General features: G+C 38.7%; 3 protein-coding genes across 3 annotated transcripts in view; 2 read left to right on the top strand and 1 right to left on the bottom strand.

Moving 5' to 3' along the window:
• The window catches only part of Mylk3 (myosin light chain kinase 3), a 52,313-nt gene extending 49,371 nt beyond the window's left edge, over positions 1-2,942 (top strand). Inside the window, exon 13 of the mRNA XM_019206512.2 lies at positions 1,552-2,942. Coding sequence (XP_019062057.1) covers positions 1,552-1,608 — 57 coding nt within the window. The 3' untranslated portion in view covers positions 1,609-2,942. The remainder of the gene's footprint in view (positions 1-1,551) is intronic.
• A 4,519-nt stretch (positions 2,943-7,461) lies between these two features.
• Orc6 (origin recognition complex subunit 6) lies at positions 7,462-15,470 on the bottom strand. The gene is made up of 7 exons (XM_010617258.3): positions 15,089-15,470; positions 14,047-14,176; positions 12,753-12,916; positions 11,913-12,002; positions 10,647-10,759; positions 10,126-10,194; positions 7,462-9,183 (listed from the first exon to the last, which is right to left on the bottom strand). The coding sequence occupies exons 1-7, from the start codon at positions 15,151-15,153 to the stop codon at positions 9,056-9,058; spliced, it is 759 nt and encodes a 252-aa protein (XP_010615560.3). The 5' UTR covers positions 15,154-15,470; the 3' UTR covers positions 7,462-9,055.
• A 112-nt stretch (positions 15,471-15,582) lies between these two features.
• On the top strand, positions 15,583-43,327 carry Vps35 (VPS35 retromer complex component). Its single transcript, XM_010617255.2, has 17 exons — positions 15,583-15,679; positions 21,215-21,313; positions 22,800-22,896; positions 23,784-23,907; positions 25,020-25,202; positions 26,489-26,702; positions 29,031-29,114; positions 29,465-29,574; positions 32,231-32,327; positions 32,417-32,565; positions 33,195-33,402; positions 33,795-33,950; positions 36,597-36,719; positions 40,608-40,787; positions 41,263-41,502; positions 41,832-41,975; positions 42,963-43,327. The coding sequence occupies exons 1-17, from the start codon at positions 15,677-15,679 to the stop codon at positions 43,140-43,142; spliced, it is 2,391 nt and encodes a 796-aa protein (XP_010615557.1). The 5' UTR covers positions 15,583-15,676; the 3' UTR covers positions 43,143-43,327.
• The last annotated feature ends 8,547 nt before the right edge of the window (positions 43,328-51,874 follow it).

The raw sequence follows: 51,874 nt of genomic DNA, 5'->3' as shown, positions 1-51,874 counted from the left end.
AAAAAAAAAAAAAAAAAAAAAGTGAATGCCACTGCTAAGTGTCATCCAGTGGAAAGGCAGGCTTGTGAAAACATTAAGGTGTGTTGTCATCCACCCTGCACCAGCTCTGGCACTGTGAGACCCCTGGTTCTTCCCTAGTTAGCTGAAACGATCATGAGAGCTAAAAGCTTTGAATCCATTCAGGGCATCAAGGCAGCCAAGACCGCACAACTATAGACACTCAGGAAAGAGGACCCCAGAACTGCTTCAGAAGGTGGCAAGAGTGACAGGATCAGTGCGTTTGAAGTGAAGGGGAGGATTTTGAAGAGGATGAATGGCAGTATCTTTGTTTTCTTGTTTTTTTCCTTTTCTGTTTTTTCTTTTTTGAGACAGGGTCCCACTATGTAGTTCAGGCTGGACTTGAACTCACTGTGTAGCCCAGGCTGGCCTCAAATTTGCAGCAGTCTTCCTGCCTCAGCCTCCTAAGTGCTGGGATTATAGGCATACACCACCACGCCCAGCAATATGTCTTTTACTGTAACAGTTTAAAAACAATTTTGTAAACATTGACAGTATTTTTTGAGCCCACCTTGGTATGTTCTCTGTGGCAGTGGCAGTGTCATTCCTGAACTGCTTATAGTTTTGAAGCTGGATTCATCCACATTTTAAAAATGGGTTGTCGGAAAACCCTATTAAGTTTTAAAAGCTTTATGGCTTTGTTTCTGACAGACCTCTTTGGTAACATGGACACAGAACCTATCTTAATAGTAGTTATCATCCAGGGAAGTGGCTTTGCAACATTTTGGTGCTGATTCTGATCCTCACTAAAACACAAAACAGGGCGCGGGGGCTATAACTCCTGTCACATAATATCCTTACCATGCCTAAGACCCTAGGTAAAAATCCCAACACCAAAACCAAAACCAACCAAACACACACCCCAGAAAACACCCAAAACAACAAAACCGTTACCTAGGGAACCAGTACACAAGTATTCATATACACGTATGTCCACAGAAACATAAAGGTCACATTTACTATTCTGTGATATATAGAGATACATGCACATATCTGCACATAAGAGATCATTCTACATATTCTGTGATACATTCTGTTTTCTCTTCTATGCCACTTGGTTTTTTAAATTTATTTATTTTTTAAATTTTTTATTTTTTTGGTACTGGGGATTGAACTTGGGTCCTTGCGCTTGCAAGGCCAGCCACCAAACCGCTGAGCTAAATCCCTGGCCCTTGCTTTTAATTTTAAAAAAAATAGGTGTTTACAGTCCAAAAATTTGATTTCACATCCCACTGTGGATTGTGAGTCACAATTTGAGAAACATTGTTCTAGGGTCCTCTATTTTTTATTTGAAAGGGCAGGATAACTTATTTTCTCATCAGACTCCAAACACCTCTGAAAGTAACATGTTTATTCTACTATAATTATTTTAGAAAATTGTTCTTTCCTTTAGATTATTAATTTTAAACAAACCCAAGTGGCTAGATTCCTTTCACTGCTTCTTTTTAAAATCTAAAACTGTGCTTTTCGTTTTCTTTCTCTCCTTGTCTCAAGAAACATTTCTACGTGGTGACTGCTGCCAATAGATTGAGGAAATTTCCAACTTCTTAATATTCAACTCTCCTACTTCAAAAGGCCTGGAAATTACTGAGGCCTTTGTTGATTTGAAGAGATGATTCAAGATTTTAAATAATCTGGCATTTTATTATTATTGATTCTTCTACTTTTGTAACAACAACAACAAAAAGTTGACTGTTGCTTTCCTTATGGCTGTAAAGAAAGCATCTTAGAAACTTTTTTTTTCCTGTAAGATCACGAAGTTTGAAATGCGGTTTACTTTTCAAGTATTAAAATGTAGGCATACTTAGGTAAGTAGGAAAGACCCTCCTTTGCACATGCCAAATTTAAATTTGAAACTTGGCTGTTACGCGAGGCATGTTACTCAGAATTGCCTCTTCCAGTGCAAATATTCCAAACAAAGAAATCCTAGCATGTTGACTTGCTTAGGTTTGAGCAGATCTTGTGTTACCCTCATCTAGTGTCATGTGGCACGGGTTTAGGACAGCGACAACAGACTCATTTAAACTTTTGTTCTCTTAAGAATCAAGACCAACAGGCTTCCTTTAGTTTTGTGGAAAATTTCAAAGTATATTCATCATGACTAAATCTGAAAAATTTTTACTTGATTTTAGCCAAAAGGCCAAGAAGCAGTTAAGTCTGAAATTTTGAACGTGTTTTTAAATTCTGTACCCACCTCCACTCTCTTGCTTACTTCTATGGCTTTGTCCCTCTCTTCTTGGTTATGAACTTCTGGTCTTGTAAGTCTGAAAAATGATATGCGGTGTATGACGTGAAACTGCCTGGCGAACTCAAGGTCCTGTGTTCGATCCCCGGTACAAAAAATATATATATACGGAGTGAAATAAGAATGTAATGGTGTTTAAACCTCCTGGGAGGAACACAGAAATAATATAGTTTGAAGCAATAAAGAAATGCTCTCCTACTGCTTTACTAAGGATGTACTACTTCGGATATTTTACATATATACCGGTGCTTCTTATATACTGGTGCATTTAAAAACTTTACTCCATGCATTAAAATAGCCACCTCGTCCATTCCCTGAAATACCACTCTCCTCAATACGGTGAGCAACTAAAATATTTACAAACTCCCCGTGCATACATTTCAGCACTCTCCTCTGTTTTTTGTTTTTGTTTTGTTTTGATAAAGGGACTTACTACACACTTCAGGCTGGCCTTGAACCCACTGTGTAGCCCAGGCTGGCCTTGAACTTGTGGCAAACCTCCGGCCACCATGGCTGGCTCATTTCAGCACTTTATCCCTTTATTAAAGGGAATACTGTATTATTCAAAAGCTAACACTTTCTAAAATTTCTTCACTTCTGCAATGATGTTTTTGTTTTGTTTTTTGAGACAGGGTCTCACTGTTGTTCAGGCTGACCTTGAACTATGTAGCCCAGGCTGGCCTTGACTCATGGCAATTCTCCTGCCTCAGCCTCCCAGGTGCTGTGATTACAGGTGTGTGCCAGGCTCACTTCTCCCTGATTTGTATGGTACAGTACTTCCATTGCCTGCTTAAATCAGCTGTTTTAATTGGTGTAGTCACTTGGTTTTCAGTTAGACATACAACAGTTTCACAGCCTTTCAGGATTTTTTTCCTCCACCAGAGTAAACTCTCTTGGGTTATAACCTTGTCAGAGAGCTAAGATTTTCAGTACCATCATGTGTAGCCCTGCTCCAAATTGACCAGCTGATGAACAAACAAACATCCCAAGAGATGGCTGCTAGAAACCATGTTTAGTGAGAGAGTAACAGTGATTTGGTTTTACTTTTTAGGTATCAATTGTCTTTATGAAAAAATGCTTTTTTAAAAAATGGTACTGAGAAATGAACCCATTGCCAGTGCAGACATCCTTAGCCCTTTTTTATTTTGATACAGAGTCTTGCTAAATTGCTAAATTGCCCAGGCTGGGCCCAAACTTGGTATCCTCCTGTCTCAGCCTCCTACAGGTATGTACCACCATACCTGGCTATGGGAAAGGTTGTTGAGGAAAGTGAGGAAGTTTCTTCTACAATTCTATCTAGTGTGGTAGCTCTTATTCTATTTGGGACTTGAGGTCCTTCTGGAATGCTATAATCTTCCCCCCCAGAAAAATGTACCCTGGTCTAGAGCAGCACTGTTCAGAGAAATATCAGCCATATTCACAATTTTTAAAATTTTCTAGCTCTTTTAAAAATATTCACTGAAATTAATTTAAATAATTTGTTTAATCCAATATATTAAAAACATTTCAATATGTAATCAACATAAAATTATGGAGATTTTTTTCATGCTAAAGCTGTGTAACCTGCTGTGTAATTTACACTGAACAACATATATTCATTTAGACGGTAGGTTTTCATTGGAAATAGTTTATATTTACATTTCATAAAATTTACTGTAGAAAAAAATATATGTACTCAAGTTGCTTGAAACATTCTGAAGTTTTCCTAATAATTTAGTGATCTATTTTTACATTTAATTAAAATAAAGCTAGAAATTCACTTCTATAGTTGTGTTAGCCAGATTTTAAGTGTTTAATAACCACGTTTAGTGGTATGTGTACCTTATCTACCAAATTTTAATTTTTTTCCCCCTCATACTGTTACCTAAAGCAACCATTTCTATCCAAAGTCTCCCTGAGGGGTATGTTTAGGATAGGCCCATATAAGTGAGAGGTAAGGTGGACTTTAGCCTCCCTGAACTGAAATTAAGAGGTGGGCATGTTGATGGCACACGCCTGTAATCCCAGCAGGATCATCTGGAGTTTGAGGCCCCCCTGGGTTACATAGTGAGCTCAAGCCCAGCCTGAAGTGTGTAGCAAGACCTTTTCTCCCAACCAAAAACCAATACCAAACAGACAGACAAACAAAACAAATGAAGAAACCTGAACTGAAGAGGAGCTTTTGTGAAGCTTGAGGTTTCTGGATATTTTTAGTTCTCTAATTTGCTAATGTAACTTGGCCCCCCAAATTTAAGATTACTACTGTGATGGTATCAACTCTATGTAATGGGACTTTTTCATTTGATAAGAACAATAGTGACTGAAAACTGTTGGGCAAGAAATGCTAGAAGATAGGGCCCACTTTCTTCACTTACCAGATTGCTGGAGTTGGTAAGAGTGTGGAGAAAACAGCATTTTCTTATTCTTGATGGATGGGTATCCAAATGTCATACTCACCATGCAGCAATTCCATTTCTAGAAATTATCACTCAGTACTTGAAAAAGCATATAAGAAGTTTATGCACAATGTTCATTATAGCACTATTGCTGATGATCCAGGGGAAACCACACATGCGTGTCTGTGTGAGTAGACTGAGCTTTGCCATATCATATAGCAGAGTAAGTCAGAGGCATTAAAGATAGATGTGATCAGGGTTTGCAAGGGAGTTTACTTAATACAGGACACATAATTTATAGGATTGGTTTATAGTAGTCATCCAAAAAGTCAAATGCAGAGGAGTGCAAGAGATTACCTACGCACCAGAGACCCAAGGAATCCAGCCAAGGGTCTGAATCCCACACAAGTTCAGCTGAAGGCCTCAAGTCCAAGGCCGTGTCCTCCACAAGTCCAGCCAGTGGCCTAGAGCACATGGCAGTGTCTCCTGCTTGTCCGTATTGAGGATCTGCACCGGAAGGCCCAAAGGCCAGTGGTGGAAGCCGGAAAACCTGCGCCAGTGGGGTGAAGGATTTGTGCCACCAGGCTGAGGGATCTACGATGAAGCCAAGAAGTGATGCTTACAGTGAACATCAGAGCTTCCCTGACAAGAGCAGCAGCCACTCCCTGCGACAGTAAGGACCCGAGCCCCTCTTCTGAGAACAGCCAAGTTCGCATCAGGAAAACCAACCACAGCAAGCTTCTCACAGAAAAGCAACAGCCAACGATCTTCCCCTCCAGTTCTCTTTCTACGCCATTGGCAGCAGTCCTCGGGTGGGTCTTCTATGACCAACCATGCTGATTCAGTTCTTTACCATTATTAGTTAACGGTCAACCCCAGTAATCCACCACAATGGATCTAGATGTACTGATAGCCATCTTTTCATGTAAAGATTATAGAACATTTATATGGTATCATCCATTTATGAAGAGACACATGCTCACATGTGCATTAAAAAGTTATAGGGATTTGAAGGAAACAAAAATTGGGATGTGAAAAGTGGGTGTTTAGGAGGGGAAATTTCTAGCACGTGGGAGAGGGATTTCTACTTTTCATAATTTTCTGAACCACTTGTATTTTTTTTTTTTTTTGGTACCAGGGATCGAACTCAGGCCCTTGTGCTTGCAAGGGAGGCACCGGAACCACTGAGCTAAATCCCTGGCCCATTGTATTTCTTTTTAACAAGCATGTACTGTTTTTATAATAAAAAGTAAAGCAATATCGTGTGGACCCTGATTTGAGCAAGCAATAAAAAGATATATTAGAGATGCTCAGGAACTTTAATTTTTAATTTTATCTTTGTTAGCAGAACTAAGCTTCCAAAAAGTTTTTTTTAAAACAATAAATATAGTACTGAAACAGATGGAATGAGTAATAAGCTTCCATCCCGGGGAATAGGAGTATGTTCAAAAACTGGACTTTTTATTGTGAAAATAAGGCTCAGAAACATCAGACCTAACCAAATCTTAATAGCGTAATTTCAAAGTGAATGTCCTTAATTAATTTAAAATGGATGAAAGATCCAAATGTAAGAATTACTATAAAACTTTTAAAATATAGAGGCAATGCTTCATGACATTGAATTTCTTTGAGAGCAAAAGTGCAGGTAACAAAAGTGAAAGTAGGTCAAATGAACTACATCAAAACTGAAAATTGTGCATCAATGTAGTTAAGATTGAAAAAGCAACCTGAGCAACGGGAAAAAAATGTCCTCCAAGCATCATGTATCTGATAAGGGTTAATATCTGGAAGAAAGAACAACTCAGCCACAAAAACAACAACAACAAAAAACCCCAATTGAAAAAGGGGCAAAGGACTGTGCAGACATTTCTGCAAAGAAAATTCATAACAGCCAATAAGCATAGATGCTTGACATCATTAATCATTGGGGAAAGACAAAAACCACAAGACAACACCTCATATCCATTAGGGTGGCTACTTAAAAACAAAGAAACAATCTCAACCCCACACGAAACCCAATAGAAAATAAGCACTGGCAAGAATGTGGAAAAACTGGAACCCTGGTGAACTACCAATGGGAATAGAGCATGATGTACCCACTATAGATGGTTTGGTCCTCAAAAATTTTTTAATTACAATATGACCCAGTAATCCCACATCTGTGTATATAACTCCAAAAATTGGAAACCAAAATCTCCAAGAAATATCTGTACATTCATGTTCTCAGCATTACTCACAACATCTAGGAGGAGGCAAACCTAAATGTCCCATCAGTATATAAATATATTTTAAGTGGTGTTATATACATAATGGAATATTACTAAACCTTGAAAAGGAAGACTGTGATACAAGCTACAAAATGGATGAAACCTGAGGACATTATACTAAGGAAATAAATTAGTCACAAAGAAATACTGATTCCACTTCTATGAAGTACAGGACAGAAAAAATGTTGGTCACCAGAGCCTGGGGGAGGGAGGAATGGGGAATTGTTTAATGGGTAGTCAGTTTTACAAGATGAAAAACTTTTGGAGTCTGGTTGCAAAACAATGTGACCACTGAACTGTACTCTAAAAAGGTAAAGCTGGAAAATTAATTAATTAATATACATACATATATATATATATATAAAATATAAATATATATTACTACCATTATTTTTAAAAGTTGTTTAATTTTATGATAGTTACATTATTTTTGACTCAAAGCTAAAAACTAAACTTGACACCAAATTAAAAACAAACTAAGGGGGCCAGGGATTTAGATCAGTGGTTCTGCCACCTACCTCGCAAACACAAGGACCTGAATTCAATCCCCAGTACCTAAAAAACCAAAAACAAACAAAAAAACGTATCTTCTTGAATGAGGACATTTACTCATTTTACATTACAGTAGTTAGCAAGGGCTATGAGTGAATGCCTTCCAAATATCATATACAAGTATTACCTTTAATTCTCACAAGACACATGTCTTTTATAAATGAAGAAACTAAAAGCTCATTTAAGTTGTGAGCTGTTTTTAGGGAAGAAATGGCACAGCCAGAATTTAAATATCACAGGGCTTGTCAGGTGCTATTTCTGTGTTGGGATAATTTGATTGTGTTATTTCCTGAACGTCAATCTGCTAAATTTCAAGAGTTAAAAAGGGCCAGGCAAGCCAGGCGGGGTGGTTACACCTACAGTCTCAGCTTTTCAGCAACTTAGGTAGGAAGACTGCTTGAGTCCCTGACTTCAAGATCAGCCTGGGTAACAAAGTGAGATCCCAATCTCAAAAAAAGAGCAAGAGAAAAAGAATCAGTCACTCTACATCTATGTAGCAGGTATTATGACTTCATTGTAGGAGATAAGAGGCAACCACTTTTGTTACTGATGCCAGTCCAAACACATGGGTACAATCACTTCATCATGGAAAAATTTAATTACATCTTATTTGGTACTGGGGAATGATCCAGGGCCTTTGCACTGAGCTATATCCCCTACCTGCCTATCTGCTGAGACAGGGTGGCACTAAGTCTCTAAGTTGCCCAAACTGGACTAGAACTCAAGATCCTCTTGTCTCAGCCTCCCAGAGTGCTGAGTTCATAGGTACACCACAATGCTCAGCTAAATCATATATTAATTTTAGTTAAAATCATGTCTTGGTATGATGCCCAGTCATAAAAGGTCCTTTTCCATAGTTAATTGCTCTTTTTTCTAATATTTGCTGAATACTTAATAGCAGGTACTGTAGCTAAAAAACTATGTGTACTGGCTATAGTACTCCAAATTATTCCAAGAGGTATCACTTTTTATTCCTACTTTATTAAGTGAGGCCTAAAAAAATTAATGAGTTTCCTTAAGGTTTCACAGGTGTGAGTAGCCAAGCAGGGTTTGAAACTCAGGAAATGTGATTTTTCTAGGTTCTGGTGAGCAGTGAGGACTACTGTATAGTAAGCTGGACTTTTTCCTGATTTTGGCTTTCAAACTAATGATAAATGCAACCTGCATGCACATAAAAATAATATTTATTAACTCAGACTGTATAAAATATTTAGTCAAACCAAAACAGTTGCACAAAAATTTAAGTAAAATCTTATATTTTAGATACAACAGGAGACTACCTTTAGCTTAGGACACAACAGAAAAGCAAGATGGCTGCCATTTCCTGTTGTAGAACAGCCAGACTGGGGATCTGAGGTGCGAGGCACTGCAGATGATGTAATGTTGCTTAGATCAGAGGCAGCCCACTGCCCAGAACTCAGCTCAAGTAATGGCTTCGCTGCTATTACAGCAATAGGATCCTTGGTATAAAAGTTCAAACAAAGCTCAAAGCCTTCAATCCTTCCTGGAGGTGGCAGTAAATTACAGGTTTGTAGTACAGTCCAGGCTGAAAACTAAAATCACTCTGCTGTAGTCTTTTGAGCACTGGCAGCATTTTCCAAAATTTTCCTTTTCCATTCTTCATAATCCTGTGTCACATCGTTGTCTTTCTGTGATTTATGTGGGATTTCTTCTACTTTCTTTATTTCTATGAGAAAAAAACCAAAGTAATTTCAAAATTCCTATGCTTACAAATGAAGCAAACTTTGTAGAAAGTATCTACTGCAATTAAGGTAACAGGAAATAAGATACTGAAATAAAATGGCAACTCTCATTTTTTTCTCTTATACTCCTAACATTACAAGACATCTAATAGTTAAGATTTATCAAGCATTTACTTTGTGCTTGATGAGCACTGAACCAAGCACTTTCAACTGTATCTCATTCAACCTTCACCACAATACTAATGAAGTGGGTGCTAATATTATTACATTTTATAGATTAGGAAATCTCACAAAAACTGTGCCTTCTTAAACTCACACAGCCAACGGGGGGATGTTAATGCCAATAAAAAGGCTACCAGCCAGACTGTGCTTATAGCTGGAGCTCCTATGTAAGAAAGAAGAACTTAACCTGAAAACACTTCTTGTAACTAAGAAGAAAACAAAACAAAATGAGCCTCAGCCAGTCACAACCAGTCAACCAATTATACAACTAGTGACCTCCCATTAGTGCATGCCCAAATACAGCAAATGCATAGCCACATTCATAAAGTACTTTCTCTACTTTGCTTCCAGATTCAGTCTATAAAATCTCACTGTTTAGACTACTTGGTCCCTGAATCCCTTTCTGATTTGAGTGCTGCCCAATTCATGACTCAGACTTTGTTCAAACTGTTACAAACTTTAATTTGTCCATAGCTTTTCTTTTAATGGTACTCAGGCTGCTCAGCTTCAGATGACACAAAACTTCTGTTATTTCCACTAATCAATCATTGCTTGGAAGACTGGTCTTAGCAAGATTAAGTCAGGATTTACTTCAAGGCTGCTCTTGTCAAGTGAGCTGCTGGAATAGCACAGGACTATTCACTGCATTAATCACACTGCACTAATTTCAATATCAGTATAAATGCAATATTAGTAAGACTTACCTTTTGCCAGTGTTTCAACTACTATATTCTTTTTCTTCCGTGGAGGACTAGCCAAATCTTTAAGTTCTCCTTTAAGGAAAGAAAAAAAAAAAGTATCAGCAGATTAATTTTTCTAATCCGTTTTAGTATTTGGCCATATTTTAGTTCATAAACAAACACTGGTTAGCTTGATGGCCCAAAGACTAGGACAAAAAAGCAAATGATCTTGCCCTCTCCTTTTCTTGTTTCTTCTCTTACCAAACTTGAAATCACTTCTGTCCTATGTATATGGAGGCTGGCATTTAACATCACAGCATGCTAACAGAGAATCTACTTTTCCAGGCCTGGATTTATGGAATCTCAGGTTTCTAAAAAGTTACAACTTTATTTGAAAAATAGAAAAAACAATTTTTCTCACTAAAAACATATCTAGCCCACCTTAATTACAGAATTCAGGAAGCAGCCAGTTTGCAAGTTGATAATATCTGACTTAACAAGTCTATACTTTCAAATGAGACATTCTTGAACTATAAAATACTCACTGTCAATCTGCTGTCCAATCTTCTCTAATTGCTTACACAGTCGATCAAAAATGGCTTTTTTTACACAGGCCATTGCTATCATTTTGCTTTTATCCACTTTCAGCTTTAGAATCCTACAAAAGAATTTCAAAAATTGCTTTTTGGGGACCAGTAGTTTTCTTCTCTGGCCAACCTTTTCCAAGAGTCCCCACTTGCTTAGTTTTTCCTTTATTCCATATCCATGTCATTAGCAAAAACCATGAAAATTTGCCTTTTTAAAGTCTTTAGTTATGTATTGAGAGTTAAAATATACATGGGGTCTATTTTGTAACAAATGGAGCAGATAAACTACATTTGCTATAGGGCCTCATGCCTTTTAGAACTTTTTAGTTAAAGTCTCAGATGTTAATTTACAGAATGATAATAACAGTACATTTCAAGTGTTCAACTCACTTTAACCCATACTACTTACAATTATACTAGAATAGTATTAATACCCTTCCACCCCCTCAAAAAACCTAAACCCTTTACAGCAAACACTAATAAAAATCACAAACTTCTTATTCAAGATAACAGACCTGTCCACAACCTCTCTTTGCTCAGTCTAATATGGCTCCAAAAGTGGGGCTATTTGACCATTTTCAGTTTTCTACATTAACAGCCTTACTCCCTCTTTACACACATAAATCTTTGTTGATTTAAAGGAACACTTTCTGTGTATCAGCCCTAGGTATGTGAATAGAGTCAAACACACCAAAAATTAGTACCTAGGTAGTGAGAAACTTCCTCATTTTTTAACGGCCAACTAACTACCCCCTATCCCCATCCCAAGAAGCTTTTAGGCAAGATGACAACTTTATACAAAGATACCAACAACTACAAATATTTCCAGGGTAACAATTCAGTATACACAGGGTAACACACAAAATGTTTTACTGAACAGTTTGCCAGTATTTTTTTTAAAAATGTGACTGGAAAAATTACATGTGACCACTGTTCTGAGAGATTTCATCATTTATAAGAAGCGAACTCTGAAATCACAATACCCAAATTACTTATATGGCTACCGTTTGGAAACAGCCCTTCTGGAATCACTAGTTTCAAGTTGTCACCTACATTACAGGAAAAACTGAAAATTTGCTCACTTAGCCACTTGTCCTAATGTTATTTATTTATTTATAGGGAAAAACATGCCAAGTTGAAATCAGCTAATTTAGAAGTATTCTTTGGGAATAACATACCCCACTTATAAACTGAAAACTTCTGAATATTAAAAGGAACACTTACTTGCATGCTGAAAGTAGTGCAGCAGTGGTGAAAAGTGGCCTGGATAAATCCAAATCTACGTGCTGTGTCTGAGGAAGACTGGACTCATAGCTAGGGATGAGTAATGTTTACAGAATCACTTGTCAGAAAATTATTTTGTGGGGTATACGATCAAAATGTTATATACATGTAATAAAATGCCATACACCCCAAAATAAATAAGTTCCAGCATTGTACAGAATGGTGAGGTGCCTATAATTCATAGTAACTTATTATATATTGTATGAATCACAAGAAGATACAAGTTCAAAGGCTTCAAACACTAAGTAATGATAAGGAGATGGAATTATTAATTATCCTTACTTCATCAGTGCATATTGTATACCTGTACTGAAATATCACACTATATGCCACAGATACAATTATTTTGTTAATAAAAAAATTTTAAAGGTTTAATATGGAAGTGTCAATCACCCAGTTTGATCATTAAACCTGTACACGTGTATCAAATTATCACACCATACCCCGCTATCAATTTGTACAACTAAAACAACAATTCATATCAGCAAAAAGTTTTTAAAAAGGAAAACATTATTTAAAAAGGAACTGAAAATGTAAACCACAACTTACAGTGTTTCAAAATGCAGGAGATTAGTACGCCGTCACTTTAGCACCTTTGTTGCTGTTCGGTTTTTTTTTTGGTACAGTACTGGGGATTGAACCCAGGACTTTTACACTAAACTACAAACCCACCTCTTTTTATTTTGAACAGTTTTTATTTAAAGACTGAAACTTACCAAAACAGATCACTGGATTATTCTGCTTTATCACCATAAAATTTAAGGTTCTTTATGGCCATACCTTTGCAGTATCTTTGAAGCCATGTTCACTGCTTCTGTACAGCTAAATTGTACAGCTAGGTCTTTTATTCCAATATTTGAATTCACGTCCAATAAACACTCCAAAGATTTAAGACAGCTCTGATACATTTTCTTGTTCAATCCAGAAAGTTTAATTAAATAAGCCTTTGAAAGGAAAAATACACAAATCTTAAGTTCTCTAGATTAGCATAAACACTTAATATGTGGTATAGACTTTTCAAAATGAATTCTGTGGTGTCAGTCTACCTAAAGGTTTAGCTTCATTTAATAAAAATCTGCAATCACCTCAAGCAGACTACTTTCTTCAAGAAGCTCATACTGTAGGAGGGCAGTGATGCATATTCACACCAAACTTTAAAATAATTATGTAGTATCGATGTCTGAAGTATAGAGGGGAAAAAACCCTGGGATATAGACATGGTTGTTTTTCAACACGTGCCACTGGGCGAATTTTAGGGAAAATGACAGAGAAGTGATAGGAGTGTAAGGGGGAGAGAGTGTATGTGGAGGAGGAAAGGCAGAACGGGAAACAAGGACAGAAACAGGAAAATCAACAATTGTGAGAAACCAACTGTGTGGGAAAGTCAAGGGGAGCTTCATAAAGGATGTAACAGCAAGGTGGAGGTCACATAAGACAAACAGGGATTTGCCCGAAGAGCATTCCTGGAAAAACCAAGTGTTCCATCAATAAAGCCACACATTATTAAACTGTAAAAGTCTGATAAGCAAATACTATAGTTTGAAATCAGGGGTTAAGAGAGGCTGGAAACTTTAATGGGAGACAACAGAGCTTTGCTTTAACATTAACACCATTTTACAGGTGTTCGGTAATCATCACAACTCTGTGAAATGGACATTATTTCACTTTATGGAGGAGGAAACTGGTGGCTCACAGAACTAGAAAATGGTATTGAAATTTGGCTTCAACATGTAACTTCCTGACTCCAAAGCTGCTGCTATTAAATACTGTGATAGTGGAAAAATGAAGACACAAGTTTTAAAGTATATGCTTTAGGAAGCTACTGCTAATAGCAGCAAGGAAGATGATGGCCTCTATGAAGCAAAACATAGAAACTAAATAATATACAGAACACTGCACAAAGTTATTTTTTTCCAACTTGACAAAATAATCCTTAAATGCATATAGAATAACATATGAGAATAGCTGCAAAAATTCTAAAACATGAGTTTTTGGCCACGGTCTAGCCCAACCAAAAAATAAAATGAAAGGGTTAAGTTATAGATTACTTGGACATTGAATGAGAACCACTTACCCTGTCCAAGGGGCACTTCATACAGGCAGCTGCAAGGTCCAAGCACATGACAGCATTGCTAGTTTCTGAGGTATGTGCAGACAGAGCAATACACTTCACCTGAGAGAGTCGCAAGTACTCCTCTGCTTTCCTGGTGTAAGAGCAATGTGTTCAATAGAAATTTTTCAGAAGTTTGCTCAGCACTTCAGTAAACAATGCATATAACCTGGTGGGCTTCAGACTAGCTTTATTTGGAGCTGGGAATGAAGTGCATATTCTCTGAGAAGAGGATGTGCTCAAGACAACGTAACTGCTTTCGGCAAGATTTAGCTCACCCCGCTCCCCCAAATAAACAGCCTTTCCTTCTTTCTCCCATTACTGGAACAAGTGTGAACAATCAGAGGGAGAGCAGGGTAGACCAGGATCCCTTCTTTTCATCGGTGGTTCTCAAACTTATTGGGGGCTTGTGAAAGCACACGCTGGGTCCCAGCCCCAGCTTCTGATTAGCAGGCACGGGGTGGAGCTCCAGAGTTTGTATTTCTAACAAGTGCCAAGATGCTGCTGCTGTTGCGGGTCCAGGAACCACACTTGAGAATCGCTGTTCCACAAAGATCGTTCCTATCTCAAGGATTTCTGTCACAGTCCTCGTCTTGCCACACCGTCCCATGGCTGGCACTGTCAATCAGGTCTCAGAGCAATGTCTCCTCCGGGGCCTCTCCTAACTTTTTATGAAAAGTAGCGCCAGGTGTCCCCACAGTCGCTCCAGCACGTCACCCATTCGGCGTATAAAGCCCTACATGGTTCTTGCCACGATGTCCGTAAGTCTACACCGCTGCCCGGTTCACCCACGTTCTCCCGCACTCCTTCCTTCTTTTCACCGCCCTTCAACCCACAGGGCCAGTGGTTACCCAGAACGTCTACAGACACCCTCTTGTCATCTCGCGCGGGCCCATGGCCGGAAGTTCCTGAGGAAGGGCCTCGGGCTCACCCGGCCTTGCCTAGGGAGGGCTCAGGACTGCCAGGAAAAGTCCCCCGGGGTGTGGTCGTGCCCAGACAGACTCACCTCAGCACACTGGGCTCAGCTAGGCCCAAGCGAGGGGCAAGGCGCTCGATCAGCCCGGATCCCATCGCGCGAAGAAGAGAAACTCGCGCTTACAGCTGCGGCTGAACGAAACCCCCGCGCAGACGCAGGGCAGGCCAGTGAGAGAATGGCCCGCCTCCGGCGCATTTTCATTGGTTGGGACAAGGACGCTAGTCCGTTCCACAGGCCAATCTTGGTCCTTGTTATGCGCAGGCGCGCCACGAGTGCACTGGCCAAACCGGACATAACGTGAAACTGTTCCTTCTTTTGTAACAAACTCTTTAAATAGCGCCTTTCCTTCCTTCCTGTCTTCGAGCAATACTCACTGCCCTGCACTGGCCCGCCCACTCACACTGTGGAGCGACCACCTGGCGCCCAGATCCGTCAGCCCTAGCGTTGACAGGGACCAATAAACACGCGAGACTTGGTCCCTAGAAACGAGCCAATCGAGGAGCCGCCTGCAGGCTGAGGGCGGGGCTAGGGAGGGCGGGGTTGGGAGCCTCGCAGTCACCTGACTCCGGAGGCTCTTTGCGCGGTGGGTGCTCCTTGCTGCGTGCTCCTGGAGTCGCCATGGTCCCACCGGTCACCGGTCTGGGGTCCTACGGGTGGAGCAGAGGCCGTGCCACGCGATTGAGGCCAAGACCAACCCTGCCTGGCCTGCAGATAGGGGACAGGCGAGGGAGGCCGCAGCAGGGCGATCCCGGGGGCGGCGGCGGGCCTTGCTTGACCCTTCCTGCAGACCAGGTTTCGACCCACCGGTCTGGGGTCCTACGGGTGGAGCAGAGGCCGTGCCACGCGATTGAGGCCAAGACCAACCCTGCCTGGCCTGCAGATAGGGGACAGGCGAGGGAGGCCGCAGCAGGGCGATCCCGGCCGCGGTGGGCGGTGGCTTTCGGCCGCTACCCGAGGGGAGGTCTTGCCTGGGAGGTTCTGGGTGTTTGAAGGTGTGTGGCTTCCTCTAGAGTGAAATCACCTATTTCCCTTCCTGGAGCGGAGCCCGAGTGCCAGAGCCGAGCTGCGGGCGGGTCGGGGGGCGTGCGGGACGCCAGAGCCTCCGAGGGGGCCCGGGACCCGCCCAGTTGGTGCGTTTCCACCTTGGTGTTTGTGTCCAGCGGGTCCTCACGGCATTTTCTTGGCAAGAAGTATCTTCCTGGGGGATCGTAGTGGTTTCTGCCTTTCTTTTCCTCCTTTTGCTGTAGTGTTTGTCAGCGAATTCTAAGGGTCTGCTTCCGTGAATTTCCTGGAAGAATACATGCTTTCCTTCCTCTAATCCTGACGCTTTCAAAAAAGACTGCTTGTTTCCGTTCGCGTTTGTTCATTAGGGACCCTGGCTCACTTGTCTACTTGTTGATGAGATCCAAATATTATACTTGATGAAATTTGTCATTCTTAGGGCAGCAAATCCCGCTGTGGCATTGGCCAATAAACTTGAACTTCCTCAAAATGTGAATTCTGTGTTTAGTTTCCACGGAGGCAAGTTGTCACTTGCATCTTATTAGCGTTTGGTGTAGTCTGCACTGTGTAAATATTGTTTTTGGATGTTAGTATGCCAGTTTTAATTATCTCATTATTCATTCTTTGTAGACAAGCTTCTGAGACCCTGTAAGCCTGGGCCCAGATTTTAATTTAAATGTGTTAATAATAGAAACGAGGATTAAATCTTGGACACAGATACTTGCATATAATATATTGCCTTAAGAGGTGATATTTTTCGTTTCTCAGAATTTTTACAATTGAGAATTGATGTATGATCGATGTAAAATTTTAACTTAGGGATTTGTTCTCAGCACTTATGTGTTGACATTTTAATAGAAAGCACTTAATTAAGGTTCTGTTGTACACTCCTGTTCTGTGTTGGGCAAACCAGATTGGGAGCCAGACATAGTCCTGTCCACATGAATTTTATTGGGAAAGGAAACCTGCATATATATCAGTCCTGTCACAGCCACTGTCTTTATGACTTGGCAAATACTCAGTCTTTGAATCTCACTTTTGTCTGAAAACAGGTGTTGGTCTTTTTGGCTCTTCCCTGTCCTAAAAATCTAGAATCCTGTTCAGCAAATCAAATATCTTGTGTGCTTTCAGTGTCTTGGACTGTTCTAGGTACCAGTTATGAACTGGTAAAAGAGACATGCTTGTGGAACTTAACTGTAATGCAGGCTAATGGTTGCTTCATAACACTGTCAACTCAGTGCTTTCTTGTCAGGGAGGGATAGAGTTTTGCCTGGGGACCTCGGGAAAGACTACAAGAAGTAGCATGTAAACAAACAATAAGAAAGTCAGTCAGAAATTCATCTGGAGAAGGGACACTGCCAATAGATGAGCCTGGGTACTGGTAAATTAGTACAAATTTGATATTCAGATTATAGATTTTTGTTGTTGTTGTATTCTTTCTGGTTGTTTCGTTTTGTTTTTTTCTTTGCAGTGCTGGCGATCAAATCCAGGTCCTTGAGCCTGTTAGGCAAGCAGGCACTCTACAACTGAGCTATATCCTCAGCCCAAGTTCTGTTTTAAAGTTCCCATCCTGTCATCATCCTCAATTCCCCCTACAAATTGTTGTGTTTTGTTTTGGGGTTTTCTGTTTGAGACAGGGTCTCCCTCTGTAGCCTCGGCCGGCCTTATTCTCAGGATCTTTCTGCCTCAGCCTCTTGAGTGCTGGGATTACAGGCATGTGCCACCATGACCAGCTGCCTACAAATGAATTTGTGCCAAATCATCATTTTTTAAATAGCACTTGTATTAACATGATAGAAATCGTGTATCTTTGGGATTAGTTTTCGTTTTACAGTTGATTTGCATTGCATTGTTAGAGCACACATGCAATATGTAGATGGGGAAATCCACCAACAGATAGTTTGCTACATTGAGTGGAAATTATTTCTCGTAATGGGGAAAATACCCTTAGTATATCCATTTTATAGATGAGGAAGCAAAAGCACATTGTTTAAATAGAGACTAGTTTTGTAAGTGATCAGTTCACGATGCCTTACTTTCTTTGCAACTCATAACTGTAGATTTGGGAGGCTGTTTGCAGCTGTCAAGCTAAAATGCTCCTAAGCACACATGTTAATTAGATCTTGATTCTATAGTGTTTCTCTGATTGATGCGCTGTTTAGAATCATTTGCACATGGAAAAAACTCATTTTCACACGTGAGGAGATACTGGTTACCTGTCTTGTGTTTAATGATAGGATATTCAGTTGTTTCTCTTGTGGAACATTTCCAAGGACAGCACAAGTAGCCTTTAGAATAGCCAATTGTAGCATAATTGAACTGTCCCAGTAACTTGTATAAATGTATTTGTTATAGCTTCGTGTTCTCCTTTGTAGCCTACATTGTACTGATTTTTCTTCCATAATTTTCTGCATTTTGTAACTTTAAGCTCATTTGATGCAAAACAAAAGAATTTTGCTAAAATTTTAATCATTAGTTTATAGAACAGACTCCAGCCATTCTATACAAATATATGGATGTGTTTATGATCTTTTTTTTTTGCTAGATAATAAAGATTATTATACATAGTTGCCAAAAAGTGGAAACAACACAGGTTCATTAATGGGGTGGATGAATAAACAAAATGTAGTGTACAGTAGACTTTTAGCCTTAAAAAGAAAGGAACTTCTGACATGTTACAACATGGATGAACTGTGAAGACATTCCACTAAATGGTAATGGTATAAGCCAGACACAAAAGGAAAAATATGTGATTTCACTAATGTGAGGTATTCAGAGTAGATAAACTTGGAAAAAAAGTTTCTGGACTGGGGATTTAGCTCAGTGGTGCCACCACCTGCCTTGCAAGTTTAAGGTCCTGAGTTTGATCCCCGGTACAAAAAAACATGCAAGAATTTCCTGAGGGGCTGAGGATTTAGCTCAGTGACACCACGCCTGCCTCACAAGCACAAGGTCCTGAAAAAAAAGAATTACTAGAGGAAGGATGTGGGGTGTGTTAATACTTTTAACGGATACATAGATAATGGATATGTTTGGAAAGATGAAAATTCTGGAAGTGGAAGGTGGTAATGACTGTAACAGTGAATGTTGTAAATATTGCTCTTATAAAATGTCATGCAACATTTCTTATGTCTAAGTTGACCTTTCAATGTAATGAATTGTCAGTCGATTCTAATTACTGTTAAACTTACGCAGAGGTAAGGAGCCCAAAAAATTTCAGGCAGTAGTCTGATTTCACTAGCAGAGGCTTATCACGGGCTGGCCCATGATAAATAGTCTATTTTATGATGTTGGTGTCCTTCTTACCTCTGAAACCACCATTTTATATTAATAGTTCTATATAAATTAATGTTCTTTTAAAGATAAAAGACACTAAGTTTTCCTTTGGAATTTATGCTTCTCAAGAAGAATGATTATGGGGAAACTGAGTTTATTCAAGTTTGGCATGCAAAAAGTAATAAAGGGAGGTACACAGCATTGCTCATTATTCAGCTACTATTGTTCTTTTTTCCAAAATTAAACCAAGAGAAAGTTTTTAGTTTTTACAAGCAGTTGTAATTTGGAAATGGATTTTGTGTAGTTTATATTTTTTTGTTAATTTGCTAATTAAATATTGATTTGATTGTCTTAGATATGAAGTAGACCAGATTATAGTTTCATGTTTATGGGTAAGTCTTTCCTTCTACCTTTAACTCATTATGTAATAGGCATTTTCTCTTTTTTAAAAATTAAGCTGAAATTGACATAAGATCTGCCATTTTGAGGTGGACAATTCAGTGATTTTTAATCTATTTTTAAATCACCTCAGAAGGAAACCCTGCAGTCAGTAAGCAATAACTCCACCATCCCTCCTGGTAACCACTGGTCTGCTTTATGGAGGATATATTGGTTCAGGAATTTTCAAATAAATGGAATCATACAATATGCAACCCTTTGAGTCTGGCTCCTTTCACTTAACATGTTTTCTAGATGAATTCATGTAGCACCTATCAATATTGAATCCCCACCCTCACCCCCTTTTTGGAACTGTATATCAAACTTAGATCTTTTGCACTGACCCACGTCCCCAGCCCTTTTATTTTTTATTTTTTTAAGTTTTGAGACAGCCTTGCTAGGTTGCCCAGGCTGTGCTCAAATCTGAGATCATCCTGCCTTGGCCTCCCAGAATGCTAAGATTATAGATATGTGCCACCACGTTTGGTTATGTCATTTCTTTGTATGGTTGAATAATATTTCATCATACATATGTACTATAAGTTGTTTATGCATTCATCTTTTGATATTTAGTCATTGTTAGTAAATATATATAATAAAGTGTTCTAAAAGAAGCTTACGCATACATTAAATATTTATGTACATTGGATCCCAGACACTTAAAAATGACCATCATTTATAATTATAAGGTGATGCATGCTGTGATAAAAATGTAAACTTATTAATATAGTATTAGGGAGTAGTTGATTCTACTTGAAAGGAAGAGCTAATTCATTTTGCAAGCAGATTTTTGCTGAAGGCTGAGAAGAATACATATATTGTGTCCATTATAGCTGTATTTATATATTTTAAATGGTATAAACTCAGTATTTGGGAAGCGTATTCTTTGTCATTTTCTACTCTAAGTCACTAAGAATTAATTTCAGTTATTTTATTTCCAAATTGTTTATTTTTTTGTTATATATCGCCTAAGAATAACCTGAAATGCTGATGAAAAATAATTGGGAGGAAAAGAGAGGATTTTAGAGATTTGAGTAAAACTATTACCTATCACAAGGATTAGGTTGGATAGATGGCTATGTTCTGGTTGGTTTCAGAGCATAGTAGCACAACACAGCTATGAGCTACTACCAGAAGTTCCTCTGAAGCCAACCTACTACAAGGATGTTAAAGTCAGTTAATAGTTGTGAAAAAAAATTTTTGTTTTTTGTTTTTGGTACTGGGTATTGAACTCGGGACCTTGTGCTAGCAAGGCAGGCAGCAGAACTAACTACTGGTCTAAATCCCCGGCCCTATCAAAATTTGATACATTGGTTTGAGATACAGAACTGGAATGAGGGTTATATGAAAGTCTTCTATAGTTCTGAGACTAGAACTATAGACATGAAAGATTAAATATTTAAGAAACATTAATGGAAGTATTTTTTTTAATGTTTTCAGCCTACGACACAGCAGTCACCCCAGGATGAACAGGAGAAACTCTTGGATGAAGCCATACAGGCTGTAAAAGTTCAGTCATTCCAGATGAAGAGATGCTTGGTAAGAGTGAAAGTGTGACAGATACAGGTGTAGACTACAGCTTCCTAAGGAAGCATCAGCATTTTCTAAAGTTGTGTAGCACTGCTGCTTCTAGTAAATATAATTTTCAGTGTCTACTGCATCTGTTTTCACAACCACTTCTTTAACCCCTGCGTGAGCTATTTCAACAGAGCCCTTTACTCACAAATATGTGTATGGTTGGGATTATCTGCTCTACTGGAATGAGAGAGGAAGAGTCCCTGCCTTTTATTCACACTCATGTATCATCATTGCATATTTACACTACTATCTGACTTGAATTACTAGCCTTTTTGGTTCAGTGCCTCAAATCAGGGTAGTACTTGACACATAATGTGTACTCAATAAATATTTGTTGAATGAATGAATGGATCTATATGTATTCACACACCTCTTTTTTTGTGTGTGGTACTAGGGACCAAATTTAGGACCCCATGCATGCCAGGCAGGTTCTGTGCCCTGGGCTAAATCCCTGACCCTATATGTATTCACTTTGAATTATTCAACTACTCTCTAGATATCTTGAAGTCTTTAATTTTCATCTTGAATAAATATATTTATTGCAAAAACTAGCTTTAAAATTACTCTTACCCCATTTATATATATTTCCATGTTCTAAAAGACAGATTACTTCAGGGGATTAAATTTAAGGAATTGAACCAAATAGGCTGGTGGTTTAAGCCATAAATTGTGCAGGTGATACCATCTTACCTTTGTAAAGTATCTTATATTTTCTGAAGTATAGGATTATGTTCTTATATCTTAATTTTTTTGGTTTCTTAGCACATTTTTAAAGAAAGTAACTGCCTTGGAATGCAAAAAAGTGGGTTTGCTATTGCTTGTTTCTTCTCTTTCTGTTATAGATAATGTTTGCTTTATCTCAAGGAATTGTTAATATTTATGAGTTAAATGGACATGGTGAGGATTTGAAGAACATAGGAGAAAAGCAGAGTTCATGGATAGTCACTCAGAAGAGTCCTTAACCTGTGACAAAGCCATTGTCAGGATAGTATCTCACTTCAGAACCAGTAGTATGCCAGCCCTCTTGATTGCAATTGAAATGTGAATTAATGGAGCTAATTTCCTAACCTCTAGAGATTAAAAAAGTTAGTTACAGTAAGGAGCTTACAGTCCTAGATGTGTAATCCTAGTCTTGCCAAATGTTGAAGCCTGGGTGAGGAATAATGCATCTTCTTTCCAGTAGAGAGAAGGCAAGGAGAAACTAACATTGTTTTATGTGATTAAAATAATTGAAGTACTGTGTACTTTTTTTTTTTTGGTACCGGGTATTGAACTCAGGACCTTGTATTTGTGAGGCAGGCAGCTGTGCTACTAAGCTACATCCCTGGGCCAGTACTGCATACTTTTAACACTATGTAGTAATCTCTTAACTTAAAGAGTTTATATAACCAAGATAAATGTTTGTTTAAATTAACTGTTCTTAGCATTTCTCTTGGTTTTTCTGTAGGATAAAACCAAGCTTATGGATGCTCTGAAACATGCATCTAATATGCTTGGTGAACTCCGGACTTCAATGTTATCACCAAAGAGCTACTATGAACTTTGTATCTTTTGAATGTTGAAAAATAAGCATTTGGGTCATACTTGAGAGTCTCATTTTGTTTGTTCTCTTTTAAATTTTTCAGCAATTATAATGTTCTTTATCTTTACTAAATGTAAATATTCATGTGGACATACTAAGAATAACTTTTTTAATGGTTAAACTTTTTTGTTCTACGAGGGATTGAACCTGGGGGTTTGTGCATGCTAAGTAGGCATTCTGCTAAACCCTGAGCTCTATGCTTAAACTTCTTCAAATGGGTTGTTAACATAAATTTTAGACCTTTCCTGAAGGATAATGAGACCATCAGGCAGCTGGTTCTTTTGTTAGTCAGGTCTCAGAAATGGAAAGGAATTCAATCATTTGCTATTTCAAAATCCTTCAGCAATTTGACAGAAAGCCATTGTATTTGCTGCTTTGTTTCACTGGATATCCTTTAAAATATCTATTTATTTGTCCATTCATTCTTCAGCGATGAGATCATGCTGTGTTGCCCATGGTTGGTTAAAAATTCTGTCTACTGTTTATCCTTCCATCCATCCATCCATCATCTGCTCATTTAGAGATGGGTTCTTGTTTTGTGTTCCATGGTTGGTCCTGAACTCCTGGCTTTTAAGAAAAGCCTACTGAAATTCTGTCTTCACTTTAAACACTCCCTTAGAAGACTAAATTTAAGATAGCTAACTGATAGTTTTAATGTCTTTAACTAGTTACAGAGTTTTGTTTAGTCCTTTTGTTGTTTTGTTTTTTGGGGGCGTGGTTCTGGGGGTTGAACTCAGGACCTTGTGCTTGCAAGGCAAGCGGTGGCACCAATAAGCTAAATCCCCAGTCCACATGGAGTTTTGTTTAGGTTGGCTTGTCTTTATTTGAGTCCTTAATCATAATTTAAAGATATGGCTATTTCTGATGAACTGCACTACTTGGAGGTCTACCTGACAGATGAGTTTGCTAAAGGAAGGAAAGTGGCAGATCTCTATGAACTTGTACAATATGCTGGAAACATTATCCCAAGGCTGTAAGTAATTGGAATCTAAGAACCTTTTTACCTGCATTTCCCACTTGATACTACATCATTTTGGGGGGAAAAAAATTTAAGGGTATTTAATAATTTAACTAAAAGTTTTAGAGTAAATTTGTATTTTATAGATATATGGTAGATACATAGAGATATTTTAGGAATTTTAGTAATAGAAAAAAATAGATGTGATATTTTAAAGTTTTTGACTACTAGAAAAATTAATATCATTGCAGGTATTTTCTTCCTAGTATGTTTATGGGTGATACATATATTTATATACAAAATCTACCTCTAGGAATCCTCTCTTATCCAAGGTTTCATTTACCATCAACCAGGGTCCAAAAATATTAAATGAAAAATTACAGAAATAACTAAATTTTAAGTTGCATACTGTTTTGAGTAGTGTAAAATCTTGGATTATTTCACTTGGAATGTAAATCATCCTTTTGTCACATCTGCACTTTATATGCCATCCACCTGTTAGTCAGTAGAGGTCTGGGTTATCGGATCTGCTCACATGTTAGCATGGTGTTTGTGTTCAAGTAAACCTTACTGAGTACCCTACCCAGAACACCCATATGATTCTCCTGACTTCATCTCATTACATGGGCATTGTATCATCTCACATCATCACAAGAAGGGTGAGTACAACATACTGAGAGAGACCACATTTGCACAAACAACTTTTGTTTTAGTATAGTATTATAATTATTTTATTTTTTATTGTTAATCTCTTTCTGTGTCTTAATTTATAAAGTAAATTTTCTATACTGTATTTGCAGTTTGAGTTATCCACTGGGGTCTTCAAACATCCTGCATATCTATCTATCTATCTCTCTCTCTCTCTCTCTCTCTCTATATATATATATATACACACACATAGTGCATATTTTACTTTTTTAAAAAATTCAGTGGATATTTGACTTGTTTTTTTATATTTTTAGTGGTTATATTTTAAATCAGATTGTATTTCTTCATAATTCAGGAGAAAGCAACATGATCTGTGTCTTGTTTATTTAATATGTTTTTATATAGTGCATTTGGATGTGATCATATTCTTGGTTTGAATATTTTATTTCTAATTAGATGTCTTTTCATTATTCTCCTAGTTATCTGTTGATCACAGTTGGAGTTGTGTATGTCAAGTCATTTCCTCAATCCAGGAAAGATATTTTGAAAGATTTGGTAGAAATGTGCCGTGGTGTGCAGCATCCATTGAGGGGTTTGTTTCTTCGAAATTACCTTCTTCAGTGTACCAGAAACATTTTACCTGATGAAGGAGAGCCAACAGAGTAATTAATTTTCTTTCTTGGTTTAGTTGTGATTTTTTGATAATAAGTTATTTTTAAAGTGTAGAAAAGTATACATAAATAAGAATATAAGTATCAGTAGTTCTCCTACCCAATCAGTGTCTCATAGCATTTTGTGTGGGGATTTCCAATGCAGTAATAAAACTCTTCAAAATATGTGGATTATCTAAAATGTTTTCTTAATTAATGCAAATTGTGTTTTTGGAGTATTGGAATCTGCTTTTTTCATTTGATATAATTTAGAACATTATATTAAATATTCCTTGAAAAGTATGACTTTTACAATTGCAACAGTTTTTATAATTTATGGTCTGCTGTTTACCCTTGAATATAAGTAATTTTAATGACCTGTGTACACAAAAGAAAGACTAACTACAGAAAAAATAGGTCATTCATAAAGACTTATCTCTTGTGTAACCACTACTCCAGTGTCCAAGTCCACTGTATTTTCCCCCACAGAAATGTGGCAGATGGTCCGCTAGCTGTTATCTCCAAACAGTGGATAAGCTCTTCATGTGACAGGTCCCTAGATCGAAGAATTTAATTCCCTTTTAAAAAAAAGTTTATCCATTTTATTTCTAATATATCTTTATCATGGTTTTTAGTGTCTATAGTAATTCCTATTTAAAAGAAAAAATATAACATTTTTGGGCGGCTCTCGGGAATCGAACTCAGAACCTTGCACTTGTGAGGCAGGTGGTAGAACCACTGAGCTAAATCCCTGGCCCCAAAGTATAACAGTTTTACTATGTATTTAACTAAGAAGTTAAATAGTACAGAAAAGGTAAAAATTTAACTGTGAATAAAATGATGTGGTTATTTGCTTTATTACAATTGTACTCTTAATTTTAAGCATATAGGATATATCAAAAAAATAAAGTAGGAAATAATTTCTTTCCTCAGAAGCTTACATTGCAAGTGAAAACAAAATATACAGGGGTGATGTCGTTAGAAAACAATACAGTTAGGACAAAAGTGTTAGTTTTTAAGGCTTTTTGAATTGAGGAAGTTGGCATAAGAACTGTTCTAATTGGCCCAGGTTAGGAAGTTGGGAAGAGTGATTTGTTCCCTTTTCTTGTACTGTGTCCTCTCCCTGGTTTTTGTTATTTCCCTTGTGAATTAATACGAAGCCAGTTAAGTTGAAGTGGTTTTTATAAAGCATTGGCATTTTACAAGCATAAAAAGGAAGTGAGTAAAGGAGATAGTACTAAGTAGTTGGTCCAGAGTTTGCATTCTATATAAGGATTTTCCCAACTTTTTCTTTGCAGTGAAGAAACAACTGGGGATATCAGTGATTCCATGGATTTCGTATTACTCAACTTTGCAGAAATGAACAAGTTGTGGGTTCGGATGCAGCATCAAGGACATAGCCGAGATAGAGAAAAAAGAGAACGAGAAAGACAAGAGCTGAGAATTTTAGTAGGGACAAATCTGGTGCGCCTCAGTCAGTTGGAAGGTGTAAACGTGGAACGTTACAAACAGGTTTATGTTTTTGCTTGTCACCTTTCTTAGGTTGTACAATATAAACTGAAATCTGATTTTTAAGATGCTTTTGTTAAGTAATATTTCATTGAAAGCATTTGAAAATGATTTTATCAAAGAAGATGCAAAGAGCTGAGCATGGTGGCGCAGGCCTGTAATCCCATCACTCTCCAGGCTAAGTCAGGAGGATCACTGCAAGTTCAAGGTCAGCCTTGGCTACATAGTGAGTTCAAGGTCAGCCTGAGCTGCATAGTCCAGACGCTGTCTCAAAAAAAACAAAAACGGGGCTTGATTTGGCCCAGTGGTTCCGCTGCCTGCCTTGCAAGCACAAGGACCCAAGTTCAATCCCAGGTACCAAAAAAAAATGCTAAAAGATACATCATGTTTGTTGATCAAAAGAGTCAGTATTGTCCAAATTGCAATTTTCCTTAAATTGACCTACAGATTCAGTGGAATCTCAGTTTAAAATCCCAGCAGGCACAGTTTATAATCGCTAAATCTTGGAAACAGACCATATGCCCATCAACAGTTAAATATAAAGAAAATGTGGATCGCTTCTCAGCCATTTGGCTAAGATCAAGTGTTAGAAAATGTGGTGTTTATATACAATGGAGACCTACTCTGCCATAAAAAAGATAAACTTGAGTCATTTGTAGGTAAATTACATACCTTGAGACCATAACTTTAAGTGAGATAATACAATCTCTTGCATAAGAAACTCTTAAGGGTACACAAGCAAAAATGGAGGAAGAACATGTTCAAATGAGATGGGAAATGGGAGGGGAGAGGGAAAGAAGGGAAAAGGGATTAAAAATGAATAGGAAAAAAAATGGAAACATCTTTTGTAAATGGGGAGGGGAATGGGAAAGAAGAAATTAAGGATTAAGATATATTATGTACAAGTACAAACTCCCTATGATAAATGTGAGCACGATGTATAGCAAATATGTGCTAATTAAAAATAATCCCAGCAGGTTTTTTAGTAGAAATCAGCAGGCTGTTCAATAAAATTTATATGAAAAAGCAAAGACCCTAGCTAGAACAGCCACGGTTTTGAAAGAGCAAAATTGGAGTACTGGACAGCATGCATTCAAGATCTGCACTAAAGTAAAGATGGTATAGTACTGACTCATTTAAATTTTTTTTCTTCCCCTTGTCCCTGCCCTCCTGTAACACCCCCCCCATTTACACACACTTTATTTCCATTTTTTCATTTTGTCATATTTTTTTCTTTTCCCTTATTACCTTTCCCCTACCCTTCCCATTTTCCCTACATCTTTAGCCCTTTTCTTCCTATTTCACATGGTCAGTTATCTCATTAGGATCTTATGTACTGTTACAGTTTTTCACACCAGAGAAACTATTCGGTATTTACACGTGTGACTTGTTTATTTCACTTAGGAGTATAACCTCAATATACATCCATTTTCCTATGAATGAATCTAATTTCTCATTCTTTATGGCTGAGTAGTATTCCATTTTAATAGAAAAAGCACATCTTCTTTATCCAGTTTCCAACTTATGGGCAAATGGGCTGTTTCCAAGATTAAGTTATTACAAACTGTGCCACTATAAACATGGGTGTGCATATATCACTGTGGTATGATTCCTTTAATTTTTTTGGAAAGATACCCAGAAGAGGGATAGCTGGGTCAAATGGAACCTCTAGTCCCAGCTCTTTGAGGTATCTCCATATTGATTTCCATAGTGGTTGCACCAGTCTGCACTCCCACCAACAATAGAGAAGGGCTCCTTTCTCCCCACAACCCCGCCAACATTTATTATTGGTTGATTTCTTGATAGCAGCCATTCTTTGTGGGGTGAGGTGGAATCTCAGTGTTGTTTTCATCTGCATCTCTCTAATGACCAGTCATCTGACTCATGTAAATTTTAATATGGATGAATACTTAAAGGAGAGTGATGAACAGTTGCAAATCAGTAGAGGGGAATGAAGGGTCAACAAATACACTATAAAGAGCCAGCTAGTAAATATGATCTGGCTTTGGAAGGGATATGGTATGTAGCAAATAAGCTCAGCAGATACATGCAAAAGCAGACAATAGGAAACTAAATAGACAGGGCTGTGTCCAATAAACTTATTTTCAAAAACAGGGAAGGCTAGGAATATAGCAAAAGCTTCCTTTTATATGAATTTTGTATTAAACAGGAACCCAGAATTTTATTTAAAACATTTGTGAAATTTTAAAGTTTAAAACTGAAAAATTTGAAAAATTTTTCAAGTTAGTTCAGTGTATTATTGGAGGCATAGCTTAGAATTTTGAAAATGATCTTTTTACTATAACATGTTTTTCTTTGCTCTTTTATTAGATTGTTCTAACTGGCATATTGGAGCAGGTTGTGAATTGTAGGGATGCTTTGGCTCAAGAATATCTCATGGAGTGTATTATTCAGGTTGGTGGCAGCATTTCTTTTATCTCTTAAATGGATTTTTTTTTTTTTTTGGTCTTCTTTGCTTTATAGGTATACTTTGTTTAATGGAGTACTCACTGCTATATTTAAAGAGGTTAAAAAACTATATATTTGCCCGGGGATTTAGCTCAGTGGTGCCACTGCCTGCCTCACCAAGTGCAAGGTCCTGAGTTTGATATGCAGTACCAAAAACCAAAAAAACACCACCCTATATATAATATATGTATTTGGATATAGCTGTATAACATTAAATTTTTTATCCACAAGTGCCATACATGAGTTCAGAATATTACCTGAGATACATTTATTTGTATAAATCATTTTATTTTTAGGTTTTCCCTGATGAATTCCACCTCCAGACTTTGAATCCTTTTCTTCGGGCCTGTGCTGAGTTACACCAGAATGTAAACGTGAAAAATATAATCATTGCTTTAATTGATAGGTAAGGTTTCCAATACTGGAGCACACATGTTCTGACATAGGAATAATGAATTTAAAACATTTTCATGAATCATTTATTTTTCTTATATCAATGCTTTTAATGTAATTATACTATAATTTAGCTCTGTTAGTAGGAATATCTAGTAGATATGAAAGAGATTTCACTTAGGCATGAAAGAGGTTTAACTAATTGTGAAGGATGTATAGAGATGAGTATTATTTTTTGTTTTGTTAATTTTGAGACAGGGTCTCACTATGTAGTTGAGACTGACCTGGAACTCACTATGTAGCCCAGGCTGGTCTCAAACTCACAGCGATCCTCCTGCCTCAGCCTCCCAAATGCTGGGATTACAGGCGTGCGCCACCACACCCAGCTACGAGTAGTATTTTTAATGTATATGTTTAAATGACATATAGACATTGTTGTACAGATCAAACATTTCAATCTTAGGAGCCCAAAAACCATTGAAGAGTGAAACTTCACCATGATGTAAGTTACTTTTAATGGGAACTGACTTGATTTACTTTCCTTCATTAAGTAACCATAAGATATAGATGATTTAATGTTCAAGTGGCACCAAGAAGAGCTCGCTGTCCTGGCTTTCCTCAGGATAGCTGTCTTGCTTTCTCCATGGTGTTCTTTTGTCTTCCTTTATTCCTCTTTTACGCTGCTCAAGCTCACTCCACAGAGCCAATTTGTCTCTCACTCTTCACTTTTACTTTTTCAAATAAACTTTGCCACTGCTTAAAAAACAAGAAGTTGAGGTAGCTGGGTGTGGCGGTACATGCCTGTAATCCCAGCTCTTGGGAGGCTCAGGCAGGAGGATAGAAGATTCAGGGCTAGCCCCGACTTAGCCAGGACCCTATCTCAAAGGAAATAAAAAAAGTCTAGTGATGTAGCTTAATGACAGAATGCTCCACCCCCCAAAAAATAAATTCAAGTAATAATAATTTTTCTAATCACATTTTAAAAAAAGAATTGTTACCTGTATTTACTAAATATCCTTTAAATTTTATTTCTTTTTTGCCTGGTTGAAAATACAAAACTTCATCTTTTGTAATGGCTCCAATGAGTGACTACTTGGCATGCATGCTACATGGCAGTAGTAATATATGATACATAATAATATCAGTAATGTATGTCCCATATCATGTATGCCCTGCATATAAGGATACGTATTGATATGAACCAGAAAACCAAGTGGATTGTCTTACTTTCCTTGTCCTTGTGACAAAATACCTAACACCTTCAACTTAAAGGAAGAGAGGTTTATTTTGGCTCATGTTTTTCATCCGTAGTTGTCAGGCTTCGGGGCAGGAAGGCATGGTGAAAGGCCCTGGGCAGAGGAAAGTTGCTCACATTACGGCAGACCGGAAATGGAAGAGAGAGAGACCTTTCTAGGTCATGAACCCAGTGACTCACCTCTAACTGGGCCCCACATCTGTTCTGACAGCAAGGCAGCTATAGCCCCCATCATCTGGTCACTTCCGAAAGCCTCTGACCATAGGAGGCCACGGGACATTCTAGGTCTAAACCATAATGTATTTATTATTTATTTCTACAAATACTCTTTGTTTTGTTTTACAACTAATTGAATTACTGGTTTTAAAGTCTGAGAATTTATGTAGCAGAATTCTCCAAATTAACAGCTCCATCCTCTTACCTGTACAGCAGAAGTTACATTCTAGCTGGACGTGGTGTTGCATGCCTATTATCTCAGCATTTTGGAAGCTGAGGCAGGAAAACCCAAGTTCAAGCACAGCCTGGGCAATTTAGCAACGTAGTGAGATCCTGTCTTAAAAATGACGGGTAGGGTGGGTGGAGATGAAGCTTAATGTCTGCAGAGACCCTCTCTTCAATCTTCAGTATCACTGTTAAAAGAAAAAAACGTTACATGCTTATTGGACTCACTCTTAAAAGACGCTAGTAATCTTGATTATCTGTGTAGGATGTAATGTCACCTAGCTACCCCAGCTAGTAGTGGTGGTTCTCTGTGTAATAAAATGTTGATATAGTTAGGACCCTGACAAAGGATAATGGAATAGACATGATGCTTGATTGTTTGAGATGTAGGAAATAAAAGCTAACTTTATTCCTTTTGGAATAAGTTCTGTTTAAAACTTTGCAATAGTAAAAATCTTAAATATTTTTAAATAGTCTGCTTTCTTTTTATCTTGTAAAGATTATTTATTTAAATCATGGCTGTCAATTACATTTAATGCACTTCTGCCCATATCTGTATGTTTAGGCTTCAGAAGGTTTGGGAATAATCAGCCTTTTGAAAATCTGTTCAGTGTGATGCAAAGTAAGAAAGCTGATGAAATAAAGTATCACTGACAAAACTGGTTAAAAATGAAATAAGGGAGGGGCCGAGGATTTCGCTCAGTAAGGCTCTAGTGCCTGCTTTGCAAGCACAAGGACCTGAGTTTGATCCCAGGTACCCCCCCCAAAAAAAAAGAAAAAGAAATAAGGGAATAATCAGTACATTCAAAACCATTCTTTAAAATAATTTTTTAAAAATGTTTTAAGAGAAATATGCTTGTAGAAAATACAGAAAAACAATAAGAATATGTTATCTTAGTATAACAATAAGAATATAATGTGATCCCACTGCCAAGATCTCTATCTTTAAAATTAAGGCTGTTTTCTTTTTTAGATTAGCTTTATTTGCTCATCGTGAAGATGGGCCTGGAATCCCAGCAGATATTAAGCTTTTTGATATATTCTCACAGCAGGTGGCTACAGTGATACAGGTCTGTGTGGCTTTTCTGTGTTCTTAAAACTTTAAACCTTCTCTCCTGGTAAGTCCTTTTATAATTGTATGATTTTCTAAACATTCCAGTCTAGACAAGACATGCCTTCAGAGGATGTAGTATCTTTACAAGTCTCACTCATTAATCTTGCAATGAAATGTTACCCTGATCGTGTGGACTATGTTGATAAAGTTCTAGAAACAACAGTGGAGATATTCAACAAGCTCAACCTTGAACAGTAAGTCTTATTTCAGTAAAAATCTTTATAAAGCACTCTTTGGTCCCAGATTTTTTTTTTTTTAATTTTTGGTACTGGGGATCAAACTCAGGTTTTTGCGCTTGCAAGGCATGCGGCAGAACCACTGAGCTAAATCCCCGGCCCTGTACTTATTTTTAACATGAGCTGGGTGTGATGGCACATGCCTGTAATCCCAGCACTCAGCAGGCTGGAGAATTACCATGAGTGTGAAGCCATCCTGGGCTTCACAGTTCCAGGCCAGCCTGAACTACATATAGCAAGGCTCTGTTAAAAAAAACAAAAAAACTTTTAACATGATGAATATACACATTTATATATTCAAGTGGTTTCCTTAGAAATGTTGTCAAATTCTAGATGGTCATCTTAATTCCAGCTACATAAACCTATACATGAGTTAGTAGAATGATATATTTTGTATCAACATAACAATAAAAGTGTGTTTAGATAGGATTCTTAATCCTAAAGGAGATCATCAGTGTATTTTGGGGTACTGTGATTCATTTGAGCCATTTCTTTTAATGTGTAAATGAAGTTTTTATAAAACAACTACTGCTTGTCTATATAAAAAATAATTTATTCATAAAACAGTTACTGTTTTTCTTTTGTAGTATTGCTACCAGTAGTGCGGTTTCAAAGGAACTCACCAGACTTTTGAAGATACCGGTTGATACGTATAACAATATTTTGACAGTCTTGAAATTAAAACATTTCCACCCACTCTTTGAGTACTTTGACTACGAGTCCAGAAAGAGTATGAGTTGTTATGTGCTTAGTAATGTCCTGGATTATAATACAGAAATTGTCTCTCAAGATCAGGTAAGAATACCAATAAGCTATTTTAGGGAAAAAGAAAATGTACTTACAATTTTAGACCTTTGCAGTTAGACATATGAGATAGGGCAGGTAATACTAAAGAAAAATTGTGAGTGGCTTACTCATGATATAATTAGAAAATTGAAGATGTATACAGAAGAATTATTGTATACCTCTTACTCCATAAGAAAGACAATAACCAGGGTTGATTAACATTTGGCACATGTCTTTCCAGACTTTTGTTTATGTATATATGTATTGCCCTGCAACTATTGACTTTATTACAGATAAATTAAATTATTTTGCAACTTTACACAACTGGAAACACTTTTGAAAATGTCTTTGTATGCTGATGGTTTCACACCAGTGGATTTCTTGTGTCTCCTGGGTTACAGGTGGATTCCATAATGAACTTGGTGTCCACATTGATTCAGGATCAGCCAGATCAACCTGTAGAAGACCCTGATCCAGAAGACTTTGCTGATGAGCAGAGCCTTGTGGGTCGATTCATTCATCTTCTTCGGTCTGAGGATCCTGATCAACAGTATTTGGTAGGAGTTAATTCTTACCGTAATTCTCCATCAGCTCCTGATGCAATGTTTTTGTTTTTAATTTATTTATTCATTCGCAATACTGGGGATTGAACCCAGTGGTGCTGTATCCTTACCCTTTTTATTTTTTGAGGCAGTCTTTTACTAGTCTCACTAAGTTGCCCAGGCTGGCTTCAAATTTTCAATCTCCTTGTCTCAGCCTCCAAAGTATCTAGGAATACAGGTGCACCTGGTACATAGACTTTCATTGTTTTGTTTTTGTTTTGGAATGTTGGGGATTAACCCAGACCTTTTTATGTATCTGTAATTTTGAGACAGGGTCATGCTAAGTTGCCTAGGCTGGGCTTGAACTTGTCATCCTGTTGCTTCAGCCTCTCAGGAGTGCTTGAATTACAGACATGTGCCACCATGTCTGGCTCTGGCCCATGGATGTTTACATAATGAATAACTGTAAGTCTATGGGGCTTGTGAGTGAAGTGCTCTAGTTTCTTTCTTTTTATTTGTATTTTGTACCAGGGCTTGAACTCAGGACCTTGCACTTGCAAGGTGGACATGGTGCCACTGAGCTAAATCCCCGGCCCTCTTTCTTTATATTTTTATGTATGTATGTATTTTGTGGTACCAGGGATTGATTCCAGGGAATGCTAAGCCACATCCCCAACCCCTTTTAATTTTGAGAAAGGGTCTTTCTAAGTTGTCCAGATTGACCTTGAATTTGTAGTCCTCCTGCCTCAACTTCCCAAGCAACTAGGATTGCAGGTATGTGCCACCATGAGTAGCACTCTAGTTTCTCTAGGAAATTTCTTGAGAATTGCAGAAAACTATGTCTCATAATTATACTATGTTCATATTATTATTATTTTTGTTTGTTCATTTTTGTTTTTGTTTTTGTTTTGTTTTGTTTTTGAGACAGGGTCTCACTATGTAGTTGAGACTGACCTCGAACTCACTGTGTAGTCCAGGCTGGTCTTGAACTCATAGCGATCCTCCTGCCTCAGCCTCCCGAGTGCAGTCACCATGCCCGGCCTTGTTCATATTATTTTTTAGCTGTGTTTTGCTCTTAGGAATGTTTAGTTGCTAATCATAATAAACTTTAAAATACAAGAAACATAATCCTTATATTCACCTTTGTATTTCCAAGGTTTGCAAATATTTTATATTTGTTTGTCACAATGAAATTGTGTGAAGGACTTTTAAAAACTCACTGGCCTTTTCCTTGACCCTTGCTTTCTGATACAGAACAATCAGATGAAGTTGTTTCTTTTTTCTAGTCCACAGTTAATCTCTTTGAAATGAATAAAACATGTTGCCTGAGTCACAGTGTTGGCAACTGATAGTGGGTGATTATTTTAATGAAAGATAACTTTGCTGGCTGTCTAACTGTTGTTTGAGAAAAGTAATGTATTATTGGATGCGTAGGCAGTTAGGCTGCTGTAGTGCAGAAATCCTTTATTTGAGGATGAGTCCTGATCGTTTCCTTCTGTTGACCTTGGTGACATTCTTAGGTCATAACTGATGTTAAGAGGCTGCTTTCTGCTGCTAGTGTGATAGTCTTTGACTTGGCTGAGTGACATTCTGAGCTCGGGTACTGTGCTCTGTGCACTGTGTGATCTGTACACACACCGTATCCAGATTGTTTGGGTATTTTAAACGATTTTATGTTTCGTGTAAGATTGCTTGTGTGTGTTTTCCTTCCCTATTGCATAGCAAATATAGTAGTAGGAAGTGTGCCTTCCACATGTGACTGGGTGGTTTTGCTTGCATGCAGAGCCCTTTAAGTATAGGATCATTGGCTTTGACTACCCCAAGGAGAATGCATTATTTTATCCACCACCCACATTAGAAAAATGTATAAAACCCATGTACATCAAACACTGTGCTGTATGTATTACAAAATATTTCCTGAATTTTGGATTCTGTGGTTTTCCAATATAATAGCCGTCATTTTCTAAGCACATTGTGTCAGTTTATGGATAGCATTCTACGTGTCTCATTTGATTATCTTAACAGCCCTAGGAGTATGCTACCCCATTTTCGAATGAATCTTGTGACTAAGTTTAGATAATTTGCCCAGGGTCACACGGGTGGTAAGTATTTAGAGTTGTTTTGTTTCGTTGTGCAATGCTGGGTTCAAACCTAGGGACTGGTGCATGCTAGGCAGGCATTCCACCGTCAAACCTGGTCCTTAGCTGTTTGCTATCTTTTTTTTTTTTTTTTGGTACCAGGGATCGAACTCGGGTCCTTGCGCTTGCGAGGCAGGCCACCGAACCGCTGAGCTATATCCCTGGCCCTCTCTGTTTGCTATCTTCAGTCTGTGTTCTTTATCAACACAGTGTACCTGTACATGTGTGTATGGAAATAAATTTACATATACCGTGTCTCTGATTCTGTTAGTTACCCAGGGCAGCTTGCTCGACCTCCCCAAACCTTAGGCCTCCCCATTGTGAAATGGGTTAGTATCTGTCTCCAGGGTGAATTTGACAATTCAGGGAGACAAATATGTAAAGTGCCTGCTACTATAAGGCCTGGTACATTGGTGTGTTTTCATGAAATGGTAGTGAGTATAATGATTTGAGCCCCTTTTAAATTTTATTAATGATTGATCGTAATGTGGGAAATATTTAAAAAAAATTTTTTTTTCATCAGATCTTAAACACAGCACGAAAGCATTTTGGAGCTGGTGGAAATCAACGGATTCGCTTCACACTGCCGCCTTTGGTATTTGCAGCTTACCAGCTGGCTTTTCGATACAAAGAGAATTCTAAAGTGGTGGGTTTACTTTTAAGTATGTCACTATTTTTTTTCTTTTTTCCTACTGTGTATGTGTTAGTTTTATATCATAGAAAATTTCAAACATATACAAAAATGGGCTGTTGTATAATAAAATCCTGTTTTCAGAAACTTTTATTACGCCTCCTTGTAAGTATTGCCAGCAGTGATGTTGGTAGGTCACGTACCACCTAAGGTATTGCATACATCCAGTTATAGAAATAGGTTCTAATTTTGCGGTTAATTTAGCCCGATGAAATGACTTAGCATAACATAATCATTTCTTCACAAAAGCATGTAATTAAATAATGCCATGAGTTTTATGTAATTTTTTATGAGTGCATTTCTTTCTCAGAATCATGGCTTAAGTCTTCTCTGGTGTAGTTTTGAAAGAAACATCTTAATTTCATGTACCTAAAAAGTTGGGCAGCCAGGCTTATGTTAAGAAATAAATAAACCTCAGTAAACTTAATTTTCTAATAGAGAAAGGTATTTACTCAATAGAACTACCAGTATAAATAGCACTTTTGGGCCAATTTTTTTTAAGCCACATTCTCATTCTCTTTTCTGGCATTTATGGAAAGATATCTGTGACTGTAACATTAAAAATAGCCTATATTGATGACCTATATTAAAATCAAAGCTATAGTAATCAAAAAGATATGGTAGTGAAATAAAAACAGGCACATAGACCAGTGCCATAGAATAGAGCCTGTGCATATACAATCAACTAATCTTAATCCTCATTAGGATGCCAGGAATACACAGTGGGGAAAAGATAGTCTCTTCAGTACTTGGTGTTGAGAAATATGGATACCCACATGCAGAAGAATGGAATTGAACTATTAATTATAGCATATGCAAAAATTAACTCAAAATGGATTAAAGATTTAAATGTAAGATGTGAAACCATAAAATTTCTATGGTAAAGCATAGGGAAAATCTCTTTGACATTGTTCATGGTTTTTTGGATATAACACCAAATCATAATCAACTAAAGCAAAAATAGACAAATGGATTGTATCAGATAAAAAAGCTGCATAGCAAAGGAAACAGCAAAGAGACATCCAACAGAATAGAAGATATTTGCAAACTATGTGATAAGTTACTAATACCCAAAATACATATAAGGAATTAAAACAACTCAGTAGCAAAAAGACAAATAACTTGATTGAAAAATGGGCAGAGTAGAAATTTTTCCAAAGAAGGCATACAAATGACCAACAGATATATGAAAAAGTGCTCGATAACACTTGCCAAAATGGAAATGCAAATCCAAACTACAATGAAATATTATGCCTGTTAGGATGCCTATGGGGGGGGGTGTTTGTTTTGGGTACCAGGGATCAAACTCAGGACCTTGCGCTTGTGAGGCACTTCAGCAGAACCACTGAGCTAAATCCCTGGCCCTAAGTGTATTTTTTTGTAAGATGCCTATTAAAAAAATAAAGAGTTGACAAGCATTGGGCAGGGTGTGGAGATAAGAGACCCTTACAAGGCTGTTTGCCATTATGGAAAACAGTATGGAAACTCATAAAAAACAATTAAAATTAAAATTAGAACTACCATGTAATTCTGTAAACCTCTGTTGGATACATATTCAAAGGAAATGAAGTCAGTATATTGAAGAGGTGTCTGCGCTCCCATTTATAATGGCCAAGATATAAAACAGTCTGTGTCCTGCAATGAATGAATAAAGAAAATACACATACACATGGAGCAATAAAAAATAAAAGTGGAGGAAATCCTGCCATTTGTGACGATATAGTTAAACTTGGATGGCATTGTGCTAAATGAAGTTAGCCAGGTAGAGAAAGACAAATAGTGTATGGCCTCTCCTATATGTTAAATCAGAAGACTCTTAGAAATGAGAGATGCCAAAGATTACAAACTCAAAAGGTGGAAAAATTCTGGGGAATCAAAATACAGCCCAACATGGTGGCGCACACCTGTAATCCCAGCACTCGGGAGACTGAGGCAGGAGGATCTCTGTGAGTTTGAGACCAGCCTGGGCTACATAGTTCCGGGTCAGTCTCAACCACATAGTGAAACTCTGTCTCAAAAATAAAACAAAAAAATATACACAGGGCCAGAGATTTAACTCAGTGATGTCTCCACCTCCCTCGCAAACCCTAGGTCCCGAGTTTGATCCCTGGTACCATAAAAAAAAAAGAGGGGAGAGAGAAAAAAGAAAACAAAAAATATATATACATATATTTGGGATAAAAAATGTACCAGATAGAATTTACTTACGCGATGTCATACATTGTGCCAAGAACTGTATACTGTACTTGGATTATTGCATTTAGTCCTTCTTAACAAAGACTATAACTGTCATCTTTTGAAAATGAAAAGAAATGATGGCTTCGACAGAAACAAATTTGAATGGTTAAACATATAAAATATGTAACCTCATGCCTTCACGCTGAGCTATATTGCCAGTGTCTCCTTGCCCCCCTTTTTGGAGACAGTGTTAAGTTGCTAAGATGCTCAGGCTGATCTTGAACTTAGGACACCTCTGTTACCCAGAGTTCTAGGCTTAAACAGTGAACCTTTTAAACAATCAGATTGGGGGCCAAGTATTTAGCTCAGTGGTTCCAGCACCTGTCTCACAAGCACAAGGACCTGAGTTCAATCCCTGATACCAAAAAAAAAAAAATCAGATTGGGGGGCCAAGTATTTAGCTGTGGTGCCACACCTGCCTCACAGTTGCAAGGTCCTGAGTTTGATCCCCGGTAGCAAAAAGAAAAAAATCAGATTGGACGCGAGAAAAGAGAAATAAGCTTCAGCAATAGCAGTTGATGAGAATTCATTCCCATCTAATAAGGTGGGAATGTGAATTACTGTAATGTTTTTTGGAAAACTGGCAATATGTAACTACCATTAAAAAAAGTAGTAATTTGCCAGGCATGGTGGCGCACGCCTGTAATCCCAGCACTCTGGAGGCTGAGGCAGGAAGATTGCTGTGAGTTAGAGCCCAGCCTGGACTACATAGTGAGTTCCAGGTCAGTCTCAACTACATAGTGAGACCCTGTCTCAAAAAAAAAAAAAAAAAAGTAGTAATTCTACAAACTTATAGTCAGGAGATAATTATGCTCTTGATAAAGCTTTTTGTATTCATTATGGTGTTACAGATTGTTTTAAAAAGAGTAGTTCAAATTGTACTTACCTATATAATTGGTGGAATATTTTCTAATTGTTAAAATGTCATAGGGACTGGGGATTTGGCTCAGTGGTTTTGCCACCTGCTTCACAAGCACAAGGACCCAAGTTCAATCCCTGGTACCAAAAAAAAAAAGAAAAATGTCATAACTTAGTTTCACAAGGAAAATTTTTATGACAAGTGAAAGTTGGATTCAAATTATTTGCAGCATGAGTCCAATTTCATTCAACTCATTTCATTGAACTACTTTAATTTTTTTTTTTTTAATGTTTTTTGTTTTGAGGATTTCATTTTGCTTTGCTTTGTTTAGATTTTGAATAGGGTCTTACTGTGTAGTTCAGGCTGGCCTTAACCTCAAGGTCCTCCTGCCTCAAGCTTTGCAAGTGCTGTAAATACATGTGCTTTAGCTCAGTGAACTAATTTAAAGTAAAAAACAAAAACATACACAAAGATTCCAGTTACGTTACATTTACATAGTAATAAAGGAAACCATCTGACTGTTACTAGTGATTATTGCTGAATGGTAGATTTGGGGATACCTTAACTTTAAAAATTCTTTTGTGTAATTCCCTAATTTTCTCCAGTTGGAAGTGTTTCACTTTTCTGATTAGAAAAAAACGTGTCAAATAAGTTGTAAAGGTGACTTCAAGTGGATATTTTGAGAAGATTCTTGAGCAAGTTAATCTTGAATTTAAGGTAATTTAAAATATTCTTTCTTGTTTCAGGATGACAAATGGGAAAAAAAATGCCAGAAGATTTTTTCATTTGCTCACCAGACTATCAGTGCTTTGATCAAAGCAGAGTTGGCAGAATTACCCTTAAGACTTTTCCTTCAAGGAGCACTCGCTGCTGGAGAAATTGGTTTTGAAAATCATGAAACAGTAGCTTATGAGTTCATGTCCCAGGTGAAGATCTGTTCTCCTCTCTGGCTTTACTGAGTTCCATCACTTGTTCATATTTCTGCTGGTAGTGCGTCTAATATTAGTCTTGTCACTGAACTACTGCTTTCCCACTCTGGGAACCTTTGCATATTATTGTCATATTCACTAGTGTGGAGCATAATTGATCATTTTCTGGGTATTGATGTCTTCAAATTTCAGAGTGGGTCCTGATAAAAGTTTCGTGGGGAAAAAAATGTTCCTTTGTCAGCTCACTTGAGGAACTTGAAGTTAGAGTTGGAACAGGTTTATTTATCACAACTTGTTGGCATCTTTACCATCTTGGCTGTGTTACATGGTTCTCCAAAATAGGTTACAAAATATTCTGATATGAAGGGATTGAAAAATATCTCACAGAATGGGGGTTTGGCAGGTAGCACTTTGGAAAATGCTTGGTTGGATGGTTAGTCCCTAAAAGCTCTTTCTGCTTTGTGTTCTTCAGGCATTTTCCCTGTATGAAGATGAGATCAGTGATTCCAAAGCACAGCTGGCTGCCATTACCTTGATCATTGGTACTTTTGAGAGGATGAAATGCTTCAGTGAAGAGAATCATGAACCCTTGAGAACTCAGTGTGCACTTGCTGCATCCAAACTTCTGAAAAAGCCCGATCAGGGCCGAGCTGTTAGCACCTGTGCACATCTCTTCTGGTCGGGCAGAAACACAGACAAAAATGGGGAGGAGGTAAGGTCATGCTCATTGTTGTGGGAGACAGGACTATTAACAGAGTCAGGTTGCCATGCCCATGGGCTGTAGAAGAGAAATATTTGGGGTGCTTGGAAATCTGACAGAGTGTGCTTTATTTTATTAAAACAAAGTAGACAGTAGAGTCTTATCCATACACAGCAGCTTCATACCACTACTTTTTAAATACAGCTGTGTAGTTTGAAGAGGATTTAAATTTGTTGTATGTCTTTAAAACATGAAAGAGTGCTGTAGTGTATTTTTTGTGTGAAAATGGGACGTTTGCAGTTCATTAAATTCTTCCATATTTCCCTTACCCTTTATTGTAGCTTCATGGAGGAAAGAGGGTCATGGAGTGCCTGAAGAAAGCTCTGAAAATAGCAAATCAGTGCATGGACCCCTCTCTACAAGTGCAGCTCTTTATAGAAATTCTGAACAGATATATCTATTTTTATGAAAAGGAAAATGATGCGGTAAGTGACCTACTTAAGTGTAGGTAATGCTGAGGCTGAGGCCGGCGGATTGCAAATTGGAGGCCATCCTGGGCAACCTCATGACACTGTCTCAAAATTAATTTTTAAATTTTTTTGCCAAGGGGAACTTTTTTTGGTATCGGAGATCAAACTCTGTTCCTTGTGCTTGCAAGGCAGGTGGTGGCACCACTGGGCTAAATCCCCAGCTGGAACTTTTATTTACTTATTTTTTTGGTCAAAATAAATTTTTCAGGGCTGGGGACTTAGCCCAGTGGTTCCACTGCCTGCCCTGCAAGCGCAAGGACCAAAGTTCAATCCCTGGTACCAAAAAAAAAAAATGTTTTTTTTTTCAAAGGCTAGGAATGTAGCTCAGTGGTAGAGTACACTGGGTTCCATCCCCAATCTTAGGGTGAAAACAATCTCTGAGATTTGATATATGTAAACATTTATCACTGTGATACTTTGTTTTGTCTACAAGAATTTGTAGATTACTTACTGTTCCTTTTATTTTCCAAAATCCTTTTCTGCCTACATAGATTTATCTCTAGTCACTGTGCATTTGAAAAACACACTAATTTACACAAATTATGAAATAGTTGTCTGATTTGCCATGATGTACTAGTTTAGAATAAATAGTGTTGACTGAGACTAGCAGACTAAGTACATGTTTGTTGTTGTCGTTGTTTTACTGGTTCATATTACTTCTTTCTGCAGTGCTGCAGATTGAACCCAGCACCTCGTGTGTGGTAGGCAAGTGCTGTGCCACTGAGCTACATCCATAGTTCTCATAATACTTTATTTTAGCTTTCTAAAGAAATGAATAGTCAATAGTTGTTGCTCGAATTAGGAATCATGTTCTCTCTTTTTTTCATAATTACTCTGGCAACTGATGAGAGTAACACAGATTCTTCAAAACAGTATTATTAAATTATCTTGTTTTGTGTGATTCTTATGTTTAATCATGAAATTGTACATATTCTTTTGTAGGTAACAATTCAGGTCTTGAACCAGCTTATCCAAAAGATTCGAGAAGACCTCCCAAACCTTGAGTCCAGTGAAGAAACAGAGCAGATTAACAAACATTTTCATAACACACTAGAGCATTTGCGTTTGAGGCGAGAATCACCAGAGTCTGAGGGGCCAATCTATGAAGGTCTTGTCCTTTAAAAAAAAACAGCCTACTCCTTTTCATGTTCATTCAATAAGGGTTTTATTAAACTAGGCCTCCCTTCCATAAATTGTGCCTTTCAGAAATGCTGAGGTAGGTTTCCTGTTTCTAATCTGTGATGTGTTTTATTCAGCACCTCCAAACACTCACCTTCAGAACCTTAATAAAGTTATTCACTTCATAAGTGTTCAGATCTGTCTCACCACCCCAAGTAGCATGACTAATCTGTTTAAAATACCTGTGATCTGTAAAAAAACAAAAAATCTCCACTTATCTTGGCTAATAATGAAGTTCTCCTTTTTGTTTTGTTTCATTGTTGATTGTGTATTTTCTTCATTACGTGGGAATACTAACCCAAAAGTGTCTGTCTCTTTGTTCTCTAGTCTTATTTGAGATTACTTTAGAGGCAAGAAATACTGTATGTGAAATTCAGCTTGGGCTTTTTCCTAACTATAAGATAAGGCCATGTATAATATTTTCCCTAAAACTAGAATATATTAATGCATGTTTGAGAGTTTCAAAGCGCCATGGTCAAAACCAGAAGCTATATTTTGCATATTTGGACTCAGCCATCTATTAAGAATCTCTGTTGTCCTCTGGACATATTTATCAAAACAATTTGGTTCTAAATAGTATTAGTATAGAATAAAAAATTTGTGATTTATATAATTTATCTATAACCTTCATTGTAAATTTAATGGGAAATGCATTACAGTTACCATCTTTTTTTGGCACCTGTGAATCAATAAAGTTGCTATTAACAACTTTTTTTAATATTATCTTGATAAAAGGAACTAGTAGAATGTTTTGTACATTCTCATGTTTACAGAGCTCACTTATTTAACTGGTTTTGAACGCTTAACAAGGCACCATGTACTACTTTCAGTCATTTATGCCGGTAGCTTTCCTTACCCTTGCTCAACTTTGCCTGAGGCATCACAAACTCCCTAAAGGCTCTTTTCTTTGTATAGTTGTCTACTATATAACTAATTATCCCCATACTTAGTGTTTTTGGGTTTTTTGTTTTGTTTTTTTCTTGGTACCAGACGTCGAACTCGGGTCCTTGCGCTTACAAGGCAGGTAGCAGAACCGCTGAGCTAAATCCTCGGTCCTATATCTAGTGTTTTACAACAACATTTAACGTACAGTTCTTTGGATCAGGAACTTAGGAGCAATTTATTTGGTGTTCCTGGGTCAGGGTGTTTCATAAGGTTTCCATCAAGATTGGGGCAGCTGTTGTCTGAACGTTTGAGTAAAGCTGAGTTCGTGCTTATAGTCATTAGCCAGAGGCTTCAATTCTTCTTGTGAGCTGGGCCTTAGGACAGCATGAGTGTTGTATCATGGCTGCTAGCTTTCCCAGGGTGAGTGAACGTGGAGAGTAGAGAGAAAATCACAATGTCTCCTTGTGGCCTAACCATGGAAATGCTACTGTTGCCTCGTTTTATTAGAAAAGGGGTCACTAAGCCTGGCCCATATTCAGTTGTAGGGGGAATTTGTACTTTATTTTTTCTAATGCTGGTGATTGAACCCTAGGCCTCATGCGTGCTAGGCTAAGGGTTCTAGTTCTACAGTACATCCCCAGCCCTAAGTCCACCTCTTGAAGGGAGCAAGAGAAATGAGTTTTCTAGACATTTTCAAATTACCCCATCACTCAATACTTTGCCATATGCACTCCCATTACAAGTTGTCTAGAACTTGTTGGGTTTTATATGAACAAATATTTCCAAAGTTATAAAATTAATACCATTAACATCTCACAGCCAGCCAGGCATAGTAGAGTATACCTGTAATCTCCAAACTCTAGGAGACTTAACAGGAGGATCAAAAATCCAGATACAATGTGGGTAGTTCGGCAACTTGAAACCTCATGTCAAATAAAAGGAGCCAAGCATGGAGGTGCACGCCTATAATCCCAGCATATGGGAGCCTGAGGGTGGAGGAGTGCTTAAAGTTCGAGGCCAGCCTGGGCCACATAGTGACTTCCAGGACATCCTGAACTACATAGTGAGACCTTGGCTTTAAAAAAAAAAAAAATGGTGGGGAAGTAACTCATTGCAAAGGCCCTAGGTTCAATCCCCAGTACCTCCCCCCTCCCCACAAAATTACCAAGTACACTAAGCCTTCCTGTGGTACCTTTCAATCCAGCACACACATTGTTTCTTGCAGGTATTTACCTTGTGGGGATCAGATTATGGATTAGAGATTGACATACAAATTTATATTGGTTTAGATGTCCCACCAAAATGCCCTGCACTCGTAGGTGGAACTTTGGGAAGGTGCTTGAGTGATGGCAGTACAGCTGACTTGCTGTTAAGAGGTGGGGCTCAGCTAGGGGCAGCAGGTTGCTGGGGCCATGACTTGGAAAGGTGTATGTCCCTCCAGCTTCTCTCGTCTTTCTGCGTCCTGGCTACCTTGAGTCGAGCAGCTCTCCTCTGCGCCCTTCTCCCTTGCTATCCTGCCTTGAAGCCAGCAGACTAGGGACTGAAAATGTGAGCCATTATCAACCTCTTCTCTTACTAGTTGTGGATTTTGCATATTGTGTCCTGGGAGTGAGATAGTGCCTAAGACATGTTCCATGAAATATTGCTAGAAAAGTAAAACACATGGCTTATTTGCAGAAGATAGGTCAAAGGAAAACTAGTTGAACAAAAATAGAGTATCTACTTTATGCTGCGTAGTTAGGCACTTAATTTAAAGGTAAACAAGCTGTGATTCCCTAGCTTCAGCAGTTTGTCAAATATGAAGATGGACCTGTGGTTATAAAAATATAAGCGTTGTCCAGGATAACACTAAAGAGTTCTTGGGTATTGAAGTGTTGGCGAAGTCCTGGAGAAGCTGTATGGATTCTCAAGGAACTTCCAAGTTTGACTGCCTATTAAGTTGTGAAGCCCATGCCCAACCTGTGGTCCTGCATTTAACAGCCATCATGGACAGAAGCAATATAATTACTTGCCTATCTGTAATGAGATAAATATTTTTTAAAAATAAACTATGCATTTAAAAACTTTCATAGCACTATAGCTGGGTGTGGTGGTGCACGCCTATAATCCAAGCACTTGGGCGGCTGGGGCGGGAGAATTGCCATGAGCTCAAGGCCAGCCTGAACTACATAGCGAGGCCCTGTCTCAAAAAACTTTTCCTAGCTCTGTGATAATTTGATAAGTGTTTTGTTGGGTGTATTAGAAAATTGAGTTTTCTATGTTTACTCTCCTCTGTTCTGGTATTTTTTTATTGTGTCCTACCAGAAAAAGTACTTGTCCTTAGTAAATGGGAGGAAAGTTCTTCACAGATGGATAGAAGCACTGAGCCAGAGCAAGCTTGTTGCTGAATAGCATTGAATCCCAAGACATGAGCTAGTCATAGATGACACATCTAGGAAGTCGATGTGAACAGATGAGACGTGCCTGCTTGCTTGCCTTCCTTTTCCTATCTAATCGGGAAACTAGTGATTCTTAGAGTCGAAGTGATTGTTCTTCACCTGGAAATTCATTCTTCTGACTGCTCCCAACCCTAAGATTGGGGACTGTTGCGTTAATAAAGTGTAACAGAACCCTTTCCATGTAGGGTCTACCTAGGTTGTAGGCTGATACAGCTACAAGTAGAGGGAGGTGCTGGACCTGATCAGACACGGCAGAGCACTTTGAAGGAACATCATGAACAGTTGCAGCCGAGTTCAAGTACAGCTCTCAGCGTTAAGAAATGATGTCAGACCCTGAGGAATGAACTCAGTATCATGGACAGTGAGGGGGTGCTAAACAGTCTAGATTTCAGGGGTTAGGGATATCTTCCATTACTGTTTTATTCTGAGAAACTTAATTCAAGCAGAATGGGTTTGAAAGGATTTCTCAGCAGAATTATCTTTGTGATGGGAGTTCCAGACTACATATTGCACAGGAAAAGTGCTGGGTGGGGAAATCTCTGGAGAAGGCATCCTTCCTGTTTGCTGGGGTTGGCCCTATGGAGATACTCGGGTGCTCTCTACATATTTGCTGCATACTTGAGTTACCTAGAGTAGGACCTGTCCTCATTAAAGGATTAAAGATAGGTTCCCTTACTTGTGCTAATGTAAAACAAGTCATTTGGAAGTCATCTGAGATCTCATATTGTTTACCTCTTAGGTCACCTTGCAGTGTACTCATGAAAGGGGTCCACATTTGGGGTCCACAATGTCCGAGGACAGACCATTTTACCAGTGTTTAGCTTTAGATTAGAAATGTTTCCTGTAAGTAAAAGATTGTGGCTTAAATCTATTTTCACCCAGTAGAGAGCCATGTGAAAATAAATTTGGAGGCTTCATGGCCATTAGGGATGATCTGTTGGATTTGAAAGCATACTTGTCTGGTATGTTTTTATAAATATAACAAACCTGTGGTCCTGTAATTAACAGCCATCATGGACAGAAGCAAAATCTGGTATGTTTTGTAGGACCAAGTCCTATCATTTCTGTTTTCACCTATTATTATCTTTAATTACATACACGAAAGTGATGGACTACTCTTACAAACAAAAGTTGAATATATTATTTAAACTGGTGAGACTTAACAAGGAATTAAATGGATTGGTAGAACAGTGTATGCAAATGGGCAAAACTACCAAAGTTTAGGCACAGTGATTTCTTAGCTTTATGTGGGATGTGACTACAGGAGATCAGACATTACAAAATCATCTCAACCGTTTTTATCCTTCTAAACATCCTCTGGCTTAGTGCTTTTCAAGCTTTATTAAATACACTAATCTCCCAGGGATCTTAATTAAAATGCAGATTCAGGAATTTAGGAGCGCTAGAGTACAGCTAGAGATTTCTAATATTCCAGGTAATTCCTACACTGTTGATCCAGATGCCAATCTTTCTTTGAATAACAAAGCCCTATTGGGTATGTGGCTTAGTTGTAGGGCACTTACCTAGCATGTACCAAAGCCCTGGGGTGATCCCAGCACCAAAAAACCCTGGATAATTTCATTGATCCCCGGTACCCAAAAAAAAAAAAAAAAAATTCATACACTTTTTTTTTAAATTAGGTTTTGTTTTTTTAAGACTGGATTTTGCTATATAGTTCAGGCTGGCCTTGAACTCACTATGTAACCCAGGCTGGTCTACAATTCAAGGTGATTATCCTGCCTCAATCTCCTGAGTGGGATTACAGGCATGGCCAACATTTTAAAAATACTCTTCTAGCAAGAACTTGTTTCTTACATGAGTTCCATGATTCCTTGTGGCAAAGTCTAAGGTGAACTGGGTGACAGTGGGCTAAGGAAGTGTGTGTGTCTCCCATCCAAGTGGTAACCAGGCCCAACCTTGCTTAGCTTCTGAGATCCGGTGAGATGAGGCACATTCAAGGTGGTATGGAAATGGAAATGATTATCTTCATGGAGCGTAAGAGATTGAGGAGATCTGGCACAAGAGGCATTTCTGTGGTTTGCACACATGAGGGTGAACCTTGGCCTTTCCAGGGCCCAGAAACTGGATGAACACGCTCCCTCACCCCCCAAGTACTGGGGATCAAACTGAGGACCTTGGGCTTGCAAGGCAGGTGCAGTGCCACTGAGCTAAATCCCCAACCTTGATGAGCACTTTTCTGAAACTCAAATGGCAGCGTGGGAGATCCTGGTCTTTACTTCCTGCTTCTCTCAGCAGGTTTAACCAAAAAGATTTAAAAAAAAAAAAAAAAAATGATGAGCTTCTTTTTTCGGTCCTGGAAGTTCACTTCTAAGCCACCTTGACTGGGGGCAGTCTTGTCACTCCTGGGGAAGATAAACTTCTGAATGTTAATAGAGGTGTTTAAGTTGAATTGATGTTGGTGAAAGGGGTGAAGAATTCAGTGAAGGAAACTGTCTTCAGGAAGTACCCATGGCAGAAGAACTTGGCTTCTCACTTCCCCTGGTGCAAGATGCTTCTTTGGGCCACATTCTCCTAGATGATGGCAGGAGCCTACAGGAGGAATGCTGCCACTCTCACCGCTGCCATCTTGGAGACGACATTCCCTGTAAGTCACCTATAAATAGAGCCCAGTGATAGAGGAGGCAGCGGCAGCTTTCCCCACTCTGGTGCAGTAGAATGCCAACAGTGAGGCTGAAGATTGGCCGTTAATATGGCTGGTGATTGGGCAGAGGGTGGACTCTTTTTCCATACCAGCCAACTGCCCACTTGAGGTAGCACCCTGGAAGTGGGTAAAGAGCTTTTCTCATGGGTCAGTGCAGAACGTTCACTACTGACTAGCAGATGATTTGCATGTGTCTATAATTACACAAAGCCTGGGTTTTCAGAGCAAAGGATCCAAATTACCAAGGGAGGATGTCAGGAAAGTAAACCCAAGAAGTAGGTTCTCTGAGCTCCTGGAAAGCCAGGAAACAACACTTTAGACAATATTTGTGTTTAGGAATCGAATTTGGCCAAACAGTGGGGATTTAAGAAGCAATAAACAGGGATGGGAAAGGTCAGGGATTTGGCTCAGTGGTTTCACCGCCTGCCTCGCAAGCGCAAGGATCAGAGTTCGATCCCTAGTACAAAAAAATAAACAGGAATGGGAGACAAGGAAGAACTAGGATGAAAAATAATGAGTCAGTGGTTTTCATTCTCAGCAGTGCCTTATAATCACTGGAAAGTATTAAAAGTGCTAATATCTGGGTCTTTTTCTAAGCCAATTCTATCCAAAGTGAGTTGAGTATTGCAGCAGTAGGTGAAGCCAACTGTGAGAGCCACAATGTAGACTTGAGGATAGTCCTGTCTCTGAGAAGGGTGTGTGCATGTGTGGGGGGCTCTCAGGCCATAATTCTTAGGGTACATAATTCTTTTTCTTTGCAGTCCAAAGTTCTCTTTTGTTTCTGGCTTTTTCTTGTTTCGGGTAAGAGTCACCCTCTGCCCTTGCTGCTTTATTTCTTTAAACTTTATTCTGTAGGGACCAAGAAAGGGAAAGTTACTAGAAACTCTGCATGCAGTAAGTCCTAGTCTCCTGCAAGCCACAACGGTGCAAGGTGAATTAGTTTGTTAGAAAAGATAGAAAAAAATGAGACTTAGGGCCAGGGATTTAGCTTAGTGGTTCCACTGCCTGCCTTGCAAGCACAAGGACCCCAGTTTGATCCCAGTACCCCCCCCAATGAGACTCAAGAAGCTGAACTTTGGGCCTGATTGATGCTTCTCTGGGCAGCAAAGACGAAAGCCACTGGACAGAGTACACGGGGAGAAACAAACCTAGCGGATGGGGGGGCAGCAGAAAGCCTAGAACAATGAGGAACTATGCAGATGAAAATTTTGTTCCTCCCAGGATATCTTCAGCTGGTGTAATCTTGACCTGGAGCATCACCGCGTCTTCAAACCACTGAGGTCTTAGCTGTGACTAGGGGCCAAAATGGAGCTAGGTCTCTTACTGCCGTAGCTGACCATTCGGAGGGAGAACTAGTCCTAATCAAATGATTTTTTCCCCAAATTTATTTAGAATTTCTCCCAACATTATCCCATCTACAAAGTGGGGATAAAGAAGCCTAGTTTGTACTTACCTTATGGGGAGTAAGGAATACAGAGGTTACAGCCAAAGGGCTTTTAACTAATTTTTTTCTGATGGGAAAACACTCACCAAGATGTCCAAGGTCACACAATGTGGAAGTGGCTAAAGTAAGACTGGAACCTAGATCACAGTATTTGTAACCTAGTCCTTGGCATCTTTGCTTTTGCTTTCGGATCTGTGGGGTCCTGAAAATAGAAGTGGCATGGTATGGGTTTCCCTTGACTGACAGCGCAGCAGCTCCAAACCCAACCGTCCCCACCTGCCCTCACTAGCCCAGTTTGAGTCAAGCCTCCGCCCTTTCTCCCACACTGGGGACAGGTGAATCTGTGTAGCTGATGAGATGTCCTGTACGGAGGCGATGCACGACAGACGGTCCACCCCCGGCCACAATCCACAAAGTCCCTTCCCAAACTTCTATCCATCCCCCGCCCTGACATAGGGGGTGCACCTTGGGATGCCGAGGGGCTTGGGCAGGAGTGGGCTCTGAATGCCCAGACCCTCCAGGGCTGATCAGAGGACCCTGCCTCCCCGCCACCCGGGACCGCCCTCACCCACGGGGAGCACCCAGATGGAGAAGTTGCCTTGGTCCACGGTGAAGGCCACCAGGACCACCGCAGGCACTGGCGCGGAGGAAAGGACCTCACGTGGCCCAGGGTGAGGACTGGGCAGCTGGGGGCGAGGAGCACGGGTCCCAGGAAGGGAGAGGGCCAGGGCTGCGGCCTGGAGCCTGGACTGATGACCCTCACACGGGGCTGGGGGTGAGGTGAGGCGGCAGGACCCTGAGCGCGCTCCTGGAGGTAAGGCAGGGGGACAAGTCTTGGCTCTCTGCAATCTTTGGAGCAAGTCATTACTGCGTTTTCCCAAATACCGTAGTAACTGATGTTTTATTTTGATCACGACGGTAATGCTTGTACTTGTACAAAGAAATCAAACAATATAGAAAGGCATAGAGTTGAAATGAAATTTCTCAAAAATGCATCTTCCTGGAAAAAACACACTTGGAACATTTTTAAGTTCGTCCACGTTTCAAACCTTTGACTTAACACTCTCGTCATGGGCACAAAATACCCGACACCCCCAATTCAAAAGAGGAGGAGGTTGTTTTCTGTTTGTTTTTCTCACAGTCCAGAAGTTTAAGTCCACGTTCAGTAGACTTAAGGACAGAAACAGCATAGCAGAAGGGTCGATCTGGACAGAGAAAAACTGCTTCCCTCCTGGCATCCAGAAAA

This window comes from Fukomys damarensis, unplaced genomic scaffold (assembly GCF_012274545.1).
Source record: "Fukomys damarensis isolate Sample0158 unplaced genomic scaffold, DMR_v1.0_HiC HiC_scaffold_37, whole genome shotgun sequence".
Lineage (NCBI taxonomy): Eukaryota > Metazoa > Chordata > Mammalia > Rodentia > Bathyergidae > Fukomys > Fukomys damarensis.
The sequence above is the reverse complement of the archived record's forward strand: the minus strand, read 5'-3'. Positions and strand labels throughout refer to the sequence as shown.

Excerpts from the sequence above, each read along its gene's own strand:
- Orc6 (XM_010617258.3), bottom strand. The coding sequence starts at position 15,153 with ATGGGATCCGGGCTGATCGAGCGCCTTGCCCCTCGCTTGGGCCTAGCT. Across the intron at positions 14,177-15,088 it reads GCTGAGCCCAGTGTGCTGAG|GAAAGCAGAGGAGTACTTGC; the intron begins GTGAGTCTGTCT and ends CTCTTACACCAG. Across the intron at positions 12,003-12,752 it reads GCTTCAAAGATACTGCAAAG|CTATGAGTCCAGTCTTCCTC; the intron begins GTATGGCCATAA and ends ACTCATCCCTAG.
- Vps35 (XM_010617255.2), top strand. Across the intron at positions 32,328-32,416 it reads AGGTGGCTACAGTGATACAG|TCTAGACAAGACATGCCTTC; the intron begins GTCTGTGTGGCT and ends TAAACATTCCAG. Across the intron at positions 32,566-33,194 it reads AACAAGCTCAACCTTGAACA|TATTGCTACCAGTAGTGCGG; the intron begins GTAAGTCTTATT and ends TTTCTTTTGTAG.